This window comes from Chenopodium quinoa, unplaced genomic scaffold (assembly GCF_001683475.1).
Source record: "Chenopodium quinoa cultivar QQ74 unplaced genomic scaffold, ASM168347v1, whole genome shotgun sequence".
NCBI classification, from domain to species: domain Eukaryota; kingdom Viridiplantae; phylum Streptophyta; class Magnoliopsida; order Caryophyllales; family Amaranthaceae; genus Chenopodium; species Chenopodium quinoa.
The window spans coordinates 9,420,513-9,492,601 of NW_018744239.1; the positions used below are offsets into that span (position 1 = coordinate 9,420,513).

General features: G+C 37.5%; 2 protein-coding genes across 4 annotated transcripts; both read right to left on the reverse strand.

Moving 5' to 3' along the window:
- Nucleotides 1-7,506: 7,506 nt before the first annotated feature.
- On the reverse strand, nt 7,507-24,841 carry LOC110694471 (probable kinetochore protein NUF2). The gene is made up of 11 exons (XM_021871648.1): nt 24,525-24,841; nt 24,213-24,431; nt 21,983-22,073; nt 21,718-21,897; nt 21,094-21,183; nt 20,062-20,169; nt 19,246-19,299; nt 14,807-14,921; nt 14,563-14,720; nt 13,586-13,681; nt 7,507-7,845 (listed from the first exon to the last, which is right to left on the reverse strand). Exons 1-11 carry the CDS (start codon nt 24,695-24,697, stop codon nt 7,771-7,773), a joined length of 1,359 nt encoding a protein of 452 aa, XP_021727340.1. The 5' UTR covers nt 24,698-24,841; the 3' UTR covers nt 7,507-7,770.
- Nucleotides 24,842-30,434: 5,593 nt separating this feature from the next.
- On the reverse strand, nt 30,435-44,896 carry LOC110694472 (probable magnesium transporter NIPA4). 3 transcript variants are annotated; one of them, XM_021871649.1, is made up of 9 exons: nt 43,936-44,889; nt 41,716-41,772; nt 40,188-40,278; nt 39,920-40,080; nt 39,698-39,825; nt 39,484-39,621; nt 36,858-36,950; nt 36,409-36,514; nt 30,435-31,029 (listed from the first exon to the last, which is right to left on the reverse strand). In XM_021871649.1, the coding sequence occupies exons 1-9, from the start codon at nt 44,093-44,095 to the stop codon at nt 30,920-30,922; spliced, it is 1,044 nt and encodes a 347-aa protein (XP_021727341.1). In that variant the 5' UTR covers nt 44,096-44,889; the 3' UTR covers nt 30,435-30,919. The 3 variants fall into 3 exon arrangements, 1 of the variants encoding a protein (XP_021727341.1); XR_002505876.1 differs by lacking the exons at nt 30,435-31,029; nt 36,409-36,514 and adding exons at nt 37,306-37,441; nt 38,830-38,996 and having other exon boundaries at nt 43,936-44,896; XR_002505875.1 differs by lacking the exons at nt 30,435-31,029; nt 36,409-36,514 and adding an exon at nt 38,830-38,996 and having other exon boundaries at nt 43,936-44,896.
- Between the last annotated feature and the right edge of the window lie 27,193 nt (nt 44,897-72,089).

Sequence of the window (72,089 nt, forward strand, 5' to 3'; positions counted from 1 at the left end):
CAAGAGTTATAAGAGTTGTAATTACTAAAGAGTTTACTTACCTTGAAAATGTAATGCTTGATGATAGGGCCTCAGTCCAGTCAACTATTACACAAATAAAGGATCAATTAATATTAAATAAAGTGTTTTAAAGTAACCTATTTAATTCGCTTACAGTGCTTTAAATTTATTAAACATAATTATTGAACTTTGCCTCGTTTTTGTTTGTAGATGAATAGCATTAATGACAACACTAACTTGCCTACCAAATTGAAAACAAGGTTAAATCTCAGAAATTTCAAGGATTAGGAAAATGAGCTAAGAAATGTTTTAAGAGCCACAAGCTCGATGCTCGGTTATACATTCCCAGAATCCTCTTAAACAGAAGAAAAGTCCCTTTCATGTGAAGTAGCTGCTACTCTTCGCATATCCCTCTATATTAATACCCAAATATTCAATCTTGAAAGCAGATTCACAGTGGGGTTAACTCCTGAAAGGTATGTGAAAGATGTTTCAAATGCAGAGAAAATCAGGAATCTCATGTTAGCTTCTATTCCAACTTGTTGGAAGAGAAGGTTTAAGGATTATGAGCCAATCTTACTGCGAGAATGCCTACATGCTATCTGTAGAGGTGGCATAGGGGCATTAAGAAGTGGAGGCATCATTGACAAGAATGTCAAGGAAATTGTTGATTCAATTCCCTCGGTATATTACTCTTGGACTGACAGTGTAATGTTTAAGACTTAAAATATTCATTGTAAGATAATGGATAAGAAACTCATACCTGGTTAGTCAGTTAGGACCCAAGTCAAGGAACTGATTGAGTTACTCAATTGGATGGATATCCTAGGGAGACCGTTTGATGATGATTCTGCTCATGACACTATTCTGTTTTCACTCCATGCTGGATTTGATCTCGTCAAGCTAATTCATGATGATGAAGGCTCTACAGTCACGCTTGTCGACTTATTGATCAACCACATAGAGGAGTACTTGAAGAAAGGAGGAAGCCAGTGCTTCTATTGCGGTAGGTGGTCTTACCATTTACCATGATGTCCCCACAACATGCCGTTGAAAACGGAAGGTAAGGAGTTACCTAATGTTTATGTTGTAGAAATTAACCTTACTTCCTCTTCCACATGGGTATTCGATACCGGTTGTGGTGCTCACATTGTTAATGACATGCAAGGCTTAAGAGTGAGTAAAAGGCTAGAAAATGGAGAGATGATGCTTTGAGTAGGAAATGGAGAAAATGTTGTTGCACTTTGAACGCCGGATATAGGTAATGTCTACTATCCTAAATCAAATCAATAATTTATATTCCTAACCTAACTCTATCAAGTTCACACTAGATAGTGGCAAGCTAGGGTCGAACCACAAGGACTAAGTGTATTAATTTGTGGTAATTAAACTAGTAGGAAGGTTGTGAGATAGAGAGAGAAACAACTAAACACTACTTAAAGCAATTAACAAGATACTAGGGAAAAGGGAATCCAATTACATTAATGAATTCATAACAAATTGCAATTAGATGATCATGATCTCAATTAGGAACGATCAACACACTCAACTCACTCCCGCGCAATTAAACATGTTAATTATCCTACTAAGCTAATTCACTCCCGCGCAACTAGCCTAGCAAAGGTATGGAAGAATCTAGACTCTCAATCAACTCACTTACGCACAATTGCACAATGAAAAACCTAGAATCAATTAGCTAAAAAGATTCTAGTCAATGTAAGCATCATCCAAACACAATAATCAAGAATCAATTGCATACTAATCACAACCAATCACTCAATTCATCAACATAACCTTCATCCGTTTCCCTAGAACAAAACCTAAGCAAACATAATGAAAAAAAAAACTAGAAAACAAGGTAAAACTAGAATTAAAGCAAGAATCAAACAAGTTAACTAATTATCTACTCTAATCAACAAAGAGTTAAGCAAAAACAAGAATTAAACAAAGAAATAAAGGTGAGAGAAAGTTAGAAAAGCTCATTGAATAGATGAGAAGAGAATCCACAAAATTGCTTCTTCAAGCTCTCAAATCTCCATTGAAATCCCAACCTTTCTCTCTCTAAAACTACTCCTAAACTAGAGACAGAAACACCTAATCTAAGCCTAATCCTAATTAGAGGAAAAAGAAAATGTAAAAACTTGCCCCCTGAAATCTAAAGAAGGTCGTCCGATTAATATTACAAGAAGAAAAATGGAGAAAAAATGAAGATAAACGCGAAGGAAACCCAGAAACCCGCGCTCGCGGCAGCCACGGCCGCGCCCGCAGAGAGGCATCTCCGGGGCATCTACAGGAGCTGGCCAAAACTGGAAACCCGCAGGGCCGCGCCCGCGGCGACAGAAGTCGCGCTCACGGGTGCTGAAACCGCGCCCGTGGTGGACAAAACTAGGCTGTCGCGCCACGGCAGTGTTGCCATGCCACGGCGCCGGCCGCTGCGACACGGCGCTGGCCACCGCGCCACGGCACTGTCTGCTTGTGCTTGCTTCGTTCTTTGCTCCTTTTGCTCTTGCTTGGTTCTTTGCTCCTTTTTAGCTTCAAGACTACTTCTAATGTAACTTTTCGGCCTTCCCTCGGGCCATCAAAATCGAGGAACGTGCCAAGTACCTAGACAAAATAGACCAAGAAAGAAAAGAGTTAACGATCACATAGAAAAGCACGCAAATCAAGCTAGAAATTGAGCAAAAAGCGCATTATTCACAACTAAGGACTAAAAACATATAATAGGACAATATTAAATAAAACAAGACTAAACGTACTAGAAATAACAAATAAACACCAAAATAAACCTAAAACTAAGGGAGAAAAACACCCTAAAATGTGTCATAAATAACACTTATCACACTTGCTATTGGAAGCTATGAACTCAAGCTCCCATCTGGACTCGTTTTGGTTCTTAATAACTATTATTATGTTCCTGCGATTACTATAAACATTGTTTCAGTTCCTATTTTAGATACTGAAGGTTTTTCTTTTGAAATTAAAAACAATTGTTGTTTTATTTCAAGGAATAATATGTTATATGCTAGTGCAAAATTGGTTAATGATTTATATGTATTAGATTATACAACCCATGTCTATAACATAGATCATAAAAAGTAACGAACATATGGTTCAAACCCAACTAAGGATGGACTATGGCATTGTAGGTTAGGTCATATTAACCAATCACGCATCCAAAAATTACAAAAGGATGGACTCCTTTCATCATTTGATTATGAATCATTTGAAAATTGTGAGTCATGCTTGTTAGGTAAAATGACCAAGTCACCTTTTACAGGAATAGGTGAAAGAGCTAGTGACCTTTTGGGACTCATACATACAGATGTGTGTGGACCAATGAGTTCAAAAGCTAAAGGTGGGTTTAGCTACTTCATTACTTTTATTGATGATTTAAGTAGATTTGGTTATATCTACTTAATGAAGCACAAGTCGGAAGCCTTTGAAAAGTTCAAAGAATTCCATAATGAAGTACAAAATCAACTTGAGAAGACAATTAAAGCACTACGGTCTGATCGTGGTGGTGAATATTTGACTCAAGACTTTGATGATCATCTGAGGGATTGTGGAATGATTTCACAATTAACTCCTCCAGGGACACCACAGTTAAATGGTGTGTTAGAAAGGAGGAATCCAACCTTGCTAGACATGGTTCGATCCATGATAAGTTTTACTAATCTTCACATATCATTATGGGGATATGCATTAGAAACAGCTGCAAAAGTACTAAATAGAAGCCCGTCCAAAGCAGTTGAAAAGACTCCATATGAGATGTGGAATGAAAAGGTTCCAAAGTTGTCTTTTCTCAAGGTTTGGGATTGTGAAGCCTATGTAAAGCGTTTACAAGGTGACAAACTAGGCCCTAAATCAGACAAATGTTTCTTCATGGGTTATCCCAAGGAAACAAGAGGGTATTACTACTACAATCGCGAAGATAACAAAGTGTTTGTTGCTTGCGTGGTGTCTTTCTAGAAAAGGAATTTCTTTCTAAAAAGCCAAGTGGGAGTAAAGTGGTTCTCGAAGGAATTCGAGACGAGCAACAAATGGATATGGATAACACCACGTCGGAGGCGAGGGCAGATGAGTCAACTAGTTTGACAAATCATGCGTTGGAGCAAGCTAATTCAACTAGCGAGACTCCTATCGTCTCACTTGAATCTAATTCTTGCGAAAATCTTCTAAGAGTTGAAGAGAACATTTCTACTGTTGCTCCTACCCTACGTAAGTCTAGCAGAATCAGAAACAAACAGTTTGTTGATGTTCTGTTAATTGAGGATTCCGAAATCTTCCTGTTGGAGAATGAGGAACCCACAACCTACAAGCAGGCTTTGGCGAGCCCCAACTGATCAGAGAAATGGCTTGAGGCCATGAAATGCGAAATGGACTCCATGTCTGAAAATGATGTGTGGGCCCTAGTAGACTTTCCTAATGGGGTCAAACCTATTGGTTGCAAATGGGTCTATAAGATCAAGATAGACAAAGATGGAAATGCCTACATCTATAAAGCAAGGTTGGTTGCAAAAGGGTTCAGACAAATTCATGGTATATACTATGATGAAACCTTTTCCCCAGTAGCAATGCTTAAGTCTATTCGGATTCTTCTAGCGATTGCTACATTTTCGATTGTGAAATTTGGCAGATGGATGTCAAAACCGCCTTCTAGAATGGGTTCTTGATGGAGGATGTGTATATGACACAACCTGAGGGTTTTGAAGATCCAAAAAATCCTAGAAAGGTATGCAAGCTTCAGAAATCCATTTATGGATTGAAGCAAGCATCAAGGAGTTGGAACATTCGTTTTGATGAGGCGATCAAAAGCGAAGAAGAACCTTGTGTATACAAGAAGTCTAGTGGGAGCAGCCTAGTTTTCTTTGTCTTGTATGTAGATGACATACTGCTTATAGGGAAGGATATACCAATTCTTGAGTCATTCAAGGAATGGTTGAAGAGTTGTTTCTCCGTGAAAGACTTGGGTGACGCCGAGTACATTTTGGGAATCAAGATCCATCGAGACAGGTTTTGAAGGATGATTAGACTAAGTCAAGAGACTTATATTGATAAGATCCTTGACAGGTTTGACATGAAAGACTCCAAGAGAGGATTTCTTCCCATGTCTCATCGTATTAAGCTCAGTAAAACTCAATGCCCTCAAAAGCCAGAAGAGTTGAAGCATAGGGCTAGTGTACCTTATGCCTCTGCAATAGGGTCAATTATGTATGCCACAATATGTACAAGGCAAGATGTTGCATATGCTTTAAGCATGTGTAGCAGGTTTCAGGCAAATCAAGGTGAAGCACACTGAACAGCTGCCAAGAACATCCTCAAGTACTTGAGAAGGACTAAAGGAATGTTTCTAGTATATGGTGGCGAAAATGAGTTTGTCGTCAAGACCTATACGGATGCGAGTTTCCAAACAGAAAGAGATGATTTCAAATCCCAGTCCAGGTACATTTTCTGTCTGAATGGAAGAGCAGTGAGCTGGAAGAGTTCGAAAAGCAAAGCACTGTCGCAGCCTCTACGACAGAATCTGAGTATTTGGTTGCGGTTGAAGCAGCTAAGGAAGCAGTTTGGATCAAGAAGTTCCTTAATGAGCTAAGGTCACATTTCAAATCCAAACATGTTGAGAGGAAGTATCACCTCATTCGAGAGATCGTTGGCAGTCAAGATGAGCAAAGTTCATACGGATGAGAATATCGCTGATCCACTTACTAAACCCCTTCCACTGTCCAAGCATGAGGCTCATACTAGGGCAACTAGATTGGAGCAAGTGATGTAATTTAAGTTATATTTGTTTTGAGAAAACTTATTACATATGTAATACATTTACTTGCAGAATTATGTTTAATCAGAAATTTATTATTACTCTTATTTAATTATGGTTTTTGATGTTAAATAAAATGTCCAAAATAATTACGAATTGATGGGTTCATCAAGTTGATGACTTGGTGAATAAAACCCCACAGGTGAAATCATTAAATTGGACATAAATGATTTCAATAAAAGGACTAGCATGTAAGATTGATTGGATAGCGCAGTTTCATGGGCTATAGGGGCATAGAGATGCTTAGTCAATCACATGGATATACATGAATGATGCATGATCGAACTATTGACCTACTTTGAAGTTCAAGTATAGAGCTTCCGAATATATTAGTGGATTCCTTTGACATGAGTGGAACATTGATTTCATTCAATGATTGATTTAACTGTGGTACACCCAAACGTCATTCCGTAAAAGGGGACTATACAAGGTGTTTCCTGGTTACTTCAAAAGTTGAGTGGGAGCCTTGGTTGCCACAAGATTGGATTGAGTCTACCTATTTAATTAGGAATGTGTCATGGCCCCTTGAAGATGGAGAATTTAGAAAAATGCATGGCCGTGCTCAAATGGATTACATAGTAATCATTTGTTTTATAATTCTAACTCAGTTTCAAGAAAAGATTTTTAGATTAATATGGTCACGACATGAGATGCAATCATATTATCAATTCGACACACATTGACTTAAGGAATTTGAATATTGCGCACTTGTCTCAAACAAGTGGGAGATTGAAGGATTTATGTCTTCGTCAAGTGCAATTACTAGATATATCAATGATCACTATTATGGAGATAATTAGTTCATTCTTTTGGGTCGTCATTGTCTGTTGCTAGATATGATAAATGATCTTTAGGCTAGTCAAATAGTTCAAAGCTCAATAGAATGGATCCTATGAGGTCACACTCAAGGGTATTGGATTAAACAAGTATGAGGCCCATTAATGGGTCTCATGAGGTAATGACAAACCATGTAAGGAGTTGGGCTAGAGTAGTTAGAATTAAGTTAGGAGTTTGGGCTTCACATGACTCTAATTATAGATGTGATCTATAAATAAAGTCATTGCCTAGGTTTTGAGGAGACATCACAATTAATCATACAGTCAATTGTGAAGCAAGGCAACCAAACTCCCTAATCCCATTCTCTCTCTCACGCACGCCCCTCCCCCTCTCTCCCATCCGTACAGCCGCCCCTCCTTGGTGGCGCATGGTGTTCGTGGTGGTTGTTCATGGTTAGTTCGTTCCTCTCCTCTCCGTAGAAGCTTGATTGAAAGGGTTCAATCACAACTAACTAGCATTAGTGGAGGTTCAATTTGTGCCCGTGGACCAAGTAGAGGAACCACGTTTGGGGTTCTAGTTCTCCTATTGTTCTTGCCCGATCACACGTTGAATCACGTTTCAAAGGTGTAATTATATATTCTTTATGTGTTGTGCAAAGATCTTGGTTATTATATGCTTATAAATATGATTCATGAAATTCCGCTTAGAGTACCTAAAGTCCTACAGCTAGGTGGTGTCCGTGGTGGTGGGTTATTTAATTTAATTTTGGTTGAATTTGTTTTTTCTTTTTTTTTTTTGTGGGTTGGATTAATACTTAAGTATATACCCTTATTTTTCAATAATCATGCTTAAGATATTTTGCCTAGGAGTCCGCAAAACACTAGCTTGTTGCGAGTAATAAGAAGCGGATGTAGTATAAAAATTCTAAAATAATTGATATTATATACGAAATTATATATCAAAACAATCCTACATGATAATGATATTCATTTTACATAATTCAAAGACAAGATCAAAGATATTTAACTTTGACTACATAAATAGTAAATGGGTAGACTTCAAGAAAACGAAGTTAGTATAGAGATTAAGTACATGTACATAGGACCTAAATATTTACAACATGATTGGCCTCGCATCCAATCCATTGTCAATATGTGTGGTGGGTGAGGATAAGCTCAATTCCCTGGCGCAGTCATTTGCAACTTCATGTTTGACATTACTTGTGCAGTAGAGCTTGTGTACAAATTTAGCTACATGTAAACAAATATTGAATATATCAGATACTAAGGAGTACATTGCAACCATTCTGTATGAAACAATCTCTCCATTTTAAACATGTTTCATTTGTTTTCAGTAAAAGAATAAAGATACGAAGTGTATTGTAAAGAAAATTCAATAAAAGTAACACGGGAACAGCAAAAAATTCAGCCAGGTCAATGATAAATAGTTATTGAGGCAACTTTGCAGAAAGTACCACAAAATGACAAAAGTAAAATCATGAATAGCCTAAAGCCTGCAACAAAATATTGACTCCATTGATATATGATGGGATGATGCTAACATGGGATCGCTTTTCCCACCCGTATTGATATGCACGGGTTTTTTCGTTTACTTTTAGGGTACATTGTAAGGCGACTTATTTAGCAAAATAATCAAACTAACCATCATTGAGGCTACGGTTTCATCGCCGTAAGGAGGGAAAGTCACCCATGGTAACCTCGGGACATAATACGTGAAAATATCGGTGATATGTTTATTGATGAGACAAAAAAAGGCGTGGTAAGTAAACATTGTGAAGACAGGTTTTGGAATCTCGTGGCTTGAAAGTTAGACGGACTATTTAGAATGTAAGTTTAGCGGCGTGAGAAATAGGGAGACAAGGTTGATCACCTTGGATGAAAAGATTATCCAAGGTTCACAGTTGGGATATGTTATTCAAATGGATGGACTATTGGATGTTGATATAGCTCATAGGATCTAAGCGGGTTGGTTGAAGTGGAAGAATGCGACAAAGTTTTATGTGAACCCAACATGCCTCATAGATTTAAAGGTTGATTCTACCAAACGACAATAAGGCATGCCTTGTTATATGCTACACAATGTTGGCTGTAAAGCATTGCCACATGCATAAGATGAATGTGGCAGTGATGCATATGTTGTGATGGATGTGTGGCCATACAAGAAAGGATCGATTAAAGAATGAGATAATTAGGAAGAAAGTAGGGGTTACATCGATTAAGTACAGGATGAGAGAGATTCGCTTAAGGTGGTTTAGCCATGTAAGAAGAAGACCAAGTGAGGCTTCAGTAAGGAGGATTAAAGAGTTAAAGAGTTGTAAATGTTGGGATCGCAATGGGTAGGGAAAGACTTAAGAAAACTTGGACAATGGTGATATGAGTGCTTTGGGAATTGAGGAAAATATGGAATTGGATAGGGCGGTGTGGAGGGAGAAAATTCACGTCAAGGGCATATCATGGTTATATATATACATTTGTTTATTTTATCTTAGCTTTATTTTTACGGATTTTTCACCAAATACCACCGAGTTTTTCAAAAATTCACCATATACCACACAAAATTTTCTAATTTACCATATACCATTGAGTTACTGTACGTTAACACAGAATGCCATTTTTGGTAACTGTCGTTAGTGTGCCGTTAACGCCGTTAGTAATTAGGGTTAATTATGCCACGTGGCTGTCACTTATTGACTCTTATTAATATTATCTAATTAATTAGTTAAATAAAGAATTAAAAAAAAAAAAAACAACCACCACCTCCTCACTCCACCAACCCCGACACCTCCTTCCCCACCAGCCCAGCTCCCCCTCCCAGCCGGCGGCCTTCCCCAGCCTCCTCCCTCGCCGGCCCTCCGAAGCTCCCCCTACCCCTACCATCTCCCCTTCCCGTCCTCCTCCTTAACCACCATCCTCTATAGGCACTTCTCTCAACCCATCTTCCCAAAAACAAAAATCAATCTGCATCTCCCGCCGGCCGAAATCCGACCAAAACCCCCCGCCGGCGCTCCTCCCCTTCCCCTGAACCGCCTGCCCGCATCTCCCACGAAAACCCTCATCTCTGTTCGTTTCTCTCTTCAACTTGAAAAAATTGTGGTATTTGAAGATTGTTGTAATTCCTTAGTATAATTTGAGATAAGATTGGTCTAATAATCTGAATTTTGTATTTGGATTTGGAATTGGAATGGATCCCTTTCATCTCTTATCTTTCATCATCGACTTTCGTAAAGGTATTCTCCGATTACCTTTCATCTCGATTTTGGGTTTTGGGTTGGTTGTTTGCAACTAAATTGGGCGGCGGCGACGTGAGGGAGGGGGATCTGGGTCGCCGGCGTTGGATTTCGGCATGGTGGGTTTCAGCTTAGGTGGAAGGGTTGCAGGAGGAGACGTTTTGGACCGATAGGAGGGAGAACTTGGGTTGGATATGGTGGTTCAAGGGAGGGATGGGGGCACCAGCGCAAGGCTGGGTGAGGGGCGGCGCCGGCGCGGTGGTGGTTCAAGGCAGGGAGCGGGTGGCGGGGGGGCGGGTGGCTGGCTGGGTGCTGGTTGGGGGCGAGGAGAGGGCTGGGAGTTGGTGGTGGTTTTAATTTTTTTTCAATTATTTTTGTAAAAGTTTTTCAATTAATTATTTAGTTTTTCAATTTTTTATTTTTTTTTTTTTGATAATTAATTAAGTGAACTGCTATTCGACTCTCCCAATTTACATGGTGACGCTCCCATTTAAATGTGAAATTACCGTTTCGTCCTTGTGTTAATTTGACCTATATAAGGCTCCACCACTTTGTCACATAATATACCGAGCAGTTTAATATTATTCCCGAGCACTTTGACCCACCACTTGCATTTAATCAACTATGAGGAAAAAAAAATTTAAGCACGAAAACCAAAAAACATAAATAAAAAAAAAATCGGATTTTAGGGACATCCGCCTGAAATTTCCGGATGTCCCTAGGAACATCCGGAAATTTCAGGCAGACATCCAGAAATTTCAGGCGGATGTCACAAGGGACATCCAGAAATTTCAGGCGGATGTCCCAAATTTTCCGGAATTTTTTTTTTTTTAATGAATTTACGAAAATCGCAAGAACTTTGAGCAACTTGTTCGCCGCCTCCCATGCCGCCACAACGACCGCTGTAAGTGAGCCTTATTTGCCTCCGATCCGCCATTGGATTACCCTCCTTGGATTGGTGGTGGTGGTTGTTCTTTTCTTATTTATTTTCTGTTTTTTTTTTTTTTGAATTTTCAAATTTAAAAAAAAAAATCTGTATTTTTTTAATTTTTGAAGAGAATTTCAGTTTTTAGAGAGAGAAGTACGAGCGTAAAATGTGTTGTAACTGTCGTGAGTGAGTGTCGTGAGTTAATTATATACGGGGAGCAAAAATGGAATTTCATGAAAAAAATGCGAGGGACGAGTTGTAATATGGGAGCGACGTTTAACAACACCCTTAATTAAATAATTATTTTAAAGTTAAATAATTTAAAAGGCAACCAATTGCTAGCTGCCACGTGGCACAATTAACGTTAATGACTGAGTTAACGAAAATGGCATTTTGTGACATTTATGTTAAACTCAGTGGTATATGGTGAATTAGAAAATTTTGTGTGGTATATGGTGAATTTTTGAAAAACTAAGTGGTATTTGGTGAAGAATCCGTTATTTTTATCATTTTACTCAAATTGTGTCTTATAAACTTTATTGTTTTCCTTTGCTAAAGTGTTCTAAACTGTTATGTTTTTTACTCGCACATTATACCACTCCTTTAAAACTTTCTTAAATTTTATTCTTGGCGCTCCTTAAAAACTCTCTTAAATTATATATGGATGCTCTTTCTTTTTCTCACTTTACACACCTTTTTCAAACTTTTTCGACTGTTTATCTTATTATGTCCTCTTTTCATGGTCAAACGGTTCCTTATGACCATTCACATTAATCAACCCCTATAACTTTCTTTTTCTAAACTATTATTGTTGATTTGTTGTTGTTGAAACGGTAACTAAGAAGGATGGCCATTTTCGGAAATCCAGACTATTATAGCTATTTCACTAACCTTGTAGTTACATTGAAATTTAATTGAATGAATGAATGCAAAAGGCTAAAGACTCATAAATTAAATGATGTTTGATATTAGAAACGATAAGATAGTATGATAATGCACAATATTTTCAATTTTTCACCTCAAAAAGTGATAGTTGATCAATTCTCCCTCTAGTGGTGCAAGGATCAGATGAGGAGAAAGTAACCGAATTTTATTCAAAAACTAGTAATTATGAGGCAATAATCAACAATAGAATTAAGTTCCAAGCATAATTCAAACGACCAACAGTAAATCCCAAAGGGCCAATGGTGTTTTCTCAAATATGGTAACAGAGATTTCATCGGAGAATGGTTAGTGGTAACAGGTAGCAGATATAAAAGTTATAAAAGTTACAACTGAGGCCCCGCCAGAAATGGGGTGTAAAAGTTAAAGGGTAAATAATTATGGACTTGTATTCTTTGCCTAGATTGAGTATAATCATTTAGGCCCGTAAAAACTTCCCCTCAAATAACTGAATGAGGGTAATATATTACCCAACCCCCCCCCCCCCCCTAATAGTAACAATTATCAGGTTGCAGTCCAACTTGGCATTTCCATTAGCCTAGTTTTTCTCTCCTCACAACCTTACCTATGCTTTCTTTTCTTCCCAAATTCTCTATCTTTTTCCTTCCATGCCCATGAAATTGCAATTTGAATTCGAATTTGTTTTCAGATCTGGTATGCATGGTGAAATTTTTTCTTTACTAATTTGTTAATTTCGATTTTTATTTATTATATATTTACTTCAATTTTTATGTTGGTTTACGGTTATAAAAAAATTATTCATTTGATTTTCAATAATTAGATTATTTTTTAAATAAAAAATTACTCTAATTTTACGTTGATTTTCCGTTTCTTCTTCTTCTTCAATTTCGAATTGCAATTGTATATTACCTAACCTTAATTTTTTTGTTCAAACATTTTTTGTTTGATTTTCCTAAGGACACGGATCTTGAATTACTTTTTCATGCTTTTTTTTTCTTTTTTTTATTTCTTTTGACGAGTATATTACTATGGTTTTTCGGATTACCATGTAGTATTACCATAAATTCAATCATCTAAGTTTTTTAAAAGTATTTTTCATGTGATTTTGTTGATAAAATGGGTATTAAAAAAAAAAGTGGGATTTTTGTCTTGACTAGGCTTAATAATATTGGGATAAATTTCATGTTTGTTAATCAGCTTTAGCTTTCGTAAATTTTATTGGGATAAATCAGATTTTAATAATTTTAAGGAAAAATATTATTGTGAACTTGAGGAATCGAAGTACATATTTTCCCTAGTAATACCAAACACAAGAATAAATTTCCCTAGTAATAAAATACTGTGTGCCAAACCTGCTGTAAATGAGTCCCCTTAATAGTTTCCCTTCTAAAATTACCACCCCCTAACAAATCCCCTCCTAATCATTAACCCCCTAACCATTCCCTTAAATCCAGGCAAGCCCTAATAAAAAAAAAATAGAATAAAAGTATCAACGAGGAAGCAATTCACATTAACAGTTTGTTTGGATAGCAAAGTGGAGGATAAAGGGAAGGGAGGGAAGAAGAAGGAAGGGGGAGGAATGGAAGGAGAGGGAGAAGGTAAGGTTACATTTTCCCTCCAAATCTTTCCAACATTAGAAGGATTTGGTTTATTTAAGAGGGAGGGAAAATGAATCCTTCCATTTCCCTTCCCTTCCCTCCTATCAAAACGTATTCAAAGAAGGGAGGATGAATCCCTTCTTTTCTCTTCTCTTCCTTTCCCTCCAATTCTCTCAATCCAAATAATGCGTAAGAAAATAAAATGTAACATAAAAAATAAAAGTAAAACAAGTATTTTAAATGAAGGAAAAGATAACTCTTGCTCATTATATGGAAAGTCCATCAACAGACTACTCTATATTATAGAAAATTACCTCATTTACTATCGCTTCACCTTTTTTCAGCAACTCTGCTTGTGTCACTGCTGCATGATCCTTTGTTGACTTGGTCTTTTCTTTTATGGAATCAACCTAGAAATAATAGAAACAGAAGACAACTTAAATGTCTTGAAATGTAAGACACCTATTACACCAGCAATAGACCCCACCTAACATTAACAGCTTGTTTGGATACAGAATCATAGAGGAAGGGTAGGGAAGGGGTAGGGAGGGAAGGGAAGGGAGAGAGGAAAAAATTCAGCTCCCTTGTTTGGATAGAAACGAAAGGGATGGGAGGGAGGAAGAAAGGGGAAAGAACAACCAACAACATTGTGCTCCTTTGTTCCATTCAACCACCAAATTTCAATTCACAATTAAACCAAAAACCCTTGAACTTTATTCTTCTTAATTATCTTCCTCCATCAGCGCATGATTCCTTCATCTTCAGATCAATCATGGCGAATTACACAGTTCTTAAATTCTAGCAAAATTTCGATTACAGAACAATAATTGAATTCCTTCATCAAAAAGCTCAGCAAAAGAGGCGGAGATAGAGTTTTCTCGAAAACTGGAAGCAATTGATTACGACGACAATAACAATGGCGAATTGGTGGTGGTAGAAAATTGGAATTAGGGTTAGGAAATTGGGGAAATTAGCGTAGAATTCCAGCATTGGAGGAGAGAAAATTTGGGGATTGATTTTTGAAAATAAAAAGGGTAAAATTGTCATTTAAAAATAAATCAGGTTGTATGATTTATTTTCCTTCCAAATCTTTTCAAATTTGGAAAGATTTTACTCTTAAGCAATGATTGAAATATTTTCCCCCCATTTCCTTTCCTTTCATTTCCTTCCCCTCCATAATTTACTATCCAAACAAAGGAAATTGCATCCCTCCCTTTCCCTTCTCTTCCTTTCCCCTCAAATTCCTCTATCCAAACAATGTGTAATACTTTTAAACTGTAGAATAGATTACCTCAGCTACCACAGTTTCAATCTTCCTTCCCCATGTTTCCAGATCATGTTTCCGTGATTCTGCCTCCAACTTTGCATTATTCAATAACCTTGTGTCCTCCTCATGTCTCAGCTTTGCCTCCTGTTCTATGAGAAGTTTTTGTTCATCCGACTGTCTAGCTGTGAAAAGCAAAGAATAAGTTGCAAGCAAAGCAATGTCTGAAAAGAAACGAAGCAGCTACTCAGGAATCTCAAAAGATAAAAACCTTTGGCCTGGGATTCAACTACTTTGGCTTCAAGTGATTTCTCCAGCATTTGATCATCACTCAACTTAGACTTCAGTTGCTTAACATCCTTTTCAGCAGATTTGTAAGAATTCACCTGTAAGAGTACCCAACTTTTGTCAACCAATAGATACATAACTAAGCATATATATACTACCCCCGTTAACAGTTATCTGCAACATATACTAAAAATGGGTGCTAACTATTATTTGCAACAAAGTCTATTCTTTCCTTTTTAGTAACTTTTTAATGGTAAAATGACCAAAATACCCTCATTTAAAAATTATTAACACATAATACTACACATAATTACAAATTATTATAACCCTAATCTAACTTAATTATCTAAGCTTTTCCCCCAAAAAAAATCAGATCAATCCCTAATTTCATCTCCCCACCATCTCTCTCCTCCATCTTCATCTCTCAGTTCATCTTCTTCGATCTTCATCTTCTTCCTATCATCATCATCATCTCTCATCTTCTTCCTTCTTCATCTCTCATCATCTTCTTCATTGTCATCTCTCATCTCAGTTCGTGGGTAGCTGTTGGTGATTTGTGGGTGGGTAAAACTGGTGGTAGTTCTTGTTTGTGGGTGGATTGTGGTTTGTGGGTGGGTGTTGGTGGTTTGTGGGTGGCTATTTCGTGCTTCGTGAATGGTTACTTCATGGGTGGGTGTCGATGGTGGTGGTTTTGGGCGGTTCGTGGGGGTAGTTTCTGAATGGGTTTGATTTTTGGGTTTCAGGTTCTAGGGTGGTTTTCATGGTTCTTGTGTGGTTGTCGTGATTCTTAGGAGGATTTCAGTGATTTGTGGGTGGCGTGTGGTAGTGGTGGTTCTGTGTGGCGTGTGATGGTGGTGGTGGTGGTGGTTATTCTGAATCTCCCATTACTTTTCCAGATTTGTGGGTTTTTGCGGGTTTGTTGGTGCGGTGGTGGTGGGTTCTTCGGTTCGTGGGTGCAAATCGTGGGTGGTGGGTTCTTTGGTTCGTGGGTGCAGATTGTGGGTGGTGGGTTCTTGGGTTCGTGGGTGCGGTGGGTGGTGGGTTGGTGGTATCGTGGGTGCTGTAGCGGGTGGTTTCGTGGGTGCGGTGGTTGCGGCGGTGGTTTTGTGGTTGCTGGGTTGTTTCGGTGCTGCTGGGTGGTGCTAGTGGTGGTGGGTTATTAGTTAAATTTTAGTTGAATTTGTTTTTTTCTTTGTTTTTGGGTTGGATTAATACTTAACCACATCCTCTTAATTTTCTATAATCATGCTTTAAAACTTTTGCCTAGGAGTCCGCGCATAGTACATTTGTTGCACATAACCGTTAACGGAGGAAGTATTTCTCTTGTATTGTTGGTGTTTGACACAAATGCTACCACAGTGCCCAAACCCAATGGCAGAATACTAGGATGCCAATTTAAAACTATGGTACAATTGACACTAATGGATGAAAGACAGCCAAAAGATGGAAATCTATATATTTGGCATTTACTACAATTCTTTCCAAATCATAATTTCTTATCCTTTCTTACAATGTTTATTAGGATACTTAGCTAATGAATTATTAAGATAATAAAGGGAACCGGAGTTGAAACTTTGGCAGACCTTATCTGAGCCTCGGAAGTAGTTTGCTAAACACTTCCAATGAGGCATGCACTTATTGAAATTTATGTTCTTTTTACGAATTTTCATTACTAAATTTTAAAATTTAATTATATTAAATAAAGAATCCTAATATTCAGTTTCAATAACATGCTATCATGAACCCTAAAAAAACATGCTATAAGATGCACAAAAGATTGAGTCATTTTCATAACTCTTATATAGCGTGAATCTCTTCACTCTTTCCCATGCAAACTTCCTTTCCATAGTAATAATGATGCACTAATTCTGAATAATTCATTGATTTTTAGGACCCCAAAAAAATGTGAATCTCTTCACTCCTTCCGCCCATCAAATGAATGTTCTTTTCCAATTTGACTTATCATGTGTGTTGTACCTAAGCATTTAAGGGATCATTTGGTAAAAGGGATGCAGTTACCGTTACCTTATTTCCCTTGGATTATGTATGGTTGGGTTTTGTGCATATCTCTACCCCTTTAACTATATTTGGTTTCACCAAAACAATTTTCAATTTCACTCCGCTCTCTTGGGGTTTCAATTTCCTCATTCCATTCAACAACCCTCATATATAAAAATAAACACAGCTACACTCCAGCCCCAACACCACCTAATTTTTTGCAGTTTACCTTTATACCATTGATAGAATAGTTTATTATACACTTATACCCTCATTTGGCCCACTAACACCTACCGACTTATAGTATAATATTACGGGAGGCCACCACAGCTTACCCACTAGTATTGTTGGGTGACTTGTTTGCCTACCTTTACACACTCTTTCTTAGGGGCTTAATTCTCGTGCAAACATAAGTGTAATTTAAGAAAATGAAAATTGTATGATTTAAAGGGGCTTTGGTTACTTTGCTTTCCTTGCCTTTCCTTGATTGTACTCCTTTCTTTAAAATTGAACCCAACAACCCCTGACTTTTGCAATTCCTCCATTCTATTTTACTCACAACAATTTGATATTTGCCACTATTCACATTTTTTTTAACATCTTTAGTAATTGATATGTAAGGCAATAATCAAGTAAGATATTGCTAAATTCATCAAGTAATTTTTAAATTATTCATAAATAAAGATTTTAATAGTTGAATTATGCATCAGTAGAGATAAAAGTCAAACTGTTGCAAGTAAAATGGAACAGATACCATATTATATTTCATTATTATAAAGATAAGGGAAATTCTTATGGTAACCCTCAATTTTTGTTACAACCCTCCTTTTTTTTTTAATTTCATAAATGGCCCTAACAAAAAAATTTATTCCTCCTTATAACCTAAATGAATGTTTTAATTATGGTAAGATTTAAAAAAAAAAAAATATATGTATACATATATATATATTGAATTTTAAAAAAATAATAATAAATAAAACCACTCCTCTATACTCTCCCCCCCCCCCACCTTACTCCCTACCGCTACCTCCATTTCTCTATCCCCTAGCGCGCCACCACCACCCAACTTGTCCGCGACCACAATACCAAACCAGCAACAATGACAACCACAACAACCCACAAAACCCAAAGACTACAGCTCCCTCACACAACCCTCTGCTCCAATAATCAACACCACCGACCCACATAAGCCCCAAACCGATTACAAAGGGGTGAGAGGTGTGGGTCAGATTTTTTAAGGGGGTAAACGCTGTGGGTTGAATTTTTGAAGGGGTGAGCAGTTTTAGGCTAGCGTGGTTGGATTTGGGTGGAAAGGTGGTAGATTTTATCAATTGAAGGGTACATTTCGAGCAGTGGGTGGGGTTGTTATTGGTTGGGTGAGGTTGTCTATGGTTGGAGGGGGTGGTTTCGAGCTAGATGGGTTGTTTTGTGATGGGTAATGGGTTTTCGGCGGTGGGGTGTGCGATTTCCAGCTAAGGAAAGTGGATTTGCAAGTGATTGGGGTAGATTTCACTGGCCATGGTTAGTTTACGGTGATGGATGTACAGTTGCAATTTTTGTTGTGGATTTTGTAAAGTGTTGTAGGTTAGGGCATATAGGTAATTTTAATCATTAAGGTTAACCATGGTTTGTATTTTAATTAAAACTAACCCAATAAGGCTATAAGATGGAATACAATTTTAATTAGGGTCATTTTGTGAAATAGAAATAAAAGTGGGTTACCAAATCCAGGTAGCAAAAATTGAGGATTATCCTGTAGAATTTCCTTAGAAGATAATTACCTTGAAATTACTTCAATGCAATATCAAACATCCATGTATTTTAATCAATTATCTGAACTTATTGTTATTTTTTTTTTCCCATTCCTTTGTATAAATAATCAGGATATTGTTATTTGGATGGAGGAGCAAAAATTTTCCTCACAACGACAATAATTGTAATTATATTTTTTTTTTTTTAAATTTATATTTTGGGATGATGATATTGTTACTTTTTGTAATGGTTGAAGTTCTTTACACTTTCTATTTTAATGTGTTCCTCGACTTCCTGATAGTTGTTTACACATTTACATTATTCCATTTTTGGCAAATCTCATTTAATACCTTACCCACATTACCCCTATATATTTACCCCTTTCTTTTTTTTTTAAGAATATTTACCCCATTTTATCACTTTCTTTTACTTATCATTTCCTATATTCACCTACCTTTTTCCACCCTCTTACTTTGTCCACCTTTTTTTCCACATACTCACCACATCAACATACTCTCTCCAATTACTTAATGTGTGTGCAAACTGTAGCTGTAAAAATCTTATGGGAATAAAAAAAAAAAATTACTTCAGCTGGCGGAATATATGCCTAGGATCTATATCTCTTATATTCTGAAACCGATTAAAATACAAGATTGATTACAAGAAACAAACCTGTTCTTGTATTGCTTGCATCTGAGCCAACTGCTTTGTCATTTTCTGCGAAGCCTGAGATAAGCAGCACATAGAGTGACATGTGAATTGCCTTCCTTAAAATTCTCTACTTCATAAGTTCATAGCAGTTCAACTTCATTATGCACAATGCATGGAGGGAAACAGAAACTATTGATACTTGTGGCAAATTTTTTAGTTAACATGAGCAATACATTAATTGTGTAGCATATAAACATAATTAGAATTTCAATGGCTTAGTATACAGCCAAATTCTAAATTAACCAAAAATATAGCAGTCTAATCTTGAAAATTAGAAAACCAAAAGCATAAAAACCACATCCTTACCTCTTGATGTAAATAACGTAGTATTTCAATCTTCAATTTCTAGAAAAGTTAATCATGCTAGAACTTTTACTTCCTTAAACAATTAAAAGTATAATAAGTTCCATCCCTCCAATCAACAATCAACAAGGCTACCAATCAAATCATTTCATGTCACCAAATCAAAGTATTCCACACAGCCAACTGACAATAAATCAATCATCTCTAAGACAAGAAATGACAATAAATCAATCATCTCTAAGACAAGAAATGAAATCAATACGCAAGCCATGTGGAATGAACAGAGATGATTATACAAAATAAAATAAAATAAATTAAGGGATGCAAGGTTGCAAACTAATATGGAAAGCGAAGACAAATATTACAAATAAATCTTAAAAATTAGATCTGCAACCAAACTGGCAACTACAGAGCTACACAATGCATAGGAAATGATCATATACCACAGACAAAAATAAGACTATCACATATTACCTTTGTATAAACCTCCAAAACTGTAGTCTTTTCTTGAAAACTTTGGAAAGCTAGCCTTTCAGAATCCTTTGCCTCCATTTGAACTACTTTTTTCTCCTCTAACGTCCTCTACCATATGTAAGAAGTGAAGTGATTAGTTCCAAGACTTTCAGAATATCAGATGAATATAGAACATAACAAAATCAATTAAGATAATATTCCGTTGCACATCTGTCTCTCCACTCCTCCCCCCCCCCCCCCCCCTCTCCCAGCGGCCTTTAAAATTAATTATACTTGTATGTAAAAGACCCAAGGTAAGGAGAGAAAGAAATGTTAACATGTTTGGATGAAATCTATTCAAGGCACAAATGCCTCAAGCGAGCATCTAAAATATAATCATACAAAGAGACCTTATAAAACACAGCTTCAAAAGCAAGAACTATATAGTTTAAAATATCTCGATCAGGGAAATCATGTTGATCGCTTTTAGCACAAACGAAAAGTATTGCAAGGAAACCAATATAGTTAGAAACTTCAAGGGAAAACATATCTATTAATCCAGAGTCATATCAGATGGGAAGAAATAACATTTCTGATATCCTCATGGATAAATGTGCAGTACTTTAAATTGTGCTAGTCTCAGTGTATCATATTAAAACAGCAAGTTACGTGCATGATTTTCCTCGTCATGTGCTTTGTCAACACACTTACGCACTCTATATAATACTTCTTTATATTTTTTCAACAAAGAAAATAAATTAGAGAGAGGAAGAAGCTGAAAAGACACAGCCCAATTGATCCTATATTCTTAATAATTAACAAATTTTGATGCGGTGGTCAAGATGTCAAATTTCATGAAAACGTTTTTTAGAGCCAAAAAAGAGTACCAGACAATGTCTTTAGACCATAGCATTATAGAGATACTTTCTTAAGCTAAAAAACAATCATGAGTTGCAGAAATAACAATTTGTAGTTCTATCAACAATGAATAAACAGCTAAAACACAGTTGAACTATAAAACTGAGTACAGTTTACAGCTGGCAGAGTTTATACCTGAAGTTTGTCTGGTGATTGCACAATTTTAGAACGTAAAGTAGCATTCTCTTGTGTAGCTTGGATGAGTTCATACTCTGACCTTTTAACCTTAATGAAAGAAAAAAATCAAACCTATCAGCAGTTACTTATAGAAACAAAGGGATGCTCACTACATCAAGAATATATGAAACTACTTTTGACAATGTGATTAAGGGTACAATTCAAACACTATTGCACTAGATCTTGTAATAGATATTGAATAAACAAACCACTTTTTTACTAGCAAATTTATTTGGTCTATCACTTCAGCATTATATACTGCACAGTTGACTCAAGATTTGTGCTAGAGAGCATAACTGCTCATTGATTCCAAATTTTTATAAACACCTGGCAACCCAGTACTATATGTTGGTTGCAAATTCACTTACAAAGCCATTTTCGCTCACTAGTAACAAAATTATAAGTTAAAAGTGTGAAAAACAACCAACTTAAGCTAGTAATAACAATGGCAGGGTATTACACGAGCACCAAAGTAACAATGTCAATGTATAAGAAACAATTATCCCTAAGTCCCTAACTGAAAAAAATTAATTGAGAAAACGCGATGACTTGAAAGAAGAAGGAAACTAACAAAGTTCTTACAGTGTTTTCCAATTCTTCAGCCTTCTCCTTCATTGCTTGACGCTCCTTCCTCAAAATCAACTGATAGCTGTTGAGATTATCAAGGTTTTGCTGCAATTCCTTTACCTTAGCCTCAGCTTCTTGGACCAAAGGTTTTTCCCTTTCTCTTGCTTCATTGAATGCTGCGATTTCTTCTCCAAACTGCATTAAATATTATGATTAATCAAAGCATATTTCCACCCATGTTTTCAACTTTTCCGGAGATATATTTAATAAAGCATGTCACCAGTGAAATTTTATCCTCGCGTTGCTTGCGCTCCTCTTCTAGTACATTGAGTTCCTCAGCAAATGGCTTTAGCATACCCAATTTTGAATCTCTGTCCCATTGACAACACATATATAACAGATATCAGAATAACAAAGATAGCTACAATATAGGAATGATCCATTATTGAGAAAACACAAAGCATACAAGACAATAAAGTCACAAGTAATTACACGACTGAAACACTAACATCATTTAAACTATAGTGTAATCCACTTTTTTGATGAACATGGTAACTGTCACTACTTCCAATAAAATCACGATTCAAGTTTGCGCTGAAGGCTCACCAACTTTGACCATCAATTTGTCAAGATATGCGAGGACATACAATATCAAAAACATTGCAGCAAGATTTGTCTGATTATGGACTTTCAAAGGTCATTTTGTTAAAAGTATTTATAGTTTACAAGATGTAAGGTCATAAACCACATCACGTTATTCTTCAGCGGAAACACCTTTATTGTGAAATTTTCAATAAAAACCTATTTTGGCCCCTATTTGGACCTTCATCAGGCAGCTCTCAAATAGGTTATGGACAATAGCCATGATATCAAAATGAGTAAGAGGCTAGAAAAAGTATGTATAGGTCATTTTATGGCCCATAGAAAGGGCAAAGGGTTATTAAATGTATGTTACTCTCTCCATTCTCATATAATTGACACATTAAAATGGGCATGGAGTTTAAGAAATGTTTTTGAGTGAGGTAGTTTTATTGAATTGTTTATTGTAAAGTGAAGTTAGTGGAATGTTATTTTATTCGTAGATATAGTGCATGGGCCATAGTAAAGAGAAGTTAGTGACATGTTTGAGTGGGGGTGAGGATTACTTTAATATAAACCTTAAAAGTGATGGGTCATTGTGTAAGATAGAAAACAATTAAATATTAGTGGGTCTTAGCCATTTTCACTTTTTCAGTAATGTGTCAATTATTCGTGAACGGACGAAAAAAGGAAAGTGTGTCAATCATTTAAAAATGGGGGAAATAATCAAATATTAAAAAATGCTTAATTAAGTGATTATTAAACAAAAAATTGTAGTGAACGTAGTTTATGACAATTTCAATGATATTAAGATAGAAATAACAGTCAAATTTAATAATATTACACCACAAAAATTGAAGAAGCAACTTGCCAAATTCAAACTGGCTAAAAAAACATATACTTCCTCTGTTCCTCTAATATTGCAACATAGGTGGGGGGATACAGATTTTAAGAAGAGGAGAGAAATAGAGAGGAATAAAGATATGGACCCACGTGATGAGGAGAGACAAGGAAGAAAACACGTGCAAATAGGAATTTGTTGCAATATTTGTGAAACTTCCTAAAATGGTAATTGTTGCAATATTTGTAGAGCGGATGAAATATAATCTTTAGGTAAATTTGGTTTTGACTTCCTTTCTTTTATCTCTTTATTAAAATAACCACCTTCATTAATTTTTATGTTTTTTTTTTATTATTTAACTATTTTTTATTTTTATTTTTTTTTTTGTTTTTCTGCCAATAGAGAAATTCCATCCAAAAAATGTTGAATAAGACTCAAATATGTATTTTTTTTCCCCTTGTATGCATATGTACACTTAATTTTTGTCATAAACAATGTCTCTTCAACATCCCCATTTTCATAAGAAGTGTTATTGTAAATTGGTTAACAATTTAGATTTATTGTAAATAGCAATAAATGGGTGTGACATATACAAAAAAATAATATGGGAGAAAAATATTTTGAGTAGTGATTAACGCCTTTTCAGACAGGATTCGTATACTGGAAAGCAAAACCAACAAATGAGAAAAATGAAAGATAGTAAAGTTTAATAAAATTCTGGAAGGTACATATTTCAATAAAGTGAATGATAAAAGAAAAATAGTTAAAACCAATTTATTTATTTTTTTCATCTTTATTATCTCCCAGAAAATTTTTGAAATGAAATAATAATCAACTCAGCATAGAGCATGAACTCAGTTTCTGCGCAATAGGGCATACCATTTATGTTTGTAAGAGATTAAGGGCACATTTCACGTAATTCCCTACAGTTGATGAAGGTAAGCATTACTCTATAAGGAGGGAGCACAAAGCATACAGAATTAAGACACACAACCCAAATACCAACATAATCTAGTACCATTAAATTTTAGAAAACAAATTTCAAATATGAAATTGAACAAAATGAGTAAACAACAAACAGGCAACTCACTTATGAAGGAAGAAGTTGATGATAGCCGAGGCAAACTTGACAGTACGATTCGAGTCGGGGCGGATCAAATCAGGTAAGGTGAAACTAATTGGGCACTCAATCGCAGCTAAAACATCCTTAATTTTCCTATACAAATTGATTGCTCTAATGGCATCAACATGCATATCAGGATTCTCGAAGCGCTCCAACGCCTCGAAATCAACCTGACTAGGATCTTCCCTGCAGAAATTCGAATTGAAAATGTCATTCAAAACAGCTAAAAATGAAATTAACAGAAGACAAATTAGGGTTAGGGTTAGGGTTAAAAATAACTGGAGAGAATCGAGGTGAAGTAATAGGGAAGTGTAGAGACTGAAGACGAAATTAGAAGTAGGGTTAGTGAGATCGGAATCGGAGATGTTGATAATCTGGTATTCAGCTAAAATTCCGATGATTTCGGGGCGAGCTAGAACTGGAAGCGAGTACATTGATTGCGTTGTTGCCATTGAAGTCCCAAACTCAAAAATCCACCACTGTCTCAAGAACCCTAACTCTCGAATTGTGAGTCTGATTGATTGGTTTGTTTCCCCTTTTTGAAAAGATAAGTGGAATTTCTGTTTCTTAGGGTTTGTGTAATGCCATAAATTTGAATCTTAATTTCTCGCGTTTTTTTATACTTATTTATATCTAGTATCAATCATCAATAATCAATAACTATATACTAATATTCTTTCAAAAAAAATAACTATATTAACTATTAATTATTAAGGGGTCATTTGATTTGCATGGGGTAAACGGAATGGAATGAACAAAGGAAATGAAAGAGAATGGAATGAAAATCTCTCAAATTTAGTGTATTGTTTGTTTTAAAAATCAAAGGGAATCACATCCACCACATCACCACCACACCACCACCACCACCACCACCACTATACAACCCCCTCTTTCTTCACTATCCTACTTCTCCAGCCACCCCGCCCCTCACCGCACCTGCCCCGCCCTTCGCCGCACTTCCTCTCCTCCCAAACGACCTTCCCCTCCCCCAAAAACCTTCCCCCACCCTCGAAAAAACGAACCCTAGAAATCCTTCCCCAACCACCCAGCCACCCTCGAAACCCTTTCCAACCACGCTCAAAACCCTTCCCAACCACCCTCGAAGCCGCAATTCCTCTCCTCCCAAAAATTGATTTGCTTTCCGACTAAACTAAGAAACCGAAACGAAGTACAAATACGGTCGGCGAAGGGTGGGGAAGTTGAGGGAGGGCAGGCCGGTCGTTTTACGAAAATGAAGAGGGCCGGGCGACCATTTTATGGAGAGGGAGAGGTAAGTAGTGGTGTTGGCGGCTAGGGACGACTCTAGTGGTGGCTAGGCAGTGGTGGCAGCTAGGGACGATTTTGGTGGCTAGGTGGTTTTGGTGGTTGTGTGGTGTTTTCAAAGTTGTTGAAGGGTAGTTATTAGGTGGTCATGGTAGTTGGGTGAAGAGGAGTTTGGGGGTGAAAGTGATTCCCTTGGGGGGAGGAGGGGTTGGGGAATGAGAGTAGAGGAAAGTTGGGGAATGAGAGGGGTAAAGGGAATGATTGATTTTGTCAAACAAACAGCAACAAAGGGATTCAAGGTAGTTAATTACCTTTCCCTTTCTTGAACACCCCCCACCAAACACACCCTAACTATTATAATTATAGCTATATTAACTATTAATTAACTATATACTAAAAGACACACCTAGAGTAACACGTGTCATCTCTTGGGGTGTTCTTAGTTTTTTTTTTTTTTTTGAAAATCTATTTTAAGTAAATTACTAACGAGTTTAAAAAGAATCAAGTAAAATGTAAATAGCTTTCATGGTAACAAACACAATTATAGCAAGAATTTATGTAGTAAATCAATTTTAGCAAGAGTGTTTTCTTATGATATAATATTCTTTGATTTTATTTGAAATTACAAATTTTTTCATTTAATTTGCAATTAGATATCGAATTTTTATAATTAAGTACTGTATTAAACTAATGATAATTAGAGAAAGTTACCGTGCATGGCACGAGACTTAACCTAGTTATATAAAAAGAAAGGGCCTTTTGGTTGATAAATTTGTCTTTTGCTAAAATGTTCTTCTCAAATTGTCAAATTACTTACGGAGTTTTCACTATTTTTTTTTTCAAAAATAAATAAATAAGATAATAAATTCATAACTGCTCACAAATGAACAATTTCTTTTATGGTTTAAGTATATTTTTATTCCAAAAAAAACTTGTTAATCATACTATTCAACGATCCAAAGGGTAGGTTAATAACATTTTATACTTCCCGTAAAAAAAAAACATTTTACTTAAAAATGTTATCTATTTTTCATAAAAAGGAAAAAAAATATAATATCATATCATATCATATCATATATCACTAATAAATAAAGTCGGTCTTGCAATCAGGCCACGAGACAGCGCACTTGACATTTCAATTTTTCGCCAAGTGTCGCGCCACGTAGGAGATAAATAGGTATTATTGTGACACATATGATGCTAAGTAAGCGATTTTTGGAAAGATTTTTTAGGATAAAATTATTACATATAGTTTTATTATCGATAAAATTTAATATAATATATACAAAATTAATCATAACTTTTAATAAATATCTTATAACTCAATTCTATTTCCATCATCATATTCGTTTTAAAAAATTCTTTAGAATTAGACCCATTTATAATATATTTAATCACAAACTTTTATATGTAGCTGGTCAAATCGTGTCACCAACTATTACAATTCAGAGTTACTTCTTTAGTGTTATAGTGGTTACTTGGTTAGTGTTATAGTGGTTACTCAATCATGTTATAGATAGGGGTTAGTGTTAGAGGTTACTCAGTTAGCTTAGTATTACATGAGTTACTCGATCAGTTTTATAGAGGTTACTTTGTCCAGCCAGATGGTGTGGTTAGCTGCATACAAAATACATTGTTATTTAATTTATTTAAAAAATATTAGAGAATCACTGAAATAAGTTTTAGTCAATAAAAATAATTTTGGTTTGATAAAAATACTTTCAGTTCAGTAAAAATAATTTAAATTCAATAACAATAATTTCAAGTCCATAATAACATAGATATCTATTTACAAACAAAACTACAAAAAGTACATTATTCTATAAATAAGCGATATGATACGTATGTCTAAATATCCTGTATTATCAAAAGAGATTACATGATCGTATTATTGAACATTCAAGCCAAAAAGTTTATCCTAAAATTTTATCAACAATCCGGGCATCAACATAGATATTTGCTTACAAACAAAACTACAAAAATTACACTATTATATGATATTATAAGTCTAAATATACTGCATATTATCAAAAGGGATTAGATGACCATATTTCACATTCAAGTAAAAAGTTTATCCTAAAATTTTATCATCAATCTGGGCATCGCCGGGTACAAAACTAGCCACTAATATATAAAGTCGGTCTCGCAGCCAGGCCACGAGACAATGACACTTGACATTCTAGTTTTTCGCCAAGTTTCCTACCACGTAGGCGAAAAAAAGGTATTATTGTGACACATGTGATACTAAGTAAGCGATTTTTGGATAAATTTTAAGATAAAATTGTTGTATAGAGTTTTATTATCGATAGAATTCTACTATTTCATATATATATACAAAATTAATCATAACTTTTGATAGATATCCTATAACTCTGTTCTATTTCCATCATTAAATTCGTTTTAAAAAGTTTTTTAAAATAAAATCCATTTATAATATATTTAATCACAAACTTTGATACGTAGCTGGTCAAATTAAACCGTGTCACCAACTATTACAAGACTTACTTCGTTAGTGCTATAGGGGTTACTTGGTCAGCGTTATAGTGGTTACTTAATCAGTGATATAGATAAGAGTTACATATTCAGTGTTAGAGGTTACCCAATTAGTATTACAGGGTTTAGTCGGTCAGTTTTATAGGGGTTACTTTGTCCGGCCAGATAGTGAGACTAGCCACATAAAAAATGCATTGTTATTTAATTTATGTAAAAAAAAATATTAGAATCAGTAAAAATAATTTTAAATTAGTAAATATAATTTTACGGAGTAGTTTGGTAAAAAATACTTTCAGATAAGTAAAAATAATTTCAAGTCAATAATAACATAGATATCTATTTACAAACAAAACTACAAAAAGTAAATTATTATATATATATAAAGCCATAAGATATCGTATGTCTAAATATCCTACATTATCAGAAGGAATTATTTGACCGTATTTAACATTCAAGTAAAAGGATTATCTTGAAATTTAATCAACCATCTGGGCATCGCCCAGGCACAAACCTAGTATATATATATATAAAGAGGAGTTTTTTCCAGAGTTTTTGGAGAGCTACGTAGGATAAATTCTTAACGCGCCACGTAGGATTATAAATTTTAGTTATAACCAATTATATAAGAGATTTGTAAATTCTTTTAGAATTAAATAATTCAAATGCCACATAATAACCACTATTATATAATAACCACTATTCTTTTAGAATTATATAATAACCACTATTATATAATAATAATTAAATATAAAATATTATCTTTTGAGATTAAGAATTTATCTAAATATATAACGAATGAGAGGAAATAACAATTTATTTTAAAATAAAATATTATATGATTACGTACAACAAATAAAATAACAAATTTTATCACAAAATACAAAAAATATTTATTTTAAAAAATACAGATAAACAAAAATTTTTATCACATAAATACAAAAAAATATTTATTTTAAAAAATACTAATATATTAAAAGGCGTTTATAAAAATGTCCATGTGCCAAGGTTAAGGGAATTTGAACACCCAACCACTTATAACAAAGTTTGGTATTTAACCATCTTAACCTATTATCAAGCATGTTATAAATATAAAAAAGGAATGTACATAAGTGTAAACAACATGATTTAATTATTAAAAAAAAAACACTTATTCAATAATGACGATTCAAATTTTAAAATCCTAAGAAAAAAAAAAAAAAACTCTAATTGTACGATTACAAAAGTAGCAACCTGGGGCAACGCCCTTGGCTACTCACTAGTTCCTAATGAATCTGATAATGTGAAATAGTTCCTAATGAATCTGATAATGTGAAATATCTACAAGTTTAAAAAGGGCAAGCCTAACTTATGATTTGGAAAATAATAAAGTTTTCATTATTTCTTATATTAAAAGATTTACCACATTTTTACAAATCTCTCTCAATATATTTTAGCTAACAGCCTATGATGATTTTTTTTTTCAATAAAATTGAAAAATACACTCCGTTTTTAAATAATTACTCCACTATTTATATCCGGTCGTTTTAAATACTTACTCCATTTCTTTATTTAGAAATCTTTTACAATATTTAATTTATTTCTCTCTACTAGTGGACCCAACATAAATCATATTTTATTAATTTCATATTCTCTATCCTCCAAATCTCTCAACTACTTTTGCATTTTACAATTTTTGTATTCTTCCACCAACCCCACTATCTCCATATTTTATAATTTTCTCCTATAACTCCGCACATGGAGAAATTGAGCAAATATTTTATAATGGAGGGAGTACACCACTTGCCACCTAACATTTACAGAAGAATGTAATATTGAATAGTTCGTTGCCTAACTTTTACAGAGAAATGACATGATAATTTGCTAGCTTATTATATCCTCTTCTTAATTGATATATGAAGCATATGCATTATTCAAACCTTTCTTCTTATATAATGCAGCATATTTTGTTGACTTAACTACACAAAAGCAATAGCTATCTAAAGACATTAATCATGTATTCTACTATTACTAAATCTGTTTTTTTTTAGATGTTATTTTCGTGGCAACATTTCTAACCCACATACTCACTTTGTATGTTCATTATTTAAGCAATAATCAAATTTGTAATTGATCTAACAATGGTGATAACTGATACAATATTATGAGAGTTTTCTATGTTAATGGTTGAGAGTTTTCTATGTTAATAAATGTATGGTATATGGTCAATTTGAAATTTTTTGTAGGTAATTTAGTAACTAGCATTAAAACTCAGGGATATTTGGTAAAATACCAGTTGAAAATATGTCAAACTAAAACTTGTCGAAGAACAAAACCATTTTTAATCATTTTCAATGGCAATTATAGTCCAAAAATACATTTGCAAACTCGTGGAAAGCAATCTAGGATGCCTTTTGGTGCTGTCATACTTGCAAAATTCCAGGCAATTTCAACAAATTGACAATGAAAACAAACTATAGCTTCAACAAGAAAATATACACAGATGCTAAGCTTCGTAAATCGGGACACAATCTACAGAATTGGCGGCAATTCACTACAATGAATTGACCATTAATGGCGGCATCTCATTTAGAATTTCCACTGTTGTCTTTTCCTCAGCTAATTTTTGTTACACTTTGCATGTGGAAGGACACTTGCCAGTTTAGAAAAATAATGATCATATGAACACAAAAACTACAGTGGAGGAAAGAGGGAGGTGGGGGGGTTCCAGGCAATAGAAAGAATGGGCAAAGGGATGTTAGACGGCAGCTAGAACTCTTCCATCTTATGAACAGGGAAGAACACCTTTTTTTTTCTTTTTCCCTTCCTCCAACTACGCTTCCCCAAACTTTGTGGGGAAACCGGAGACTTCAAACATGTGCAGGGTGGTGTCATCTTGCCTCCCCAAAAAAGTGCATCATTTCTGGAAACAATTCAGTATATCATGGTGATCTCATTGCATCCTGCCGCCTAAGGGGTATACCCTCAGAGTCTTCAAATCCATTTTCCTCAGCGTGCTTGCTCAGTTTAACGGGCAAAGAATTGGTTACACCTGCAGTGTACTCACCAGTCAGAAAGGTAAACAGATCATGATCTTACATTGCATATGAATGAAGAATGATCATGTTCAAAAAACGTGCAATGCTCTCGATTCTAAAATATAACATGTCGTGACCTTACATTGCACACGGAAGAGAGTTTGATAAAATGTTCTAAGGACATCATTTGAAAAGGAAATTTCCAAATTAGGTATTGACACACATATTAACAGCTCATTTATTGAGGGAAAAATGGAAAGAAAAACACACCTCTTGGAGACGGATATGCAATATGACAAAAGGTCTAATGATGTTATTCGCCAATAAATGAATAAATAAATCAAATAAAATAAAATCTGATGATAGGTATCCAAAATTTGAAAGTTAAAGAATGGAAAACACAGATCTTAAATTTTAGTAATGAAAAGAAATATACTTCCGTATTATTTGTCATACCCAATTATAGAAACCCATTTATTTATCTTATTTTATTTTTATTGTATTAATATATACATGGTATATGTTGTGCATTAGTAAGCGTGAAACTCCAAACGGTGCAATTAAAAAAAAAAAAAGATCAGAGAGAGCATATATTTGAAGTTAACTTAAATGCAGTGTACGAGGTATGGGTTATAGCCAATTTTGTAAGTTTGTATGGAAATAATTAGTCATTTCGGCATGCTACAAACAATTATTCACTAGAATTTGAATTATTCATGGGCATTTGATTTGATAATGGGCTTGTATATTATAAATGATTATACACAATCTTGTCAATCAATAAAATATGTTGTCTTTCACCTGGAGTTGAACTTTGTGCCAAGTTAAGCCTTGAAACTTGATTTGTGAGGACCAGTGCATAAAATGGCTAATTGTGGTGCAAGGAGATACGGGTTATGTACTGTTTTTGGTCTAGGTGAGGTAATTGTGGTGGGGAGCAGGAACAGCGAGGTGCACAACTACTTTTTCCAGAATTTTTTCACTTTATATTAAGCACCCACATTAAGGCATGCCTAAGGCGCAGGGAAATTCCTATTGTGTAATAGACTGAATAGACTCGGATTAATCAAGCAACAATGAACACAAAACAGTAAACAAATAACAATGTTTGGGGAAGAAAAGATTGAATCTTTAACTAAATGCTTAAAAGTCTACACAAAACAGTGAGTTGCTCACTACTCTCCTTCTAGTGACTTTAGGTCACAACTCTCAAAATAGTGACTTTAGACCATAACTCTCAAGGATTCACTCCCAAAATCTGTCTCTCATTTTCTTTTGGAAAATTTAACAACAATAATCCAACTTTTGCCTCGTTCTCTCAAAATAATCCAACCTTTTGATTAACCCTCAATAATCCTAAGTTTACTATTTATTTTCTCCCACCAACCCTAGCAGGTCACCTAACCCTTTACTACTGGTTACCATCCACGTGGCACTTCCTTATTGGCCAAATTTTTTTTATTTTTGATTTAAGAAAAAAGTAATTCTGAAAATAATAAAATAAATAAATAAATTCTATCTTTTTCCCCTTCCCCTTCCTGTTTGTTTCTCTCTCCTCTCCCTTCCTCCATTATCACCCACCAACACCACTCAACATACCATCCACGAGACCACCACAATCACCACCACCTATAACCACCTCAACACCACTGACATCACCACTCAACACAACATCCACGATCAACCCACAACATAACCGCAAACAACCACCCACAACACAACCGAAAACAACACCCACAACATCAACGTCGTATGGCCACCCCCAATTCAACCCCAAATTCAATTGAGAGAGAGAAGAGAAGGAAAATGGAAAGGGTTGGGGTTTCGGGTTGTGGGTAGGTGGGGTTGGAATTCGGGTATGGGTGGAAGTGGGATGGTGGTTTCCGGGTATGGGTGGTTTCGGCAAGGTGGGATTGATGGTTTAGAGTCTGTGTAGGAGTAGGAGAAGGGTTTCGAGTATGGGTTTGGGTTTGGGTGGGGTAAGTGGTGGCGGAGGTGGTGGTGGCTAAGTTGCGGGTTGATTGCGAGGGGGTGGCTAAGTTGTGGGCTGGTTGACAGGTAGAGGATGGGGTAGTGGGGCGGGCTGGTTGATGGGAAAATGAGTTAGGCTGACGGTGAGGTGAGGTGGTGCACAGTGGCTGCAAGGTTGAGAGAGGTGAAGGAGCCATTGTTAATGGCAGGAAGCTTGAAGAGGGGAGAAGGAAGGAGGGGAAAATTAAGGAAAATAAAAAAATAAAAAAAAAAAGTTACCTGAAGTTCAAGTAACCGGTCAAATAGGCTCGGTATAAGAAAATAAGTAGTAAACTTAGGATTATTCAGGGTTAATCAAAAGGTTGGATTATTTTGAGAGAATGAGACAAAGGTTGGATTATTCTCGTTAAATTTTCCTTTTCTTTTCCCTCCCTCTCTATTTATACTAAGGGCGATTAACCTAGTAAAGTACTAATACTAGACTACCCATATTGCCCCTCTGGTTTGTCTATTACATATCGCCATGGTGCTCCTTGAGCCTTTTTATACATTGATGTGGACACCATAATCAAAGATTGAGAGAAGCATTTTGATTTCAAGTAATTCTATTGCATGTCTGCAACAGCTAGTCCTTATTGGAATGAAGTATGGTGTTTCAATTTGAAACAGCACATATACTTTAATTTAATACAAATACCAGTATTGTGTTTGTTGCAAGATGTAGGCATCAGCTATTTAGTACAGAAGTGTTCAGGTGTATCCAGTCCATGTAATTAGATAAGATATAATGTAATTTTGGGCCTGTTTCATTTGTTTTGTATCATCAACTAGTGTTTTTGTCCAGCAGTCATACAAAATTTTTTGTTGTTGACTAAAATAAGTCTTTGTAATACTAAGGTGACAAAATAAGGCTGAATACAAGGCAAAATAATCGCACTATTTATAGTTTGGCAATTGACATTTTTGTTAGCCTATGCAATTGAATAATGGATCTTTGTTCCATTTAAGGCTATGATTTTCGGACCCTTCATTTTAACTAAGGTATCCTTGTACAGTTGTACTAATAGGTATGGACATTAGGATTTAGGACACTCGATTTAGCCAAAAGGAAAATTTAATACCTTCAAACTTACATGTATATACACAACAGAGGAAAGAATCTAAGTCCATTACTCCATGTCCATATTCATACCATACCCATATTGTAACTTAAGGCATTCCAAACTCTGTTTCCATAGCTTTACCTGACAAAATTCTTGTATCTGAGTTCAAATTTTCAAGGCTAACACAACTTCCAAGTCCAAGCACCATATAATAAAAGGCATTAAATTAAATCCTTCAATTAAGAATTATGGGTTGAGTCCAAAACTTTGAGATAGGTTTTTAGGCTTATATTCACAGACTTTTACTTAGGGCAAGGCCTTTGATGAAGGGAATCCCTAAGGTAATCCTAGCCAAGGTGACTATGTGGGGTTTCACTTAGTACAGCAAGCATCAGCATAACTTTAATAAATTTGGAGCAAAGTTCTGTTTTCTCTGAGATGTTAACTGCTGCTATTTCTTACTTAAATAGCAAAGGAAAAGCAGTTCAGGCAAGTCCAGGAATCAGGCAAGTGGGGTAGATAAGTTCTTTGTCTTTGGTATTGTTCATCAACATTTTTGTCCCACAGGTAAAAGCAAGTTTACTTGGGAGACAAGACTTGCTTGAATATTTTAACTCCTTTCAAAGAGAAGTGTTTTACATACATCAAGAGTCACATTCACTCATGCAACATAACCATGTCATATAAGCCCTTGTAATCAATCAATCAATAACATAATACTAAAACAGACACCGGGAATGACACATGTCACTTCCTGGTGTCTTTTTTTCCCTCCAAAAAACATTTTCCAAAAAAAAAAAAGATATGCTAACTTTATATTTCTTTTTATATCTTTTTTATTGACAACTTATTTAAGACAATAAAATTATACTATGTATATATTTAGTTTATATATTATAATAGAAATTAAATTAAAGATTCTTATTACTGATATTAATATTATTTGTGATATTTTTATGATATATTACAATCACATGGATTTAATTTATAGTAAATTAAAAAAAAAAAAAATTACGCTATATTGCATCAAATTGATTTTAACACATAAACCTATAACTATAGATATATATTATTATACCAATAATAACTAAATACTAAAGGCGAAACCAGAAATTTTCTCTCCTTTTTCTTCTTTCCGTTTTTTTTTTTTTTGGCCAAATTTTAATGACATTAATTTATAACCCACAATAATATTAATTTCCATTTTGACAACATATATAATCCATATATACTCAGCAGATTTTCATTTTGACAACATATTTAATCCAAATATACTAAACTTTTTTTTACATATCTTCTATACAAATTAGGAAACTTTTAGTTACAAAACATACTAATAAAGTTTTAAAAAAAAGGTACTAGAATAATATTTTTATCCAAGTTTATTATAACATTATCATTTTTTTCTCTAACTTTTAAGATTTGACAATAAAATTTATTTTAATCAAAAAAGAAAATTCATTTTGTTAGCATACTTCGTATAAATCTTAAAATTATACACAACGTTTATGTGAACAAAAATTTTTTGTTATATAATATATATTGGAAAACTCAATCTAAAGTAAAAATAAAATAATCTAAATTTTCATATTATGCCGGTCAAAGTGTGCCAGCAAAATAGAGACAAATGTATATATGTGAGTACGTATATGGATACTAAAATATTTTTGTTTTCGTATATAGAACTTTATATTTTCTAATTTCTATTATCATTTTTTTATACAATCCAATGTTTCATTGGTATAATCAAAATTCAAGCTTTTTTTGAAGATAATGATTTGGTAAATTATTGTTGAATTAACATTATTATTAATAATTTACTTACTCTAGAATTTAATTAAAACCGTGCGTGGCACGGGACTTAAGCTAGTATACACTATTTTTCTGTTTTGGCCATTGAATTTTGTTTGCCCAAGCATTCTTAATTTGCATGTTAACCTCTGCTCAAGCCAAAGGCATTTAAACAAATCCTAGTAATATGGACTTTTGGCTCATTTACTAATTTACAAGTGTTACACGCTTAAATATTCACAAATTTTAATTTAGAGCAAGTGACGCCTATATAGTTCTTCCTATACACATCAAGGTCCAAGCAAATACAATGAACAAAATTGCAAAATGTCATGGAAACTCTAATATTTTTCCAGTGACTATGAAGTTGTGATTAGAATTTTCAGGCCCGGAATGAAAATGGGTCAATAAGAGAGATACTAAGAAATTTACATAAAAGAATACGTGACAGAGGTAACACAAGAACAAAACAAATAGGGCTTAGGAATTTATAATAAGATTTTCAAACAGAATTGGAGAGAGGCATACCATCAGTCAGATCCTTTGTTTTATGAAGAAGAAAGGTCCCTGAGAGGATAGTGACAAAACCACACATTTCAGTCACTATTTGAGTTGGATTCTGTCTGTCCCAGTCCTGAAAGTGAATTGAACACAAAATTCAAAACAAAATAGCCAACCAAATGTGTATTGAATGTTCGGATATTTCTACGAGATCATAAGAAACTTCAGCAGGAGGATATGCTAATTCTTCATAATTCTATCTTGCATAATGAGATTGATTGATATGTAATGGAGAAACTGTTGTTAGACTTTCAATGCATAGATTAAAGTTGAGGCCCAGATATATAGTTGGGACCATTAAAATTTAACAGATGAAGTTACAGAACATATGGCTGATTCACTAACAATAGATAAATTTTAAATTATTGCTAAAATATATATGGTTATATTCAGAAGATAACAAGCTTAAGTAATACCTTAAACATGATCACACTAGCCAATATAGTAAAGGATGTAAACATGACATAATATATTGGAGATACAACAGCTGTGTTGAACGTGTCTAGAGCCTGCATGGTTTACCCAAAAAAAAAAAAAAGAAAATAAATCAACATTAGATTAGAGAACTAAAAGCAGCTGAGCAAGTTGTTATTAGTTAAACTTACAAAACAATACTTAATTCACACAGAAGCCAAACACTAGCTCCAGAAAAAGATAGCTACAGGAAAGTATCAGAGGCATCAATTTCATACAGAAATTGATAAAAAAAAAATAAAAAATTGTACAATTTCAACTAAAGGAGAAATGAAGATAATTTCAACTAAAGGAGAAATGAAGATAATTTCAACTAAAGGAGAAATGAAAATAAAACTCTTAAAGCACTAAAATATTTTAATAGATATAAAAGAAAAAGGTCTTCCAAACCTTCACTGTTCTTTGATAACTCTACACTCCTTCTCCTTAGGCCCATCTATATTTCTAGTAGATAGTTCTCCTCAATGGCTCAACCCCATTATAGATCATACTTTCCTCAATCCTTTTTGTTTGTCCCATTTGGAATCTTCAATTTGAGGAAAGACAATTTAATTATGAAAAATCTTTGACAAATGTTTAAATAAGTGAAACATTTCTCTTGTGCACGTATGCCAATGCAAAACTTTGACCAATAATATCTTTAATTACCAGTAAGTAAAAATTATAAATAAACTATTCATTGAGACGATTCTAGCAAGTGCACTATGTATAAATTACACACATTAGCCAAAGTAAATTAGATGAATAGTGCAAAAAGTCAAAACGTCGCATTTATTTAAACACAGAGGGAGTATATGAAAAAACATAATCACGTGAGATCTTGCTAGATTCATCTTGATGTGTAGTTTCAAACATCAACTTTATATAATATTTTATGATGCATAGTTGAAGATATACATGCTTAAACAAGTGCATTGGAAACTATGCAAAAAGGCAAATGGGAGAAACAAAAAGGAACGGAGGGAGTATGATTTAAATTGCTTGATATTATTTGCCAACTTTCAAATTTGGTCTCACAAATGTTTGACATTATTGGGAAAGTAAATAATGTCGCAGAATTATAGATTAAGGGCCAAAACGGACACACAATGAGGTTGAGGATAAAAATGTCTCTTTTAGCCGGATCATGTCTAGTTTGTGTCTCATCTTGTGTCCCACCTCTCTAAATTATTTGGAAACACTAAAAACTGAAATCAGTAATTTGATGTTAGAAAATCAATTTGATAAGTAAAAATAATTTCAGTTCAGTAAAAGTCAGCCGCAGCAAGATGGATTGGTTTGTTTAACCATGTTGTATATAAGATGGATTGGTTTGTTGCTGGTGGAGTGACTACATACTGAATTCCAGGATTTTTAGTCAGAAATCTGATGAGGCAGTATTTCCATTAATTTCTGTTTTGACATTGGTAGGTTGGTAGAATCTGGTTGTTAAGTTGTTCCTCAAGATTCAACTACAAGGTCAACTGGGCAATTCTGTAAATTAGGATATAGGATAGACAGACAGTCCTTGTCTACATGCTGTGCCAGCTTTGGGATAATGATGGTATCATTGGTGTTGAGAAAGTGAGTGGGAAGTGGCCAGTCTTCAAGTATACACTCTCCACTAGTTCGCGGAGTTCTATTACAAAGGAGTAATGTTACCTTTACAGCAGAGGAGACCATATTTAAGCAAGAACTTTTTCATTTATAACAATGATAAGGAGGTTCAAACAAATCTTATTATAACGATGATAAGGACGTTCAAGGGTCCGATTCTTGCAGCGAGAATTATGGATGCTCATAATATGAGAGTTCAGATAATGAATTGTGGCAGTTTTTTCTTCACAGCCATATTTGAAAATATCAAAATCGACATTTTTTAATTGAAAGATAAAAGGCTATGGAGAAATCTCAGATACCAATCAGTGGACTTACAAGATAACCAATTCCTCAGGTGTGGGCTTCAATAGAGATGAAGATCAAGAAAAAACTAGATTATTTTGTCACTACTGGAGATAGCCGATGACTCCATAAACCCTTCACAGTCTAGGATTGGAGGTGCCACCCACAGAATTAAGAAGGCTGATAACTGTGCTAGGGACCTACAAAAGACGGGATTCAATCTTAGCTACCCAATGAGAGAGTCCAAAACCCAAGTAGCAGGTCAACTCAAGGGGTTATAACTTATTGAATGATCTAAAAAATTAGAAGTCAGATCTTAGTTATGATAGAGGTTATCTAAAGAAGGTTTTTTTCCAATAGGACATGATTTTGTGATTTTCTAGTTGCAATGGTTACAACTTACAACACCTCTAAATTTTTCACATCAAATATACACTTATTGAAAATTGCTTCAAAGGATTGGGTATGAGAATGATGAAGTGATCTAGCCTACATATAAATTTAAAGTTCCAAATTGAATCGATAGTAACAAAAGAACAATTAAACAAGGAGGTGCCTGATATTTAAGTCACTTTTGAGGGTTCAAAAAGGAGGTTTAAAGAGGAAAGGGATACAGGAAAAGAGAACACAGTTAAGAGAAGAAGAAAGGAAGACAGATAGAATGGCAAAGCATTTACATGTTGTTACCTTATTCAAATAATTCATTTGGGTGATTACACAACCAGCAACAATTATACTGAAGGCCCATGTTTGAGGATATATTAGTTGATTCATTCCAGATAGTGTCAACTTCAAAGCAATTCCAAGTGCTTTCACACTCATGACCTGTAATTGGACTATTTCAGAGAATTTCCTCCAGAATATATTGCTTCTTCAAATAAATTATACACTACTGACATACCGATAGAGAGCCCACCAATGAGCAAACTCCAATATAAACCATAATATGTGTCTGCCCATACTCTGGAATGACGTGGAATATGAGCACAAACACAGTAGTCATAATTAGAGCAGCATAAAAGAGAAAACCTGCAGGACCAAAGCATGTCCCATCAAGCTCATTAGCACAGAATCTTTCAGTATGAAAATTATCCAGGTCAGTGAAACAAGCAAGCCAATATACCAGGTTCTGTAGCTAGGTTCCATACTTCTATAACAGAATCAATCTCACGTTCTGGAGGAGCATGAAGAACGATCGTAGTTGAACCAACAACACATAAAACACAACCAAGCATTCCAAAAATATGTAACTTCTCCTTTAAAATTACATGTGCAAGAACAGCACTGCACCAGCATATAGGTTAGCAGTCAAAACAAGGCCATCCACATTTTAATATAATACACCTTGAGTCTAAATAGAAACATGCAAAATAAACTATACGCCAACATACCTGATGATTATACTCAGTGCTCCAAGAGGAGTGACCAAAATAGCTGGCGCAAATGCGTATGCTGCAAAGTTAGCAATTTCTCCGACAATCACTACAACAAGAGCACATATCCGTCAAAATCTGCACATATTGATAATGCAGAAGGGAAACATGAAATCAAAACCAATATTTATAATAAAAATGTTTTCAAAAAAAATTAATCCTACAGATTCGACTGCAATGCTAGAATGCAAGGAGTATCCTGTTGGGAGAAATTCTAAAAAAGTCCTAATATGTGTAGAATTGGCATCGCGAATCAAATTGTACTTAAACTAAAGCTTCCTCAATGTCTTTATTTTCAACACTTAGACTTTTTCATTATACATACTTAACTTTGACCATTTTATATACTAATACTTCCTCCATTTCAATGTCATGCATCATTAATCAACTTGATTGATGACAAGTTAACTACAATTAATAACAATATGATATTATGAATACTCGATGGGAATTTAACTGTAAATCTCAGGTTGATATAACACATTATAAGAATTTGGCCTTAATTGCAGAAATAAGTTAGCTTAAGATTGTTCGGCCTGAACTTGTACAAGCTTAGTCTGACGGAAGTTTTGTATGCCCGTGTGGTAACAAGTTCCATTGGACATCTATATAAACAATTACTCAAATGATTCTACATAAACAAACAAATTAAATCTGAGCTTGATTGGAAGACATATTTCGCTTAGAGCTATTGAACATGTTTCCTCATTTACAGTAAAATGGATTCTTAGCAGTGCCTCAGGTTAACTGCACTTTGATGAGAGTTTATCCAGGCATTAAAGCAGAAGTAATCTTTGTGCAACAGTCCCTTAAATTGCATCAAGATTTGGAGGCTAATAGCAGCCATCCCCATAAGCTTTGAGGAGCATGCTGCAACTGCATCTGAATAAAGCATCTTACAATAATCCAACAAAAAGATGAATGCTCTTTTTCTCCACCCTGTGATAAAATTTGCTGAACCATCGCTGGAATACTTGGGGCAAAAAATTGTAATAGACTATGAATAGTTGAATACTTATCCATCAACAGCCAATGATGGCAAAAATGAATTTCTTTAACCATGAACAACCAACACAGTCAAAAGTTAATAACTAAGTTCCCTTAGGCACATTGAATATCCAAGGAACTATCACGCTTTATATTGGCTCTGTGAAGATGCTATAATAGCACCTTATTAGATTAGGTTAGGGAGTTTGTTTCACACAGAAGAATCTTAGCACACATGATTCAAGCTTAACCTTTTTACCGGCAAAGAAAAAGTATACTATAAATCTACTATGTGTAAAGGCATGAGCACAAGATAAGACAGCCGAAAATTTATCAGTCTTCTTGCTATGTAGTGCTAATAACCAAAAAAGAAAGTTTATCTGAGCATAAAATCACAGGAAATACAACCCTTATAATTATCCAAAATACATAATTTGATAATTATCAAGTAATTATATCCATACATAAATTTTTTTATTCTCCCAATCAATTTACTTACTTGTAATCATGCCTATCCACCACAATGGCTCATATAGATAAGAATAGCCTCCAACTCCTGCCAAATGCAGCCAAAACTGATTATTAAATGAAATAAATAAAGAAAAACCAATATGCTTTAAGAGCTAATCCAAACAATCACTGCAGGAATAAAATGTAACCAACCATAAGTCCATAATTACTATAAAAACATAGCCAACAAAATTTTCCTCTACCAAAAACAAAATACACGCAGCTTTTGATGCTTAAAATCCAAAGAGTCCAATTTAAAGGTCCAAATTTCAACCTACTCGATCAATCCAATGTGCTATGGTTAACATCTATATGACAATGACAACATATACAAAGTGTTTGAACAACGCTAAAAAATTTAGATCTATCCAAGCATAAGGACTTATTTGTATGAGAAAGGATATACTTGATAGAAATATTAATATAAAAAAAATATGAAAAGGCTAATATTATGCTTACTAAGGCAGATACATACTATTAAAAAGAAAAGATGGTTACCAAAATTAAACTTTCTAAACACATAAAGACTAAAGGCCTAATCAGTATTACTGCGAGTTTATAGTGTTTGGTTTCAAGATTTTAAGAGACATGATATAAGTTGCACACCCTCTATCCCACTAAGATTGCCCCATTTGACTATGTTTTAGTGACAACTTTTTTTAATTAAATAAAGCAATTATAGTGTGATGGAACCATGGAGGAAGTATGACGAGCTAAAATTAGTTGTACTTAACACTCCTTTCGTGTCTTTTAATTACCTAGTTTAACTATGCACATTTTTCATGCATATCTTCAATAATTAATAACTTTAATTATTGTAAAAATTATGTAAATTTGACATTCTTAAAGCAATCATTGAGACCAACAGGACCCCACAATACTGATTTTTTTTTATATATATTGGGAATATTATAGAAGGTTACATTAAATTACGAATTGTTGCCAGATTCTAAATAGGAACATTAAAAAGAATCGCCTGGAGTACTAACCATGTTCATATTAAAAACTCGAAACTACCTTTTTCAGGTTTTCACATTCTTGATTTATTTTTCAAAAAAAAAACTGAACAACAAAGGATAACAAACAGTATTTGCTTAAAGTTTGTTTAAAAATATGATGTAAACTTAAAGTAGGTTGTTCCTTAGCAAATGATTTTCAATCACGACATGCTATGGTGCCCCGTGGTGGGTAGGAGCGGGCTCCGATTCAATCCGTCCCCTGGCTGGAAAAATTACAATCTGCCAGATTTTCTCCAAGCACATATATACTAAAAGTTGTTCTTCTACAAAAATGTGCAACACGGATCAGAACTGACGATTTCATTAATGTATCTTAACACTCATAAGATTCACTCCAGCTGCTGAATACTTGTTAAATCATCATTGACTATAACTACCTGTGTAATCAGCCACAAGATCACAAGCTACAACCTCAAATAACTGAACATTACTAAATACGATTACTTCTTTAACTCTACTGTCTACTGTCAACATTGCAGGAACACAAATTACTACCTTAAAATATAAAACTTTTCCTAGAGAATAGTCGCTGGATAAACCTGGCTCGTACATAAAATCAATCAACTGTTCTATTCCCACTTACTCCAGCCACCGCATTATCTAGTAGTACTTAGCACAAAGTCGGAGTTTGCGAAATTCATAACAGCTATGCCCGCATTATAAGCTTCAACACATATTGAAGCAAATGCAAGAGCACATACCAACTTAGATGCATAAAAAAATCAACCAAAAAAAAAAGCAATGCCAACATACTCCAATCATATTGGTAAACAGTCTCCAGTCCCACACCATACATTAGGTAGTGATCTAATAAGCAGATACCGAAATCTGATCGAAACATCAAAACACATATTATAATTTACATCAGACAAATTGTAGAAGTAACGACAAAAACAAGCAATCAAACAGTGGCAAATCCAAGAAAATGAAGAAACTCAAATATTCAAAATTCCACTAAACAAACACAAATCCATGCCATTTCAACAAAATCATCAAACAAAAACTAGAATAAATGACAAACAGTTGAACTTATTCAGTCAAACCCATTATAGATATTCAACTAGAAAATCAACTAAATCTTCACTAAATTAACGTAAATCACAAACAGTTGAACTAATTCAATCAAACCATTTTAGTTAATCAACTAGAAAATCAACTAAATTAAAGTAAATCAAAATTAAGATATGTACCTGCCCTAACACCAGAAGCACCAGCTTTCTTCAAGCCTTTCTTTTTAACAATGAAACTAGCACCAATGAAGAAACTAGATGACAACGCCATAACTAAACCCTTGATGTTATCAGCAGACATACCCTTATCTGGGTCAGTAGTATCGGAAGAAGAAGCCATTGATTAATTGAAGAAAAACAACGAATTATACTCAGTTTCAACAATTTTATCAACTTCACAGTAGATTGTACTGAAATCCCTTGCTTATATGATAACAAAGCATAATATAATGCTCAAAATTCTGCAAAATTTTCAGCAGAATTTCAACTTAAATCTTCAAATATTGGAGGTAAATGGGTGATTGAATTTCGGAGATCTGTCGGTAGAATAAGTGAGAGAAAGAAAGGAAGTGTGTGAGGTAAGGAAGCTCAGATCAGTTGTAAGGAGAGAACATACAAGGAAAACCAACGACGGCTTATTTTATTTTTTTTTTTTCAAAAAAAATTATCAAAAATAATATTGAGTAGCTCTTTGTGCAGAAAGCTAAACATCGTACTCAAATCTCCCATTAACGCCCGCAAAATAAACTGAAATTACATATTTATTCTAGTTATATAAATAATTAATTTTACCTCAACTTAACAATTTTACTCTCCCCAATAGTCTTACACAGAAAACTCTCTCGATGAAATATAACTCTCTGAACCAGGAAGCCTCCCCTGAAAAACAAGACCAAATTGATCAATCTTCAAAGAAACCTAAAAGGAAAATTAATCACCTTTTATTCCCCAATGAACCCCCTATGTCATCTAATGCTTCACAAATCCAACTTCAAACTCAACCTGATGTGAACACCACATCTTTTAGAGATATGGTAACCAATGAAGTGCGCATGGAGAATGATAGGGTACAACATTTTGATATGAATGAAGATGATATCTCTGATGATGATGAACCACCAAATGATATAGTGGATGATCCAAAGTGTCCAGTCATACTTTTGTCCAAGGAAGAGAAGCGCAGAATCAGACAACCATAGAAACATATAATTATAATCAAAATGTTTAATAGCAAGATTGGCTACATGGCTCTGTTCAAACGGCTAAAGAAGAAGTGGGAACTCAAAGGAGGCCTGATCCTCACAGACATTGGACATGATTATTTCATTGCAAGGTGTTTAGGGTAAAATTACCCTATGGCACGTGGCCTAATTGCATACTAACACGTGTCAGCCTCAGAGTGGCCCAATGGGATCCAATCCTCTGTTGACACGTGTCATCGTAACCCTAAAAGGGGAACTGATCCTCTTTCACTATAAATAGAGGAAAATCCTCATTTATTACACATTCATAAATACAAACACAAAAACCGAGCAATATTAATTGCAGAATTCTCTCTGAATCAGAGAGAAAAATCTTTACATTCCGCACTTTAGTACATCCGGAAACGTTCTAATTTGATCGTCGGAGGCGGAACTCCACCCAACCGGAGTTTCATGGTTTTGCAGGTACAGACGGTCGACGCGCATTCCCAGAATTGTAACTCTCCCGAGGGACTCCAAAAACCCCGAAACATTTGGCGCCGTCTGTGGGGAGAGTACTTCCGAGATGGCATCCGGTTCTGTACTGCCTGGTGAGGGCAAGCGGCCTACGGCCAAGCCTGAGGTCCATACGGACCAGGATAGTGGTGACGACTTTGAGGTCGACACTTATGTGGCCCCAGATGGGTCATTCCGAATTAGGCGCACCCGTTCTAAAGAAACAAGGGAACGGGGCGAAGACAAAGCTGGTCCCAGCAACCCAGCCGACAAGGCGGCTGGGAAACCCCAGGCTGCGGAGGGTACTGCCCCTGTCACCAGAGACGAGCTCATGAAATTCACGACAAGTTTCAAAGGGGAAATCAAGGACATAATAAAGAAGTCAACTGGCTCCAACAAGGGTCAGTCGGCCAAGAAGCCTTCTCCCTCCGGGAAGAAGCACATCAAAGATCAGGTGCCTACTCCTCACCCTAAACCAAAGGGGGCATATGGGTCCCTGGTCGATTTATCCAGACTTTGTTTCCCTGAATCAGGGCAAAGGAAGGTCATCCGGCAAGTTCAGCCGGATGGGTCAAAAAAGACTTACTCTGACGCCCGGATGTTCATCCAGGAGAAGAGAAGACAACAAATGTCTGAGTCGGCCTCAACGTCCACTTACCTAGACAGTTTCCGCAATACTTCAATGAAGTATTCGGAGACAAACCGAGATAGTCAATCACGCGGTATGTCCGCACGTACTGGCCCTCAGATTATCCAGTCGGCTCTGTATGTGCCCCAACAACCATACATGTCGTATGGATCACCATACATGCAGCCGGCCCTCTTTAGAGGTCCGGCGGCATAGTAGGTCCAGCCCATGGACTGGCAGCTCCGGCTGCTAAACCTTGGGGAACAGTCGTCGGCGTTCTCCAGGGAGATAACCGAGGCGGCTCAGCCGGCCAAGGTTAAGAATGTGTTGGTCGATACCTATGACGGTACCACCAACTCGGAAGACCACCTAATGGCTTACACCAACCTCATGTACTTACAGGGGTTGGATGATGCCGCCTGGTGCCGATGCTTCCCGGCAACATTGAAGGACATAGCCCAACGATGGTTTGACAATCTGCCAGCCGGATGCATCAACAACTTCAAGACACTTGCATACCCATTTGCGTCCAACTTCTCCATGAACATCCCTGCCAAAAAGACAAGTCTCGACTTAGGGGCTATTCAGCAGGGAGACAAGGAGGGACTAAGGTCCTATGTCAGGCAGTTCAATCTGATGAGAATTCAGATTCAAGGGCTGTCTGACGAAATTGCCTATACAGACTTCTTCAAGGGTCTGAAGGACGGGTCAACCTTTAAGTTCGACCTGGTCCGCAAGAGGAGCGCTACCCTCTAAGAGGCATTGATGGAAGCCGAAGCCTACATACAGGAAACAGAGCTTTATGCCATCAAGCACTCGTCGGAACCTAAGAGGTCCGACAGGAAAGAGAGTCGGTCTGCTCAGCCGACTAAAAAAGAAGAGAGCAAGAAAAGAAAAGAAGTATGGGCGACGGACCGTTCTGGTCAGCCGTCCCAGAACAAAAATAGAGAAGTGAAGCCGTACGTCCCCAAGTACGAGTTCAAAAAGGACTACTCCTCCATCCTCATGGAGATCAAAGACCGGTTGACCCTTGAAAAACCGGATGCAATGAAGAGTCCCATCAACAGCTGGGACAAGAGCAAGTACTACCAATTCCATGAGGATATCGGCCATGACACCAATGGCTGCTATAACCTTAGGTGGCTGTTGGACCGTTTGGCTGATGAGGGGGCTTTAAAGTCCTATATGGTGAAGTCCAAGGGAACCCCAAAACAAACAATGGACAATCGTCTAAGAAGCCGACTGTGAGCTCTGACACCGATGAAGAGCAAATCTTTACCATAGCAGGCGGCTTCGCGGGAAGGGGTCCTACCATCCGGGGTACCAAGGACAACATCCGGAAGCTGGTCAACTCAGTGGATGAGGGCTAGGCGTCGAAAGACACCTTCCCTGAGGTCCGTATCTCTGAGAAGGATCGGGGCAAGGTCAGGCGGCCTCACGATGACCCTATAGTCATCGAATGCAAAGTTGCCAACCAACGAGTAGGCCGGATCCTTATTGATATCGGGAGATCGTCTAACCTTATCAGCTATCAGTGCTTGGCAAAACTCAAGTACAAGCCTAGCAGCATGCACAAGGCTTCTCACCCCTTAGTTGGCTTTGGGGGAGGGGTAGTGCATCCGGTGGGGAGGATTAACCTACCCATCCGGCTAGGAGAGAAGGGGGAAGGACGACACATGGTCGTCAAGTTTTTTGGTGGTCGAGGAATTGACTGCCTACAATCTGATTCTGGGCTGTCCAACCCTCAACAACGAGTCCGAGGCAGTCATCATCCCATCCCTCATGCTGATCAAATTTGAAAGGGATGACGGGTTAGTGGGTTCCCTGAACGGGGATTAGAAGACGTCTAGGGAGTGTTACCTCTCAGACGTCAAGCCTACTGTGGCCGCAGCCGGCCAAGGTGAGGAACCCATTGACCTTGGTGACTACAAGGAAGCCGCGCCTGCTCCCAAAGCAGCCGGCAAAAAGAGAAAGGCGGACCACCTGGTGGCCGTAAAAAAAAGAGAAGCAATAACAATCACTGATCGGGGAACGATCAGATGATCTCCGTCCCCAGCCGGCTGGTGAAAATATTGACATTGTTCTAGATGACAGCCGTCCGGAACGAACCGTAAAGGTGGGGTCGGTTGCTTTTGCAAAGTTGGGAGCAGATTTTCACCAACTATTAAAAGAATTCAAAGACATTTTTGCCTTTGAAGTGGAAGAGATGCCAGGCGTCAGCTCGGATCTTGCTGTTTCCACAAACTTGCCGTGGATCCGAAAAAGAAGCCGGTTAGGTAAAAGAAAAGGAACCACAACGAGGAAAGATTTCTGGCGGCAGCCACCGAGGTCAAGAAGCTACTGGATGCTGGGTTCATTTGGTAATGCTACTACCCAAAATGGGTAGCCAAAGTTGTTCTTGTGAAAAAGTCGAATGGTACCTGGCGGATGTGTGTTGATTACACAGATCTGAACAAGGCATGCCCGAAGGATAGCTATCCACTTCCAAAGATCGACAGTCTGGTCGACTCTACAGCCGGTCATGCCTTGATGAGCTTCATGGACGCCTACTCAGGTTTCCATCAGATACCATTGTGGAAAAAAGATCAAGAAAAGACGACATTCGTCACTGATCAAGGGTTGTTCTGTTATACAGTGATGCCGTTTGGGCTGAAGAATGCGCCTGCTACCTTCCAACGGATGATTAATACGGTCTTCGTTAATCAAATTGGGAGGAATGTAGAGGCGTACATTGATGACATGATAGTCAAATCTAAGCTCCAGATGGATCACCTTGTTGACCTCCGAGAAACCTTCACACCTTCAGGCGGCATAAGGTCATGCTTAATCCCAAAAAGTGTGTCTTTGGTGTTAATTCTGGGAAGTTTCTCGGATTCTTGATTGATCAAAGGGGGATAGAGGCCAATCCGGAAAAGGTACAGGCGGTAATTGACATGAAGTCATCTTGCACTGTCAAGGAAGTCCAAAAACTTACCGGTTGTCTGGCGGCATTGTGGAGATTCCTCAGCCGGTCAGGTAACAAGTGCCTCTACTTCTTTCAGGAAATCAAGAAGAAGACTAGATTTGAATGGGGGGAGAATGCTGAGGCGGCATTCCAGAAATTGAAGGAGCACCTCCACTCATTGCCACGGTTGGTTAGCCCTCTCGCAGGAGAGGTTCTCTATATGTACTTGGCCGTCTCAGATCATGCCCTCAATGCCGTTCTCCTAGCTGAGAGAGGCGACATTTAGCTCTCGGTCTATTTCATTAGCCATGTTCTTCGAAATACTGAGCTGCGGTACCCCTTGGTTGAAAAATTTGGCCTCGCCCTGTTCATGGCAGTCAAGAAGTTAAAGCCATGCTTCTTGGCACATCCGGTGGTGATCTACACAGATCGACCCCTCAAGCGGCCAATGACAACCTTGGAGTCATCCGGCAGAATGCTCAAGTGGGCTATCAAAATGCAAAGTCTAGAAATCACCTTCGAACCAAGAAAAGAAGTGAAGGGTCAGGCGTTCGCCAACTTCATTATTGAAATGACAAGGCCGGCTCAGCCGGACAATGTCAATCAGGTTTGGAAGGTTTATGTAGACGGGAACTCTACTATGAACGGCTGTGGTGCGGCGTAATTTACAAGTCTTCAGAAAGGGACAAATATGAATACGCACTACGGTTCAAGTTTCAAGCCTCAAATAATGAGGCGGAGTATGAGGCCCTGCTAGCCGGTATACGCATGTGTAAGGCGGCAGGGGCAAGGAAAGTTGACGCCTGCTCAGATTCTTAGTTGATCGTTAGTCAATACCGTGGTGACTACGAAGCTACCCATCCGACTATGATCAAGTATTTGCAGGCGGTCAAAGATGAGGCCGGGACACTTGACGAATTTCATCTAAGTCAGGTGCCCAGGTCAGAAAACAATCAGGCGGGTGCATTGTCTAAATTGGCATCATCTGCCACTTGTGATGCGCCTAGGTCAATCTTCTGGGAAGTCATGAAAAAAGAAGCATTGAACATGATCCCATTGGAATTCTTAACCAGAGCTCTACCTGGATGGATGACATTCGGGACTATTTGGCAGATGGTACTTTGCCGGATGCACCTTCAGAAGCGGTTGCGTTGAAAAAGCGAGTCTCAAGTTTTGAAATCTACAAGGGGGAGCTCTTCAGAAAGGGTTACCTCCAGCCGTTGCTGGAGTGTGTTACCCCTGAAAGGGGAAAAGAGGTTCTAGAGGATTTGCACTGGGCTTTTATGCATCACATATAGGCGGCAGAACTCTAGCAAAAAGGGCCAGGCGGCAAGGCTACTTTTGGCCCACTCTTGAGGCACACGCCATGGACATGGTGAAGAAGTGTGACAAGTGCCAAAGATTTGGCCGACTCATATACCGTCCGGCCACTAACTTAACGGCTATCTACAGCCCGGTTCCATTTGCAAAATGGGGCACGGACATCTTAGGTCCATATACGCCTGCTACAGGCGAGCGGAGGTACATCCTGGTGGCTGTAGATTACTTCACCAAATGGGTTGAGGCAGAGGCGGTCAAGGGCATTAAGACAAAGGATGTCATCTCTTTCATCTAGAGAAACATCATCACCGGTTTGGGGTTCCTATGTCTATGGTCTTTGACAATGGTCCTTAGTTAGAAACGTCTACCCTCAAGAGCTGGTTGGGAGATCAAGGGATCTCACATTGTTTTGCATCAGTCGGCCGTCCCCAAGAAAACGGCCAAGTTGAAGCCTTCAACAAGCTCATCTCAGACGACATTAAGAAGAAAATTGAAAGGGCTGGTGGTCTATGGGCGGATGAGTTGCCTCATGTCCTATGGGTCATCAGAACAATTGAAAAAGGGGCAACTGATGAAACCCTGTTTCTCATGACATACGGCATTGAAGCCGTCTTGCCAATTGAACTTTATTAGCCAACACTCCGAATCATGCTCTATGATGAATAGGCAAATTGGGAGGCCATGCGTCTAACATTGGATTCACTCCCAGAGCGCAGGGGTAATGTCGCCTTGCGTCATGAGATATACCGTCTCAGAATGACGAGGGCCTACAACAAAAGAGTACACAAACGACCCCTCAAAGTGGGGGACTTTGTGCTACGAAAAATGGTGGCAACCGGTAGGGCAAATGAGCAAGGGAAGCTAACCCCTAATTGGGAGGGCCCCTACTAGATTTTTGAAGAAGTTAGAGGCGGCACCTACCACTTGGAAACTCCAGACGGCAGGCAGCTAGCCAGAACGTGGAATGTAGATAACTTGAAAAGGACTTGTAAATTCTTTGTAAATAGATTATATTAATGAAAGAGTATTTTATTTAACCTATCTTTTGTATAAAGTCCCATCCGTGCAATGCACAATCGGGCAACCGTCTGCTCTAAACTGAGTAGAAGGCTAAGTATCAAACTTAGCTATTCATAAGGCCAATGGCCGAACATATTTTAAACCGTCTGCTCTAACATGAGCAGGCATCCGGCGACGCCAATTTGGGTGAATTCGTCGAAGAGAACATCTCCCTTCCGGGTGGTACATTGTTCTACAGATCATCACTCAAACGGCTTTAACCGACTATCTAGGTTAAAGATAACTCGTGGCCGTTCGAATGATCAATAGAAATCAATATACAACTGGTCATTGCCCCAAGGCAACACAGACGATAATTTACATCTTGGTCTGTAGCTGGCTTTTGCCAAAAAGCACTACAACTGGCTACAAATTCCATAAGCAAGGTCAAAACCTTGTCATTTAATCCGCGATTTGTTAAGATGCAGACGTCCGGCCACAGGCCGCTTGCATACCAATCCGCTGCTGGTTAAAAGAATAATCTAGGTTAGGCTTAGCTGGCACCGCCAGCAGATCCAACTTAAGAGTAATTCTATTTAAAAAAAAAATGGTCAAGGACCGCCTATTTATTAGTCCGGATGCTTGTATGGATGGCTGCCTGCTTAGAGTTGGATTAACTATAAGCAAACAACCGTCCAGGGGCAGACAAACCAATGCATATGGCATACCGCATGTATCGATTCAAATCGCAAAAAAAAAAAAAAAAAAGTAAAAGGGATTGGTACGAGGCAAAAATCGCAAAAATTGCACAAAATAAAGCAAATAATATCAAGTCAAAACCGACTCAGTCAGCAAATATGTTGATTAAGGAGTTAAGGATTGTCAGCCGGAACCGTGTCCGGGGAAAGAGATACAAAGAAAATACACGGCACGCAGGCTGGATGAAGACAGGAAGCATAAAATAGATTAAGCTACTGCTGCTGCTGTTGCTGTTGTTGTGACGGCTGACCCTGGCCGGCAGGAGGGGCTTCTTGAGTTTGCTGGGCTTGGGCTTCGCTCTGACCTGGCACCAGCTCTTCCGCATGCTCCTCCTCCTCTGGGATGCCGGCCCACTCTTCAAAGGGTGTCGGCTTCTCGATCCCGAGAACTTGGGCGTCAAATACTTTATTAGTGTATATGTACCTCAAGTCGAAGAAGGCATAATCGGTGTCCGGATGGATCATAGACCAGGCCATCTTCATGTGCTCCTCGCAGTCGCGCTCGTTCTCAGTGACCAGCCGGTCTTGTTAAGCCGCCAGCTTTTCCTTGTGCTCCGCATGGGTCTGGGCCAACTCATTTTTCAGCCGGTTGACCTTAGCCCGCAGCTCGGTGTTCTCCTTATCAGCCTTCCCCAAGGCTTTGGCGTCAGCCTGGAGTTTTTTTACTTGGAGATCAAAGTCGGCTGCTTTTTTGTTGGCTGCATCAGCAGAAGCCGTGAGCTCCTTGATCAACTCCTCCTGTTTCATCTCCCGACTTTTAGTTTGGATTTCATACATAAGGGAGTTATATTGGGTAACATCTATGAGTTCGGATGCCCGTCTCTGGGCATCCCTTACCTCCTCTTGCTTTTTCCGCAAGGGGACTTTCATCCCATCTACCCTCAACATCACCTGCAAAGTGAGCCGGAAAGAAGTTAGCTTCTCAATTATGCTACAGCCGGCAATGAACAAAGTGGCACAAAAGCACTCCAACCGGTAAATTACCTCAGCCAGCAGTGAGTTTGATGCGGTCAATGTTGACCTGGTTAATACCCGGTACCGCCGCCTTTTCGGACTGGGTAAGGGTCCTCAGCATTCTCTTGACATAGTTTTGTAGATCCGGCCAACGAGAAGAGGCATCTGCATCATGAAATTTATTGGTTAAGTATTGAGCATACACAACACCTATATTTTGCCGGCTGCCTGAAGAATCCCCTGACTGGGTAGCTTGGGACTTGCATGCACAAGCCCAAGCGGCCAGGGAGGATCAAAGGTGAGAACAGTACCTTGATTTTCAGGCTGAGGTGTCACACCACCCCTGCCGCATGGGAACCGGATGCTACAGCAAGCACCCGGCTTGAGGGAACCTTGGGCTCCCCAGTTCTGGCCTCAGTCGGCCCTGAGCTGAAGCCCAAATCTCTCAGGCTTTTTCCTGCTAAGGTAGGCCTCTCAGGAGCCGCCAGTCTTCCGGCAGAGGCAGGGGCAGCCGGAACCCTCCTTCTCTGTGAAGCAGGCTGGGAGGGCTCCTCTCCCGGTCTCTTCAGCATCTGTCTAAGGGAGCGAGGAACATTCTTGCTCCCCGTCTGCAGAAGAAAACAAAGTAAACGGTTAGTATCAATATGAGCTACAAACAATATAGACGGTAGAGTGATCAGCCGGTGCTTACCCCATTATCTTTGGCCGCTAGCTGGGCCCTTTTCTTCTCTAGTTGTTCCTTCCGGATTTCAGCGGCTAACTTAGCTGGAGTTTTTCTGGAGGAACCATCTCTAGGTCTTTCTCTGCAAAGAAGAAGAATAAGAATCATAAACTATTTAAGCATCATACAGACGGCAAAGTGTGTCGGTTAACAATCAACATACGTTTACTCCAAAAGGTGCTAAGGCCACAGGAGGAAAGGAATGCCTCGTCCTTGAGCCAATCCGGATGAGGGACCCAATATTTGGGGACAATGACTTCTGTCCCATCATCCAGAGGCAAGGTGGTATTCTTGAAAAGACCCGTCTCCATGATTTGATCCTAGGCCCTCTCCGGTATTTTGGGGAGGGCACACTTCTTTCCCAAGAGAGCCGGGTTTGTTGTAACGTCGCAGCCGGTGGTTAACAGACGGGGAAGAGGAAGAGACCTTGTAAAATTTGCTCTTCCAACTGCTCCACTTAGATGACTTTTCCAGCATCATCATAAACTCCGGATGCGTGGTCAATGTATACCACGCATTCTAGCCGCCTGGGGCACGGCTGAGGTAATGCATATGTGCAAATGCCTCCCAGCTAGGTGTTATGTCTTGCATCTCGCAGGCAGCGATATATCCAAGAATGTTCACCCATGAGTTGGGTGTTAGCTGCCAAACGCCAAGGTCGTAATCCCTTAGAATGGCCTTTATTGTGTTGTGGAGGGGGAACCGGAGACCGGCTTTGAATGCCGCCTCATAGCAGCCAAAGTAATCATCGGCATGATCTAAGTCGTCATCCCAGACGACGGATGCCTCAACAGGCGGCACAACGATCTCCCATCCGGACCCTACCGGACGCTTTTCCAAAAATGCCAAAAGGGTTGCGTTTAAAGTTACTACATCCCGGGCGCTCATATGCGCCTCTGTTGGATTGTTTATTGAGGGCCAATTATATGCCTCCTCGTCCTCTTAAGGGGCATCCGGTTCCATAGTTGACTCAGTGGAGTCTGATTGTTGGACGGTTTCTTCGCCGTCTAAGCTCCCAGAATCCTCCAAGATCTCATCTCCAAGCGTGCTAGGTATGCCCGGCTGGTCATAAGGAACATCATCAACCGGAGCTTCGGATGAATCACCTGACTGATACTCGGGGTCTACAGCCGTCCATCTAGTCTGAGCCATTCTGTCCTGCACATGAACAGAGACGGTCGGATTTGCAGAAGAGTAAGGGTGGTCCAAATACCCCCAGACGACATCCCCAGTCCTAGATTCAGTCGTGTCCGGTGAACGATTGACAACTTCCCTAGGCCGTGCCGTGTGTGTGTTAGGTGAGTCCATTATTCTCTAACAACCTATACAACTGGAAAAAACTCAAAAAAGTTGCAAGGGGCAGAGACGGTACCTTGAAGTTGTAAGAAACTTTGAAGATGGTAGACTTGCTTAAGTTAGCAGCCGGAAATCTTCTTTGTTGCTTGGAGATGCCCCAGACGGTGTCCCAGACGTACCCCTTTGAAGAGCAACTGAAATTTGCAGAAGACTCAACCGTTTCTCTAAAATGTGGCTTGAAGATACCCCAGGCAGTAGAAACCGGCTGTGGGTGTTTTGAAAGCTAAAGAAAATAATATCAAGAGGTTAGGCGGTTTTGAAGAAAATGGATTGAAGATGCCCCAAACGGTAAAAGACAGGTTGTGGGTATATTGAAAGCGAGAAAAGGAAATTGACTAAAGTCAGGTGGTACCTTAGAGAGTTGAGCAAAGAGCACTCAGGCGGTATCCGGATGAGTGTGAAAAGAAGAAGTGGTTGAATACAAAAGCAACCGGTGTCAGAGCTTTTTCTCTCAGGAAGTTTTTGCGAAAAATTTGTAAAGTGTTGAAATGAGAGGAGGAAGACTTTTATTTATAGAAAGAGGCAGAAGGCGAACCGTCACCTCCCCTTCAAATTCAAAAAAAAATGGAGGGAAGGAGACCAACCGTCACCTTCCCAAAATGTGACACATGTCACAGGTGCCACGTGGCAAGCCACGTCACACCTGTGAGGGGCAAATGTTTAGGGTAAAATTACCCTATGCCACGTGGCCTAATTGCATACTGACACGTGTTAGCCTTAGAGTGGCCCAATGGGATCCAATCCTCTGTTGACACGTGGCATCGTAACCCTAAAAGGGGAACTAATCCCCTTCCACTATAAATAGAGGAAAATCCTCATTTACTACACATTCATAAATACAAACACAAAAACCGAGCAATATTAATTGCAGAATTCTCTCTGAATTAAAGAGAAAAATCTTTACATTTCGCACTTTAATACATCCGGAAACGTTTTAATTTGATCGTCAAAGGCGGAACTCCACCCAACCGGAGTTTCGTGGTTTTGCAGGTACAGACGGTCGACGCGCATTCTCGAAATTGTAACTCTCCCAAGGGACTCCAAAAACCCGAAACACAAGGTTTTTTTTTAATATTGGTGACTATAATCATGTTCTCACTCAGGGGCCATGGATGCTCGATGATAATTACCTCACTATCTGCAAATGGGTGTCAAACTTCATTCCAGATGATGCATCGATGAGGTTTCTCACAGCCTGGGTACGTATTCCCCATCTAGCAGTGGAATACTTTGACAAAGAATTTCCTTATAAAATTGGAGGAAAAATAGGCAAGGTAATTCGTATTGATAATAATACAGAGCATGCTCAACGGGGTCAATTTACTAGACTCAGTGTTGAATTAGACCTTTCTAAACCACTACTCTCTAAGTTTTGGCTTAAGGATCATATTTGGAAGATCCAATATGAGGGATTGCGCATGATTTGCTTTGCTTGTGGTAAAATTGGCCATTAAGATGACCATTGTCCTCTTAATACCACGTCTATCATGGATACTGCTGGAGAAAACCATATTCTTGTGAATCCAGGGAACCAAGAAGCACCACCCTCACTAGTGGAACAACAAGACTATGGTTTGTGGATGGTTGTTAAGAAACCACCGCCGTGGCGGAGAAATGTTAGGTCGGATAAAGCGCCAACAGTCCTAGGACAACCTGATCAGAACATGGTCCAAAAACATGGTTAGGTTCAAGCGGTCAATGGAGCTCAGAACAAGTTAACTGGCTCGAGATTTTCGATTTTGGGAGAGCAAAATAAGGAATTAGATGCGACAAAGCTGGGTGAAGATATGGAAAATTCAGATGATAAAGATTCTATCCCGAGTGATATTCGAATCAATACTATCAATTTCGAGGATTCTTTACAAAAAGATAAATCCTTTAATTTAGGAAAATCTGCTGAAAATCCCTTGATTGGTGGAAAATTTTTGGGAGGAGCTAAGCAATGGAAAAAAATTAGGAAAAAAGATAAAAATACACAAAAAAAAATCCTAACTGATTCCACTATTACTCCCTCTCCAAGCAACCCAAAGATTCCCTCCCTTATTGATATAGCTGACAAAGAAAATACCCATGTGATCTTCCAAGAAATAAACCTAGAAGCCACCAAAATAGCTGCCAGTCAGCCTGTAGAAGAAAATCTCACTTAACCACAAAGTTCCCTAACCATTAGCCATGTCTCTGCCACTCCCAACCCCGGTGTTTCTTCGGATTCCCCCGGATAAAATTTTGTGCATGACATCTCCGATAGCAAAACCTTATATGGGCATGGCAGACCCCCTGATCCACAAGATGGAAGTGGAGATACACTCATGGGCAGTGACGGAGCAGATGTCACCGGAGCTAATAGTGACATTGAAATTACCTTGGAAGGTTAATCAAGCCTTTCGAGCAATCTCTCATGCATACCATTCTAAGTTTCCAAATTCCGTGGGTCTTATGGATAGTAACCATAATCTTGCTAGTGATTCCATTCCCATAACGTGTATGGTTTGAAATGCTCAAGGAGTTGGAAGTGCTAAATTTTTTACCTTTCTCAAAGAAGTAATAAGGGTTAATAAACCAATTGTTCTCGCCTTAGTTGAAACTCACATGGGTGGTGAACGTGCTGTACAAATTGGGAATGTCTTGGGATATCCTGGTCATGTTCGTGTTGATGCCCAAGGATTTAGTGGAGGTATTTGGGTCTATTGGAAATCGGAACTAGTCACTATAGACTTGATTGAACAATCGAACCAATATATCACAATGGTGATCACAAGGAGGGGGGGAAGAGCCTTGGTACTTTTCAACAGTGTATGCTAGCCCTGACCCCCCTAATAGACATGATTTATGGCGTGATCTTTCTGATTTTGCTAGTAGAAACAATAAACCGTGGCTGCTTATGGGTGATTTTAATAACACACACTTTAGTTGGGAGCGTCGCTCGAGTTGTGCTGAGACTTCTAGGAGGAGTCAACGTTTTAATCATCGGGTACAGGATACACAACTTATTGAAGTTGAGTTCTCGGGTCCTTCACATACCTGGGCTCGTGGCAACTCTGTTGAATCTCGTCGAAGTGCTCGCTTGGACAAATCTTTGTGTAACGCTGAATGGGGTCTTTGCTTCAATAAGGCCCGAGTCAAACACCTGCCTGCACTCCAATCGGACCATTGTCCTCTCTTGATCTCATCCAATGGAATTGCTCCCCTTGAAGCTTTGGCTCTTCCATTCCGTTTCCAAACAGCTTGGCTATCCCATGAAAAATTTGTCGAGTTCTTAGAAAATAAATGGAGTACTTCGCCACCTCTTGTTACCTTGCTTCACTCTCTCTCGACAGATCTCCAAGCCTAGAACTGAGACATATTTCACAATATTTTTCGTGAAAAACGAAAATTAATAGCTCGCATTCAGGGTGTGCAAACTAAGCTTGCTCAAGGACGAGACTCTGGATTAATTAAACTAGAGGCTCGTCTAAGAAGAGAGCTTGATACAGGGCTTATTCAAGAGGAACTCCTATGGTATCAAAAAGCTAGGGTGGATTGTATTTAAGATGGTGACCATAATACGACTTTCTTCCACCTTAGTACAATAATTAGGAGATGGCGTAACAAAATTGTTGCTATTAAAGACAACAATAACCAATAGGTCCATGAGAAGGAACAAGTCAAGCAGCTTGTGGTAGATTATTTTGCTAAGCTTTTCACAGTCGAGGATGATGATGGTCCTTGTGATATCCCTACGGGTATATGTCAACACTTTCATAGGAAGATTGGAGGAAACTGTGTAGGCCGTATACTAAGTGTGATGTTGAGTATGTTATCAAGAACATGAGAGCTTTGAAGGCGCCGGGTCTCGATGGCTTTGAAGCATTATTCTATCAAAAAAATGTGGAATTGGTGGCTCCTAATGTTTATGACATGGTTTTAGCAGCTCTTGAGGGAAAGGGTCTTTCGGACACTCTTAATGAAATCTTCCTCGTTCTCATCCCAAAGCTTGATAATCCGGAACTCCCTTCTCAATTTCGCCCAATTGGCCTTTGTAATGTCACTTAAAAAATTATCACTAAGGCCATTGTCAACCGAATCAAGAGTGTGCTCCCGAAAATAATTGCTCAATCTCAATCAAGCTTTGTTCTAGGACTTCAAATTATGGATAACATTGTGATTGTCCAAGAAGTGTTACATACCATGAAGCGCAAGCAAGGAGGCAAGGGATACATGAGTATAAAGATTGACTTTGAAAAAGCCTATGATAGGCTTAAATGGTTTTTTATACGAGACACCCTCCTTGAGATGCACTTCCCTCAAATCATGATTGAAGTTATCATGGAATGTGTGACCTCGCCTTCAATGCGAGTCCTATGGAATGGTGAAAAATCTAAGGTCTTCTACCCTTCCCAAGGAATACGGCAAGGCGATCCCCTATCGCTGTATTTATTTGTCCTATGCATGGAGAGACTTAACCAAGTCATTGAAGAAGCAATCTTGAAGGAGAAATGGAAACCCATCCACGCAGGTAGGGGGGCCTCTTCTTTGAAATTTGTTTTTTGCCGACGATCTTATTTTGTTTGCTGAGGCGTCAATAGAACAAGCACAAGTGATTAAGAACTGCCTTGACCGCTTTTGTCAAGCCTTGGGTCAAAGGGTCAGTCTCCCTAAGTCACGAGTGTATTTCTCGCGTAACATTCAACCTCATGAACAATCTGCAATCAGCAATGAGTTGGGGATGCAAACAACCGAGGATCTGAGATTTTATTTGGGTATGCCAACTTTGTCGAGTCGAGTTACTCGAGAAACATTTGCACACCTTTGCGAGAAAATAGACCAAAGGCTTACTAGGTGGAAGACGAAATACCTATCTCTTGCGGGTTGCATCACTCTCACCAAATCCACTCTTACCACGCTATCATGGAGTTAGAGAATAAAACGATTCCAAGATGCCAAACTCAGTGTCCACTCTTACCACTCTAAGCAAAACTTAGTGTCCAAAGACACCTGATGAGCGAGAGAGAATGAATGAGATTCCATATGATTCGCTAATTGGATCGATCATGTACGCCATGATATGTAAAAGGTCAGATGTGTCATAAACCTTGAGTGCTACGAGCCGATACCAATCAGACCCAGGGGAGGCGTATTGGACTACGGCCAAAAATATCCTAAAGTACCTGAAAAAGAACAAGGTTAAATTTCTAATCTATGGTGGGAGTAAGGACTTGGTTGTTGAAGGCTATACCGACGCGAGCTTCCAGACTGATACAGACGAATTCAAGTCGCAATCTGGATACATTCTAAATGGAGGAGTGTTCAGTTTGAAGAGTGCTAAGCATAGCACGACTGCAGATTCTACAACTAAGGCCAAATCCTTAGTGTAGACACCCACTTTTGGACTCTTGTCTCGCGGGAAGTGCGATAATCTTACAAAAACACGTTCTTCATGCTAGATCAAAGTTGAAGTGTTTATGGATTCCGAAATGCATTATGATTTAAGTTAAAAACCGTATTTAAGAACAAATTATCTAAGAGCCTGTTCCGATTACTAAATTAGACCTAAAACGTGTTCATACATGTTTAGTCTGGATTAATAACGAACCTAAATGCGTCAAATGCAGTGATTGGATCAAATAGATCTTACATTGTTGAAAACCGAGCCAATCAGAAAAATTAACCACCTAATATCAGTTCAAAGCCTGTACAGATGGGTTTCCCTTTCAAAGAGCTTTCCAACGGTCTATTATATTCCCAATTTCGAGTTAAAACGAAGAAGTTATCATCAAAATACTAAATTGGGCCCTAAAACCGACAATCTTGGACTCAAATGGCCATATCTTTTGATCCAAAATATTTTTTAACCTAATTCTAACGGCATTGAAAATTATACATTCAGATCTTTCTAGTGATATCTTATTTGCCTTAATCTAACTTCGTAATCAAAAGTTATGAAAGTTTTAAAAACGCAGTTTTGCGTAAGGTAAACCGCACCGCGCGCAAGTCCTAAAGTTGCGCTCGGCACTCCAGCGCGACTTTGAGAGTTGCACGTGCCTCCCGACGCTGCGGCTATAAAATCCTTAACCTATATTCCTACTCCTAGAAATAGGGGTCTTCATTTGCCCTATTTATGACAAAAAAAATCAGAATTAAAGCCCTAAATTTCTAAAAACCCTAATCTCTCAAGTTCTCTATTACTATCATACTACTTTTCCCCTCTCTTCCCAAGTACTCTTAAACCCTAATCTATTCCATTGATGTACTTGGAGGTATGAAGAAGGAGGGAAGTTCATAAATGCCCAAATTGGAGATCTAGCAAAAAAGAAAAAATAGTTGGTTTCCTGAGCAGTTAGTTAAATCACTTTTCCTTTCTTGTTTAAATAACTTTAATCAATTAATTAGTGTTGTTTGATCACTTTAAACGGTACTCTAATTAATTAATTTCACACAGTATCTTGCGTTAATTAAATTAAAGACTAGAATTTAATAATTAAATTGTTGTTTCATCACCTAAGTCAAGGCGAATATAGCTTATTTCTTGTTCCTTTCACGAATTTAATGAAAAAGAATAACAACATTAGTTGCAATGTAGACTTTTTGTGATTAATGCTTGTAAATAAAATCAACTAATTTAGTTTTTAGGAATCGTGTTGCATATATTATTTGGTAATGAAATTATGAAAAAGGAAGAGCTAGTAGAGGCCGCACTAGGGCTGGGGTTGCGATTCTAAAAGAGAACGTTTTTCTAGTACCCTCGCTTCGAACTCATTTATGGTTTAGTAGACCAATTTGGGCATGGGTAAACTTATGATTCCTGCTATTTATCTCTTGAACACTATTTGGAGAAAGGTATGAACGAGGTTTATGAGTTTCCTAAAACTCATTGGCGATTCTCTATTGGTTTCTTATAAAAAAAGCGTAATGATAGAATCAATTCTAATTCAAGGTTCCCCAAATAGTCAGGAATTCAAATCCTAACACACCTTAAAAAGTGTAAAGTCCTAGGCTTTTAAAGGGCCATGAGCATAGAGGAAGTGGGATCCCCAACGATGGGCTACCCTCATCACACTTAGCAGCTACAGATTGGCTCATTGTCTAGGGGTCGCCAACACCAGGCTTCTATCTCAAAATCAATAACAATCATCCCACCCATATCGCCAACAAAATGTTGGGAGAACTATGTCGTGGGTCAACACGTTGAGTGATTGATTCGTTCATCATTCTTAAGATATGGTACCTTTGGACACCCAAGCCTTGACTGTTGACCCTATAGAACGACATTGTATGCTTTAAAGGCTTTATTCCTCATGTTTATGTGCTTATGTGACTACATGACTATGTGCTTATATGCTTCGTGTCTAGTTTATTAAACTTAGACTTGTTACCTAGAGATATTTAAAAATTCGCAAAAGAAAAAAAAATTTAAATAAAAATTTTTTAAAAAAAATCAAAATGTCGAACCAACCAGATGGCGCGCGCAACTATCAAAGTTGTGCGCCCCCTCCTGTAGGGTTATGCGGACTTGTTTAACTCAAGTAAGAAATCCCAATACCCAAGGTGAGTATTTATAGGGAAATGCTCCCTAAAGTTTCCATCAACTTTCCATATGGGAGAGTTATAGAAATGACAAAATGAATGATTAATTTAATTCCAAATTAAATTAATAATTACAATTCAATTAGCAATCAACAAGTGTCACAAGGAGAAGAGGAGGGTAGGTGAGGACCGCAAGGCCTCCTTATTCCCCAAGCCACCAAACACCAATCAGAACAAGCCAAGACCGGTCAACATCCTTGAGCAACAAGGAAAAGGACGGTCAAGGCCTTGTGGCTTCGGCATGGGCCTGCCAGCCGCACCAAGCCCACGTGGCCACACGCTCGCTACTACCTCGGTGGGTTAGGACAATGTGCAATCACGCTAGCTATTGGTAGCTGCTGTGCCGCGACTTGCTGCTGTGCCGCGACTTGCTGCTGTTATTCCGCGCAAGTCCCAGTGAGTTTCGCATGCTTCTGGCCTTGCTTGCAGGGTTGGCTGGTGCGTGCGGGCTGGTGATGGCCCTTGCTAGCATGCCAGCATGCATGCTTGCGGGGCTAGTGCTGCTAGCATTTGCACTCGGCCAGCTCGCCCAGCCAACACACTTACGTGGCTGCTTGGCTTGCGGGGCCATGCACATGGCTAGCAACCTTAATAGCCTAGCCTGCCTAGCCCTCGCATGGCTAGGCCATTGCGAGGCTAGGACTTTTGCGCTCGTTGAGTTATTGATTGACTAATTTTCTCGTCTCATCGATTGCATAAATTGACTCGACCTTCAACGCTTAGCTTCGACGCTCTGAGCTCGGAATCCGACATCTTAGTTCATAAAATCTCAATTAATTCATTTAATCCTTCGGATTAATTCGTCACCTTGGTTTGGTTACATGATTGGATGTGACCCGAAGGGTTCAGTCATGAGCAGGCTGTAATATTAGTTATACATTAATATTACTGATCAGAAGCGGCCTCCAGCTAGGCATTCTGATCACTTGACCTCACTGAATAATTAGCTTTCCTAATTAATTCCGAACCCTCTATCGGAATAATACACTTGTTCAAAAGACACCATTCCTTTTAATCTCGCACTTGTCCTTCCGGACAAGTGTGCTGTTTGTGTATAGCCTATTTTCCTATGTCACTTAATGCCTCTTCATGAACTATAAGGTAAGATTTTTTGTCATCCTTATTACGTTCAGAAGTGTTTCTCGAATTCTGAATTCGACTGTCAATAAGAAGATGATTTCTAAAGTCCATCTGAGCACGACCATGCATTTTCACAGTCTCGCTCTTTAAGAGGCCTTGTGAACAACAAAGACATGTTCCCTACTGTTTATATGGGGACATTCCCAGTCGTGCATTGTTAACTTCCTTTACTAAGAGGCCCTAGCCGCCCAAGTGTTACCTTTATAATCCCCTTGTACGGAAGACGTTTGACAACATCAAAACACTAGTACTCAAACAAGAGAACTAACAGTTTCATGGTCGAGGAAAGAGGTTCTGATAGCCATAATGAGTAATATACTTATGAATATTTTTAATCTCTTAAGGTATTCTCATAGGTCGTTCCGGTATAGTTCCAAACTAATACCTGTGCAAATGATTTATGACAATCTTGTCCTTGTAGAACAAGAAACAGTGCTATAAATCATACTACACACTAATCTCGTGCGGTCATTAGTCGTCCAACTTTCAAATGACCTTGATTAGGAATAGTTTCAATATGATATTCAACGTTCACTTAATAGGTGTTTCTTTATCCAACACATTGTCTTGATACCCTATTTTGAATATTCTCAAATCTAATGGACTCATTATTTAATTCTAAACCACAATTAAATAGAAATGAAATGATAATAATTTGCAAAAAATTAAAATTACTCCATAAATGAATGATTTAACTTAGTGTTTTACATTAAGATCTCTAAAACTTAATTAAAACACACAAACAGAAATTAAAGCAAGTCTCTGACATGCCTACTTCCCATTGCCTCAATGTGCTTGTTGAGTTTCACTTAAGGCAAAGGTTTAGTGAGTGGATCGGTTATGTTGTCGTCCGTTCCAATCTTGCTAATTTTGATTTCACCTTCGTTCTTCCATTCCCTTATCATGTGAAATCGCCTCATGACATGTTTGACTTTTTGATGCTCCCTTGGCTCCTTGGCCGAAGCAATAACCCCACTATTATCACAATAGAGGTCTATTGGTCACTTTATTAAGGGTACAACACCAAGTTCACTAAGGAACTTACGAATCCAAACTGCCTCCTTAGCTGCTTCAGAAGCTGCCAAGTATTCGGCTTCAGTTGTAGAATCTGCAGTCGTGCTTTGCTTAGCACTCTTCCAACTAAACACTCTTCTATTTAGAAAGAACACATATCCTGATTGCAACTTGAAGTCGCCTTTGTCAGTCTGGAAGCTTGTGTCGTTATAACCTTCAACAACCAAATCTTTACTTCCACCACAAACCAGAAATTTATCCTTGTTCCTTTTTAGTACTTTAGGATATTTTTGTCCGCAGTCAAGGCGTACGACACATCCAACTTTGTACATATCATGACATACATGATCGATCCAATAAGCGAAGCATATGGAATTTGACTTATTCTCTCTCGCTCATCAGGTGTCTTCGGACACTGTTTCTTGCTGAGAGTTATGCCATGAGACATGGGTAGGTGGCCTCTCTTAGCTTCCACTATATTGAATCGTGCTAGTACCTTATTAATATAAGTACTTTGGCTCAATCTAATCATCCTCTTAGTTCTATCCCTATATATCTTGATGCCCAATATGTATTGTGCCTCTCCCAAGTCCTTCATTGAAAAACACTCTCCAAGCCAAGTCTTTACAGACTCCAGTATTGGAATGTTGTTTCCAATTAGCAATATGTCATTGACATATAAGGCAAGGAATGCGATGCCACTCCCATGACCTTCTTGTATACACATGACTCATGTGGATCTTGATAAAACCAAACTTGTTGATCGCTTCATCGAATCGTAGATTCCAACTCCTGCTAGCTTGCTTTAATCCATAAATGGACTTCTTAAGCTTGCATACCTTTCCAACATTGTTTGGATCTACAAACCTTTGGACTGTGTCATGTACACAGTTTCTTCCAAAATCCCATTAAGGAAGGCGGTTTTGATGTCCATTTGCCATATATCATAATCATAATATACGACAATTGCTAGGATAATCCGGACGGACTCAAGCATGGCGACTGGAGAAAAGGTTTCTTCGTAATCAACACCGTGAATTTACCTGTAACCTTTTGCCACTAGTCTAGCTTTGTATACATATACAATTCCATCTTTGTCGGTTTTCAATTTGAAAATCCATTTGCAGCCGATAGGTACATAACCTTTGGGCAAATCAACCAAATCCCAGACTTGATTCTCAAACATGGAATCCATCTCGGATTTCATGGCTTTTAGCCATTTAGCGGAGTCGGGGCTCGTCATAGCTTGTTTGTATGTCGCTGGCTCATCTTCATCCATGACTAGGATGTGTTGATACTCGATTAAGACGATACCAAGGTATCTGTTCGTTTGAGACAATGGCCTTTGTGACCTACGCAAGGTAATAGATCAAGAATTTACCTTGTCGGTTTGACTTTGACCATTATTAATAGGTGCTTTTGAAGCCCTTTGACTGTCAGTTTTGTCAGATTCATTTTGTTGCTCATCAACTCGAACTTCATCAAGTTCGATTTTCCTCCCACTTGTCATTTTGGAAAGGTGCTCCTTCACCAAAAAGACACCATCTCGAGCAACAAATACTTTGTTCTCAGATTGGTTGTAGAAGTAATACCCCTTTGTTTCTTTTGGATACCCAACAAAGAAACATTTGTCAGATTTTGGTGCAAGCTTTTTGGACATGTGTCTTTTGACATATGCTTCGCAACCCTAAATCATAAGAAAAGACAATCGTGGAGGTTTTTTCATCCATAACTCATATGGAGGCTTTTTAACAGCTTTTGACGGAGCGCGGTTCAGTGTTAGTGACGCGGTTCAAAGTGCGTATCCCCAAAAAGTGATAGGAAGATCGGTAAGACTCATCATGGATTGAACCATGTCTAACAAAGTTCGATTTCTCCTCTTGGACACTCTGTTCCATTGTGGAGTTTCAGGAGGTGTCAATTCTTAGAGAATACCATATTCTTTCAAATGGTCGTCGAATTCGTAGCTTAAATACTCGCCACCTCAATCCGATCGACGGGCTTTGATTTTCTTGCCAAGCTAATTTTCCACTTCACTATAGCCATATCTACTATAGTCGTCTATGAATGTGATAAATAGTGATAACCATTTTTTGCGGCTGTGCTCACTGGTCCGCATACATCTGTGTGTATGAGACCCAATAAGTCACTAGCCCTCTCTTGTAACTTGGAGAATGGCTGTTTTATCTTTCCAAGTAAGCATCCTTCGAAGTTTTCGAACGACTCTGAATTGAATGAATCAAGAATCCCTTTATGTAGAAGTTTCTTGATGCGTTTGATGTTTATATGGCCAAGACGACAATGCCACAAGTAGGTTTAATTTGAGTCATTGGTCTTAATTAACCCTTTTGGTCGTATTGTTAACATTATAAACTTGTTTGTCTAATGAAAGCACATAAAGACCATTTTCTGAATATGCCATACCATATGAAACGTTATCAAGATAAAATTAACAACTATGGTCCCTTATCCGAAAATCAAAACCTTTGGCGTCAAACGTCGAAATTGAAATAATGTTTTTGGTAATGTTTGGAACATGATAACATTCGTCAAGTTCTAAAACAAGCCCAGAGGGAAAAGATAAACTGAGTGTCCCAACGGATACGGCCGCAATCCTTGCTCCATTGCCTACCCAAAGTTCCACTTCTCCCTTCACTAGCCTTCTACTTTTCCTTAGTCCCTGAGCATCGGAACAAAGGTGTGAGCCACATCCGGTATCTAATACCCATGAAGCTTCGCTAGTAAAGTTAAGTTCTATAACATATATACCTAATCCAGAAGCAACGGTGCCGTTCTTCTTATCCTCCTTAAACTTGAGGCAATCTCGCTTCCAATGTCCCTTCTTCTTGCAGAAGAAACATTTTGAATCGGATTGAGAAGATGCTACCTTCTTTTGCTTGTCGCCCTTGGTAGCTTTTAACTGAGGCGGAAAGGTCTTCTTACCCTTCCCCTTATAGTCTTTCTTCTTGCCCGACCACTTAAATGGCTTGCCCTTCTTGACCATAAGCATATCATGCTTCCCCTCATCCTTGAGCGTTTGCTCGGCTTGCTTGAACACCCCGTGAAGCTCGGTGAGGGTTTTCTCCATGCTGTGCATGTTATAATTCATCTTGAACTGATCATAACCTTTGTGGAGCGAGTGGAGAATGATATCAATTGCCATATTGTTTGAGTATCCCGCATCAAGCCTTTCCATGTTCTTAAATAATCCAATCATTTTGAGCACATGAGGGCTGACGGGCTTTCCTTTCTTGAGCTTGCTCTCAAGGATTTGCCTATGGGTCTCGAACCTCTCAGTTCAAGCCTACTCTTGAAACAAATTCTGAAGTTCAAATATGATCTCAAAAGCTGTCTCCTTCTCAAAGAAAGTCTTTTGGATATCCGGAGACATTGTGGCAAACATGATGCATTTGACATCCCGATTGCTAGCGTGCCATTGGTTTAGGGCAGCCTGTGTGACCTCCTCATTAGGAGTGTCGAGCATTTCCTCGTCAAGGATGTATTTCTTTAGCTCTTCCTTGAGAACTATTCGCAAATTCCTTTGCCCATCAAGGAAGTTTGTCCCATTCAATTTCTCCTTATCGAGAATTGAGCAGAGAGAAAACTGGTTGTTTTTGGTGTTAGTTGCAGACATTTTGCTACAAATGAAATAATTTGCAATGAAAAACCATTCATAAAACCAATAAAGCATACATGCAAACTTTCAATCTTATTAAGCGTTTTATCCACACAAAAAAAATGTGTCCCTTTCAAGCGAGAATAAAACGATTCCAAGACGCCAAAAATCAAAAAGTGATTAACCATACTTTGGCTTGTCTTAACATTTAATATTTTAATGTAAGCAATCCAATTTCTAATAGCTCTAAGCTATTCTTGGTTTGATAAAACGTCACATCTAATGATTTCTTGACGTTTATTCCATTGCCACGACATCTAAGGACTCCTTACTGATATCGTTGAGTTTAACCAAAACTAACGCATATACCTAGTATACCTTACGTCCCTAGGAAAGTAGTAATGTCTTGCTTTAGCATAGCCCATTACTATTCTCATTAGTTCGGTAAGTGTCATTTTGGAATGGAAAATATTAACCCAATATTATAGGGAATTAAGGTTTCTATGTTAGTTGATTTAAGTGAACTAAATTAATCATTCAACATTCGAAATCCTAAACATGTATCTAATATCGCAATAATATATTAGAAAAATATATAAGGCATAAATAAAGATGCATTGGCAAACTAGCATAACCCCTTGAAACCTGAAGCATCCAATCTTCAAGGCCATCATTGCATCTTCTTGGCTTCGTCTTTTAGAAACGCCGTCTTGAGACTTCACCACCAATTATGCAAATACTTATAACTAGGACTAATCTTAATATTCTAAGTACAAAAATACTTAATGGCACGCAATCCGTATTTAGATTTACAAAAATACAAAAATAGAACGCAGTCCGTTTTTACTATCCTAGTCGGGCCATACTAGTTGCCTTTTTGTAAAACTTGCATAAGAAAATTTATAATATTCCATTCACCCATTCACTTCTAAAGTGAATGGCTCATGCATATTTACAAATAATTCAAGCAACGATACAAAGCATTGTATCAAACGAGCGCGTACTAGTTACTAACTTAGGTGGTTCATCTGATTAACACGCCTAATTAAAACTAGTCAAGTTGTTTGTCCAATTATGTGATCTAATGCAATAACAATAGCACAAACAAGGCTTAATAAAGCTCAAGACGATTAATGAAGCTCCCACTGAATTCCACATCCAACTTAATCAAAATTAATCTAATTAAAATTAATTAAGCAAATGAAACAAAATTTTGTCAAAATATTATTTTGAAAGTACATGGAAAAATCGAGGCCTAGCCTCATTTTAACAAATATGAAAAAACTGATGTGAATAAAGAGGATAATTCTTTTAAAGGATCTAATACACTTTTTGTAACACCCTAAGTCTCCCTCTACGTGAATACTGAATTTACACGTATACAAATACCGTAGAGATAGACTTGGGCGTATTACCGCCATGTGAAAACGTAAGGTCTACTTAATTACTCAAATTGGCAGCGGAAAAACTGACTTTTATTAATAAAAATAACCACAATAATTGTTTTAAAATACTCCAGTAAAAACTTGTCTACTCATAAATAAAATTAACTCCTAACTAGGTGATCCCAATCTCGACTCTAGCATGCGCACGAACAACTCCACACCTGAAATCAAGACTGCTTACCAATAATGGTAAACAGGGCAAACCAAAACAAAAAGGAAAACAGATTAGCAAAAACTCTAAGTACATATTAGTGTAAGGCATGTAAATACTTTTATTAGACAAACATGCTTTCTAAATAATTATTCCAATTTAAACTTGCCAAAAGTCAATTTCCATACTTAGACTTTCCAAATTTAGAATTTCAAAATTAAAACTTCCAAAAGTAGTAATGTCCACTAATAGAAACTTTCCAAACCAATAAACTTTCCAATTTATAAATTTTCCAATTTTAAGATATAATTCCAAAACCAATTTTCCTCACCTAAGTGTGCACATCCCCACAATCAAGTTAAACTATACTTGAGAAAAGACCAGATCATACAAAGCTCATGGTCTTACTTAACCAGTCCCAAGTAGAGTGACAATAAATTATTAAATACTCAGCCTCATAATAAGCTGCAAATTTTAAATTAATTCAATCAAGTGATTTATAAATTAAAAAAATTTTATTAATCAACACTTTTATAGATCAAACCATTAAGTCGTAAAATTATATTTTTAAATCATCAATCAAATCATTCATACGCAATATTTAAACAACTATAAACAAACACGCATTCAAAACTTGTATCAAGGACCTAGCCACCGGTATGTACCTTTGGTTACGCGAACATTAAGGTACGACTACTACACTTGACCACGATTAAGGGACTCCTCCTACACAATTAAAATAACCTTAATTAATACTAGGTTAACAAAATAAACACAAAATAATACTCCACTTGTTCATGAAGTACCTAAGTATTAAATCTCAAATATGTTAGTATCAAACTAGTGTAGTTGTGACGTTAGTATCAATATTACTTTAGCTTTCTTAAAAAAAATAGCATGAATATAATAATATGGGTAATAATAATCATAGTGGATTAGTAGTATCATTCTTTTTATATTATCTTGCGGCAAAAGAAGGTGAAAGCAAGAAGATGCTACTACACCACTAACAACAGTGGTTGGCTGGTGTGGCGGTAGTTAGGCGGCAGAGGGTGGTGGCATTGGTGGCGGTATAGTAGCAGTTGGTGGCAGCAACTAGTTTACTTTGTGGTTTCGTTGTTTGTTTAAGCAAGAAAGAAGGAGATATTTAGAGGAAGGAGAGGGCATGAGTTTCTCAAAAATGTAGGGGAAAATTTTTCTTGTTTTTTTGGTGTGAGTAAATGGGAGGAATTAAGGGTCTATTTATAGGTGTTTAAGGGTGGAAGAGATAGACTTCAAGAGAGTGTAGGATTAGTATGAAACCAAGATAAGTTTGGTTAGTTAAGTGAATTTGAATGCAATTTAGCCTAGGTTAATTTATGTGGGGAAATTAAATGAAAAGATGAGAAAGGAAATAAGATTAATGTTGATTTGGTTGGGGTAAGGATTGAAATCAAGATAAATCTAGAATTAAGCTACTTAATAGTTAAGGAAAATATACTATCATTCAAACTTTAGGCTACAAGTATTGTACGTAAAATCTTTTCTCTTTTTTTTTTTTTAATTTTTTTTATATTTTAGTAAAAAACAAAAATCATAATTAAATAAATAAAATAATTAAATTTGATAATTAAACCAAGTTATTATACAAATATATAAATATTTTTGATAATATCGAAACTAAAATTAGTTGTAAATCATAATGTATATTAGGTATTATCTTTAAAACTCTTGAAATAGCTAAAATAACAACATACATATCGAATAAAATATGGACAGACTTATAAAAGATAATTAAACCAATATTATTAATTTAGAAATTTAAGAATAATTAATTATTCAAATGATTAAATACTTATATTTGGCACCAAAATTTAAAATTTATTTTGGCTTCAAATTCAAATTATCGGAGGAATTACTAAACTATTTAAGAAAGTATTTTAAAAATTCGGGGTATTACACTTTTAAAAGGTCCTAATAACTCCATTATAGGCTGCCTAAACAAGGAAATAAACAAGGAAATGTTCAATAGCTTAAATGGGAAAGAAG

Bases quoted from the DNA above. Each gene is read 5' to 3' on its own strand.
- LOC110694471 (XM_021871648.1), bottom strand. From the start codon at position 24,697: ATGGCAACAACGCAATCAATGTACTCGCTTCCAGTTCTAGCTCGCCCC. The intron at 21,184-21,717 runs GTAAGAACTTTG...TCTTTCATTAAG, and splicing joins CTGAAGAATTGGAAAACACT to GTTAAAAGGTCAGAGTATGA. The intron at 7,846-13,585 runs GTAATTTTCTAT...GTTTACATGTAG, and splicing joins GTGAAGCGATAGTAAATGAG to CTAAATTTGTACACAAGCTC.
- LOC110694472 (XM_021871649.1), bottom strand. From the start codon at position 44,095: ATGGCTTCTTCTTCCGATACTACTGACCCAGATAAGGGTATGTCTGCT. The intron at 39,622-39,697 runs GTATGTCAGTAG...GTCCAATTACAG, and splicing joins CATTGGTGGGCTCTCTATCG to GTCATGAGTGTGAAAGCACT. The intron at 36,515-36,857 runs GTATTACTTAAG...ATTCACTTTCAG, and splicing joins CTAGTGTGATCATGTTTAAG to GACTGGGACAGACAGAATCC.